Source organism: Electrophorus electricus, chromosome 5 (genome assembly GCF_013358815.1).
Source record: "Electrophorus electricus isolate fEleEle1 chromosome 5, fEleEle1.pri, whole genome shotgun sequence".
In the NCBI taxonomy this organism is placed as follows: Eukaryota; Metazoa; Chordata; class Actinopteri; order Gymnotiformes; family Gymnotidae; genus Electrophorus; species Electrophorus electricus.
The window spans coordinates 24,546,923-24,619,011 of NC_049539.1; the positions used below are offsets into that span (position 1 = coordinate 24,546,923).

The 72,089-nt window shown below is 39.0% G+C and overlaps 3 protein-coding genes and 3 pseudogenes across 3 annotated transcripts; 3 read left to right on the top strand and 3 right to left on the bottom strand.

Annotated features, from left to right (window-relative positions):
* Window positions 1–17,312: 17,312 nt before the first annotated feature.
* On the top strand, window positions 17,313–19,078 carry LOC118241379. The gene is made up of 4 exons (XM_035526262.1): window positions 17,313–17,834; window positions 18,203–18,313; window positions 18,397–18,428; window positions 18,656–19,078. Exons 1-4 carry the CDS (start codon window positions 17,411–17,413, stop codon window positions 18,779–18,781), a joined length of 693 nt encoding a protein of 230 aa, XP_035382155.1. The 5' UTR covers window positions 17,313–17,410; the 3' UTR covers window positions 18,782–19,078.
* Window positions 19,079–24,863: 5,785 nt separating this feature from the next.
* LOC118241380 lies at window positions 24,864–26,876 on the top strand. Its single transcript, XM_035526264.1, has 6 exons — window positions 24,864–24,914; window positions 25,096–25,452; window positions 25,580–25,615; window positions 25,819–25,917; window positions 26,072–26,103; window positions 26,439–26,876. The coding sequence occupies exons 1-6, from the start codon at window positions 24,872–24,874 to the stop codon at window positions 26,550–26,552; spliced, it is 681 nt and encodes a 226-aa protein (XP_035382157.1). The 5' UTR covers window positions 24,864–24,871; the 3' UTR covers window positions 26,553–26,876.
* A 9,809-nt stretch (window positions 26,877–36,685) lies between these two features.
* On the bottom strand, window positions 36,686–37,809 carry LOC113591079 (annotated as a pseudogene).
* A 3,305-nt stretch (window positions 37,810–41,114) lies between these two features.
* Window positions 41,115–43,513, bottom strand: LOC113569387 (annotated as a pseudogene).
* A 6,182-nt stretch (window positions 43,514–49,695) lies between these two features.
* LOC113569474 lies at window positions 49,696–51,885 on the top strand. Its single transcript, XM_035526259.1, has 7 exons — window positions 49,696–49,741; window positions 49,899–50,255; window positions 50,389–50,427; window positions 50,611–50,646; window positions 50,828–50,941; window positions 51,082–51,113; window positions 51,440–51,885. The coding sequence occupies exons 1-7, from the start codon at window positions 49,699–49,701 to the stop codon at window positions 51,551–51,553; spliced, it is 735 nt and encodes a 244-aa protein (XP_035382152.1). The 5' UTR covers window positions 49,696–49,698; the 3' UTR covers window positions 51,554–51,885.
* A 19,054-nt stretch (window positions 51,886–70,939) lies between these two features.
* The window catches only part of LOC118241294, a 4,983-nt pseudogene continuing 3,833 nt past the window's right edge, over window positions 70,940–72,089 (bottom strand).

The window sequence follows — 72,089 nt, forward strand, 5'->3', positions numbered from 1 at the left end:
CAGTGGGGGTTGAAAACCTAGTACACATTCAAAGGGCGTTAACCCAGTCGCTTCATGATGCAGAGAGTTCTGGGCATACTCTTCCCAGGGGAGGTAGGCACTCCAGGTCTCGGCATGTTTTTGACTGTATAACTGCAGACATTTGCCCAGTTCTTGCTTAGCCCTCTCTACCTGACCGTTGGCTTGAGGATGTTAGCCAGATGTCAGACTGACCATAATGTTCAGTTTTCCAAGCAATTCCTTCCACACTCTGGATGTAAATTGTGGCCCCCTATTTGAGACTATGTCCTCTGGCAGCTCAAATTGTCCGAAGACCAGGTGGAAGAGAAGCTTCACCATCTCCCAAGTGGTAAGTAGACCTTTAAGTGGATGGACTCACACCATTTTCAAAAACTGGTCCACAATGACTAAGATCACTTTGTTGCCCCCAGAAACAGTTAGATCAGTGACGAAATCTATAGCCAAGTGAGACCAGGGTCGGAGAGATATGAATAGTGGAAGCAGCTTACCTGCAGGCAGTGTGCGAGTTTTTCTGCGGGCATACTCCACACCAGATACCAAATACCTGACAATCTCTTTGTTCAGGGCAGGCCAGCAATAGCGAGTACTTAGTAGCTGTGCCATACGGGTTGCACCTGGGTGGCCTGTCCCCACAGAGGTGTGCGCCCACATGATCAGGGCTCGCCGGCGAAAGAGTGGTACAAAGAGATGGTTAGGTCGGCAGTGCTGGTGTGGATTCGCTGCCTCGATTTCCCAGAGTAGGTCCCATCTCAGTGTGGCCAGGAAACAGGTGGGTGGATTGGGCTTCTGCATGATGTTAGGAGAGTGTGTCAACCCTCATGTTTTTCTCAACTGGTATTTAAATCTCGAGGGAGGGAGTAACATGAGGGAGAGGGAGTAACATGAGTTATGAAACCCGACCCCACGGGTCCTCCGTCGAGCGCCCACACACTTAACGGAATGGGGAGGGAGATGGCTCTTAACCTCCTTAACCTCCTTGTGAAGCGCCAGTCCATTATGTTGCCCACTGCCCCTGAAACAACTAGTGCTGATACAGAGAGCCAGTGATCCTCATGTATGACCCTAACTGGCATTTTACACATAGAAAGAGTCAGGGGAGGATTCACCGAATTATAGCTTCTCCTTTGGTTCTTTGGCTTGCCTTGCATCCCTGACACACCTAGCTGCATCTCCTCTGGGTCTCTTCTGTACATCTCAGGGGTAGCAATGAGGCATTTCATCCCTTCCGGAACAGTTGAGGTAGCGGGAAGGGTGGCTCGTTGTTCCGGTCTCATGGCCAGGCGATTAACATGCTGGCCGAGGTTCAGAACCAGCGAAGGTATTTCCCCAATCTCCTGCTGCTGCTGTTGCTGCTGCTGCTGCTCCATAGCCACCATCTGGACAGAAAACAGGTGAGTCCAATCAGGGCTACTCGCCATGCTTCCCAGTGGCTGCACATTCTGTGACGTCGGCGGTTCGGTGGAAGTGAGAGGCATGGTTGTGAGAGTGCTCTTTATTTTCCATTGGGTTCTCAATGATGGAAGCACTTAACAAAATACAGAAGTTATAGTCTTCTCAAAGTAACGCAGTCACTTGCCTTGACATGTCAATGGACCACTGATGTACAGCCCCATCTCCTGGGATCTGTGGGTTTAAATATGGCAGAAAATAAGTAAGGAACACGTGAAGGTAATCAGTAATCAGGACACTGTGAACGGGGCAGGTAAGAGGTGTGATCCTTAGCAGGAGTGGACGTGTCTTTCCTGCTATCCGGCTGACCAAGCGTGACAGTCTAGGTTATATGCATTTAGGTTTATGTGCATTTAGGTTTAAATGTATGTATTATTATTACCTTATTTTCTGCTTGGCTAACTTCAGTGAATTATAGTGCTAAGTTCGTTAATTGAAATAAACTGACAGTATTAACCACTGAAGTCTTTGGAAAGATGCTGAATCATTATGGGAAATATAGCTAGTTAGCTAAATAATGAACATTAGAAACTTTACACTGAGCTGTTAATGACCTAGGTAAACACAAATGTTCAGTTATCATTATTGTTGTACAAGAAATCTACGTCGAATTCACATTTATAAGATTTTTTTTTCTGTTTATTCACAATCAACATTTACAATAAAACACCATCAATGAATAAACACATCATACCATACAATCTAAAACCGTTAAAATAGCAAATCATCATCATCAATCAAGAAAATAAAAATCACTTCTCGGCCTTTCCTGCTTCACGGGTTTAAAACGTTTATTTAAAAAACATTAAACTAAAAACCACTAAAATTCTAAGATAATAGCCCCCCAGCCAATTCATCCCCCAGGTTTACAAGACCCCGTAGTCCAATGTTCACTTCGTCCTCTGTGTCGTCCTCTTCCTCCTCAGTGGACCTCTCAATTTCGGACTCAGTAGTCTCGCTTATCGTGCCCATGCACAAAATGCTGGGCGTAACCTCCTTCCTGGGGGTACTCGAGGCCAGGGGGGCACTGGGTTCCGCCTCCTTGGTTGGACTGGCCCTCCTCTCCTTGGCCGCTGGTCCAACACTTCCAGGGGTACTTAAGCCGGCCCTCGCCCGCTTCCTAAAGTTCGTGGATGCTCCAGCCGGGGCCACCTCTACATGCTGGGACTGCCCGGAACTAGGAGCTTCACTTCTCTGGGGGGGAGGCGTATGGTGCACGGAGGCCGTCGCCCCTACAAGCCCCGCACCTTGGCCCTCTTTCACCGTGACCCCTCGCAACTCTCCCCCTTTCTCCAGCGCCCTTGGGACAGGCCACAAGCTCGCCCCTCCTGCTCCCCACCACAGCCGCAGCATAAGTCCTGAACTTGTTGGGGCAGGAACGGACCAGATGCCCTTCTCCCCTGCAGGCCCTACATCGCCGGGGGCCCCTGCAGTCTCGGGCCATATGCCCAGGGTCCAAACAGTTCAAACACTGCGGCTCCGGGCAGTCCTCCATCCTATGGCCGTGGCCCCGGCAGCTCCGGCAGAAGGTCGGCTGGTCTCTGTAAAATAAGTACCCCCGGTTATTGGCAAGGACGAATAGGGCCGGGGGGTACACCGTCCCCCCCTCACCGTCCTCTTTCAAAGTCACCATAAACTGGCGGCGCCCATTCTATACTCCCAGCTCATCCCGGACAAAACGGTCCCCCGGATGCACCTCGCCGTACTGCAGGAGGAACCTGCGGATCTGATCTGTGGGCACATGCGGGTTGAACATGTGGGTGGTGATCAGTCTCCTGTCACCATCCCACAGAGGTTCAACCGCAAAATGTTGGCCCACAGGGTGGCGCTGTAATTCCACCCTCCGCTCCAGCACTTGCCGATACACTCCTGTAGAGGAGAGCGTGACGTCAAAAAACCTCAAGGGCCCGTTGCGCTGGGCACAGATGAGACATGGATATTTTTATATGAAAAAACTTTAACCTTCTAAAAGCTTTTAAAAATAAAGGTACAGTTGGTGAAAATGATCTTTTGCTATCCTCTCATTGTAATGCGGGGTGGACCGAGTGCCGCAGGGCGAGGGGCAGGACACACAAACTCCAACTTCTGGGACGTACATTTATTAACATTTAACATAGAACACGAATGGCACCCACAAGAATCACACAAAATTAATACAAAAAAGAAATGGGAAACGGTTAACGCTAAGTACAAAAGATAAACACGTACATATCGATAAACACGTATATACACGTATATATATATAACAATAACAAATATAATGTTTAACATCACCATTGACAATAACACCACATTAACACGTTACGTCAACAATGAGCAACGACGCTGCACACCCTGACATGCGTTTAAATACACATAGACATAACAAGGTGCAGGTGTCTCCAGGCGTGGCCACAAACGAAGGTCCTTACCACTGCACGTAGCTAACCAAACCACGTGCCTCGTGGGAGGCGAGCGTTCTGTGACACTCATCAAGGCTACATGCTTTGTTCTGAGTGCAGCACCAGGAACAAGTGAGAAAACATGTAAAGCTGACTCAATACCTGCCTGAACTTATATCCTGTTCTGAACTTTCATACCCACGTAGATCACATGGTGTTGGTTATTGGTTAGTACCTTGAATGCTGAAAGTTAAAGCAGGGGAAGAACATTGTCAGACAAATATTTTTCAAATTTTTTTTTACATATTTTAACATTAATTGAATTCATTTCCATGTCAGAGATGTTCACTGCATAATATTTTATGTTTGAAGTTTTTATTTATGTTCATGTTACAAACACACTGCTCCCTCTACCCACTGCTGGCACTGTTCTCCCACCTGTTCTTCTTTATAGGGCTCATGGTTACATGTCGGCTTGTCTTGTTTTGTCTTGGCTTTGTGAGCACTCTCACTGGTTATACTTTCTACCTTTTTATATACAGTCAGACTTTTTGACCTTTGCATTCTTTGAAGCTGCATTACATTTTTTGTTTCTTTCTGTTTGCTGATAGCTACCACCCTGGAGTGTAAATTAGCTCACGCAGTCGGCCACAGCACTGACCTGCCTCATGCAGGATGTTGTAGGACAACTGAGTAAATGTGTCAAATGTGGCCTAACAGACACTCTCACTTGGCTAGCTTCACCCTTCACCTTCAAGGCAAAGAGAGCACAGCCAGCTACAACGTCAGAGACCCCTGAACACATACAGATGTGACATTGAAATTCAAATTCATATTCTACTAACATAACCCAGTTCTCCACTTGTTCAAATATATGCTTGAAGATTTGTGTGTGTTCTATTTTTGTAAAGGCTGTAAATTTTCTGTGTTATGTTTAATTATAGTTCTCTGGTTTAATTTTTAGAGGGTGTAGTGGTGTAGTGCTTTAATGTGGTAGCCGAATTCTCAACACAATAAGAGACTTTAGGAATGGCAATTTATAGACTGCAGCAACGGTATGGGTTCACTTGTAGTGGATCATAAACCCAAATATTACATTAATTTCCAATTTTTTAAATGTCTGTTTAACATCGCTTACTTTAGCTTAATTTAGCTCAATTTAGCTCATCTTTTGTGTATCTTATGTCTAGAGCACTGTGTGATGGAAACAGTTCTGTGTGCATGTGTGTGCACATTTGTGCACTGACAGTTTGCTTTTGCATGAACACAAAGCCCTTTAACCACATCAAAGGTTTTGGACTGCTCACTTAAGAGCTATTTTTTTCTATTCATACTGCACACCAAGGTCTGGGTGCTTTCCATCCTCAATGTGGACCCTGTCTTTGCACTTTGCATTAGAACCTTGAGCACTGTTCTCAGTAGATACCCTTGTCACTGGTTTATTGTTGACTGATTACAGAAGTTCACCTGAAGAACCAGAGAGAAGGTGGAGGGTTAATGTTGTTCCAGTGGTGATTGGACTACTTGGGGCGGTGACCCTTAAGCTGGAGAAGTGGCTCTAACAAACCCTAGGAATTACAAAACTGATCTCAGTCCAAAGAGAGCACTCCTAGGAACATCTAAGGCTCCCAAAATTAGTGTCAGGGTGGGGACATGACACATGCAAATCTAAGAATACATGCAAGCCATTTACCCCAAGGATGAATAATTGTTTTAGACAGATGGAGGACACGGTCACCATAGAAGCAGAGAAGGTGTCATGACAGGATAAATTCCTCCATGGAATGTATCAGTGATAGAAGGTTGAGATGGCTGACATAAGATAATCCTACCAATGGCTGGAGAAGGCAGGACTGAACACAGAGACACAACCAAGCAGCGGGGATAATACAGGAGAACATCTTACAAGGAGCCACAGAGAATTGTGAAAAAAACTAAACCAATCTTTTGTGAGACCTACAGAGTCAGACAAATTGTAGTGAACTAAGCAGATATTGTGCCAAAAGATGAATACTAAAATGTTTATTTATTTATATATATATTGAGGTCAGCACTCTGTGCAGGCCCATCAAGTTCTTCCACACCAATTTTGCTCATCCATGTCTTTGTAGACCTTGCTTTGGGCACTGGTACGCAGTCATGTTGGAACAGGAAGAGGCCATCCCCAAACTGTTCCCACAAAGTTGGAAGCATAAAATTGTCCAAAATCTCTTGGTATGCTGAACCATTAGCAGTTCCTTTCACTGGAACTAAGGGGCTGAGCCCAACTCCTGAAAAACAACCCCACACCATAATCCCCCCTCCACCAAACCTTCCACTTGGCACAGTACAGTCAGACAAGTACCATTCTCCTGGCAACCGTCAAACCCAGATTCATCCATGAGAATGGCAGACAGAGATTGGCAGGAGATTGTCACTCCAGAGAACACGTCTTCACTGCTCTAGAATCCAGTGGCGGCGTGCTCTACACCACCGCATCCGATGCTTTGCATTGCGTTTGGTGATGTGATAGACCCTGCTGTCCTTTTTCGTGGCCTACTACTTCATGGCTGAGTTGCTGTCACTTCCAATCACTTCCACTTTGTTATAATACCACTGACAGTTGACTGTGAAATATTTAGTAGAGAGGAAATATCACGACTGGACTTATTGCAGAGCTGGCATTCTATCACGGTACCACACTGAAATTCACTGAGTTCCTGAGAGTCACCCGTTCCTTCACAAATGTTTGTAGAAGCAATAATTCCAAAACTAAGCTTTGGTGAGACTTAAGAGACAGACTTAAGACAAAGTCATAGTGAATTAAACACATAAACAATAGATAACTACCAGAAAAACAGCAGTGGTGGTAAGTATGACAGTCCAAAATGGTAGTAATATTATAAATGAAGGAAGATGATACATTGGAGAAATACTAGAGTCAGAAAGAAAAAAAATATATAGAATGTGGAAAGTTAAAACCAAGGTTGTCCAAGTCTTGACAGGAGCACTTGGGGACATTAATTAATGATGAAATGTATTTATTTTCGTCTTTATTATCTATTGTCAATGTCTATTATGATCTGTTTATTTATTTGTTATTAATTACATATTTTATATTTACACAAAAATGATGATTCATTTTCATGTATTGTATAAGCCACACCTCCTACAATATAAAGCACAAGTTTTATTATAATATAAATAAAACTATAAAAGCATAAAGTTTTATTCACGTCACATTTCCTCTTCGTGTCTACTCTGATAACAGTGATGGCTTGTATTTCAGTTCTGATTCTCTTTTTTCATGGCACAGGTAAGTAATATTAATTTCATTTACATTAAATAGAGAGAACCAACTTTATTGTTTTGAAGAAGTCATAAAGATTATACTTATTCAGATGAATGTTTTTATACTGCCCCCCTCATACAGTTCATGTTTTTTTTCTATTTTTGTTGATTTATGTGTTACAGATTTGATTGCATTGACTCTGGACTCTCCAGACACTTTAATATTGGTGGCAGAACCTGGTGATGATGTCACCATTTGGTACCAGCATAACCTGATGGAAGCAGCTTTCATATACTGGTTTAAGCAAACAAATCATTCTGTTCCACATCATGTTGCGTGCCAGTTGTATTTACAATATTCTTCATCTCGCCCCTGTTCTCTTGTTAATCAAAGTAAACATATTGTGATGACTGTAAACTCCCAGAACACCTCTCTGACAATAACTGGAGTGAATTACACTGATTCAGGACTGTATTACTGTGGCATTCCGCGAAGCACTCACATTTCCTTCAGCAATGCTACATATTTACAAGTGATAGGTAACATTTTGTGATGACTCTCATTACATTACTCATTAACAAATATTTATGTTGTTTTAAAGATGTTTCTGTATTATGATGTCCTTTATTGAATCATGTGACTGTCTTAGTCAATAAAACAATTTTGTTTCAGAGCAAAATGAAACACATTTCAAAAGAAAATTTAAAGAAGGTTTGTTATATCTTGTTATATTCTTTAGCTGATCAGGTAACTTTCTGTGCAAAAGAATCATATTACATTACAATATTTATATGACATATTTGATAATCAATAGTTATGCACTATAGAGAAGTAAAATTATGGTTAATATTAAATTCATGAAATTTAATAAATCATTAAACTGTTTTTTGTTGTTGTTGCTTTCTAGAGAAAAGTGAAACACCATCCAAGGCCAGTTCTGTAGGTTTGTGATCTCATATACATTCATAATCATATATTGAATGATCCTCTCTTAATTTCAGTGTTTATATTCTGCTGTTTAAAATTTGATTGTAAATAATTAACTGAAAGACGTAGATGAAATTCAGTGCAAAGTCACATGTACAGATTTAAAAATAACTCCTTTCTTTACATCTCTTCTCCAGCTCACTGCTTTTTTGAAGTCTACTTCATGCTGAGAGTGGTGTTCGGTGGTGTGATTGTGATTCTCATCAGTGTTCTTCTAGTCATGTTGAAGAGGAGAAAACAACACCAAAACGGTATTGCTGATACTGTTTAAAACTGAACCATTAAGATTTTAGGCATGTTCAAAAATACAAATCAGAACAAAAACTAAAAAACTATGTTATATTGTTAATGTTATATTAATAATAGAGATAATTTATTTTGACTGATTCTTACAGAAACTGACTTTAAAGTACAACAAGAGAAAGAGGTAATTATGAAAATACATGATGTTTGAAACCCACATATATCTGGAAAGAAAGAAAACCTTTATTTAGGAGAAGATTTATTTAATATGTTCATAAATTTCTCCAAAAGCAGTCTAACTAATTGTAATCAAATTAGAAAGGTTTTGGAACAGTAGCTCTTTTACAAATAAGGAATCATAAAATATATAAAGAATCAGATCTTAAAATAAATTTCATGACTATAATAATACAGTGAATTTGGATATTAGTATTGATTAAAGGAATACACCATTGATAAAAGAATTTATCATCTAGTTGTAGTTTTTTGTACTATTGCAGGAGCAAGATTTCAAATATGCTGCTCTACAGTTTTCTGATAAGAAAATCAAGAAATTAGGGAGACACACTGAAGTGGTGGACACTAAGGTTGTGTATTCTTCAGTAAGACACTAGCAGTGCACTGTGATAGAACAAAGTTATACATCATTCCTTCACTGTTTTGAACAGCTTTACATAGTTAATTATTTAAACCAACAACAGCCATAAGAGGCTGTGATCCCTGCCATATTTTTCATATCTGTACTCTCTAGTTTTGACAAACACAAGTGTCTGTGTCATCGAACAGAAAAGCATCAGAGACTATTTGAAGATCTGTAATTGCATTTGAGCAGTTAATGTGATGTATCACAAACTGGATTAATTTGGAAGGTTGATGTGACCAGTGCAAGAATGGAGTTTGTTACTTATATTCATGGTAAAATAATAGTGTGTGTATATATATATATATATATATATATATATATATATATATATATATATATATATATATATATATATATATATATTTATTTATTTATTTTTTTATTTATTTTTTATTTTTTATTTTTTGCATGTACAGCATGTTTTCACTCTATAACTAAATAAAACCATTTTTTTTAGCCGGGTTAATGATACATACTAAAAATGTGTGTGTGTGTGTGTGTGTGTGTGTGTGTGTGTGTGTGTGTGTGTGTGTGTGTGTGTGTGTGTGTGTGTGTGTCTACACGTATGTTTTTACGTGAGCTAAATTACTAACATATGATGTTGTGATGGTGACTGATACGCATATAAATGTGTTCCAAACAGAAAAGGCCCAGTTTGATTTGTTGTGATGTAAATTTAATGAAATCAGCATTTGGAATCATCAATTGTTTTAATTAAAGTGTATTCTTCAGACTGGTCTTTTGGGTCAATCGTTTTAAGTAAATCATATGAAAAGGGTTTATATTATGTGAAAACACCATGAGTTACATCATATCTACTGACTCATCACACTTGCTGAAGTGTTAAGAGGTTAGATCTGATTTCTGTGTTCACATTTACAGAAAATTTTGAAAGCAAGCTACCGTAGGTTAATTTCATAATGTAAATAATCTGGGGAAAAAAAATTATTCATCTTTGTAAAAAAAAAAAAAATTCAAAATTGAATGCTACTTGAAACATGTAGTGACTTAACCTCTAAACATGTCCTTACATTAATAAAATTAACTGTTTAAAAACTTGCATTGCTCAGTATATCTGATGGAGGAGACAGTAGTGATTGTTCTAAAAGTGATTGCTCTAAAGCCCTTTTGTTGCTGTTTGAGGCAGAATAAATACAGACGTAATCATCAGACAAATGGAAGGCTTGGTCTTCTACAAAAAAGAGGAACAAGAATTATCATATTTGAATATTTGAAACAAAGAGTGTTGGCAACGTGTGTGGGTGGCTTCAATACGTCATGGTCTTTGTGGTCTCCTATGAGACTATGACCTCCAGCCATTTTCACACACTGCTTGCTGCATGACAAACACCCAAACACCAATTTTCCTACTTACACTCTTCACTTCTCTTTCCATAATCACATATGTAAATTTTACAGGTTACTGTTTAATGCAGATTTATTGAGAGAGCCATTTTCTGCAGTTATTTTAATACATTTGTTGTAAATGATATTTACTGATTTCAAGTTCAAGTTCAAGTTCAAGTCTGGTTTATTTGTCACATACATAGTCATACACAATATAACTCGCAGTGAAATGGTTGAGTGCTCTGTCCAAACTGAGGAAAAAGAAAAACAGAGGCGCATAGTGAAATATATATTCTATATATATATACAAAAATATATTAAGTGTATGTACAATATATGTATATTATGTTTATATACACAATGTACAATGTATATATTGATATTTATATATGTACACAATGTACAGAATGTACAGTCCCATCTTGCAATTGACATATTTACAGTTATATGTTACATGCTGGTAATTGAACATATTACAGTTATGTTACATGGTGGTGGTGGTCCCCACAGTTTATCAGTTTCCCTGATTCAGGGCCCGAATGGCCTGTGGGAAGAAGCTCCTCTTCAGTCTCTCTGTCTTGGTCTTCAGGGAGCGAAAGTGCTTCCCTGACCTCAACAGAGAGAAGAGTCTATTGTTGGGAAGGGTGGGGTCCTTCACAATTCTCCTGGCCTTGGTCTGGCACCGCTTGTAGTAGATGGTCTGCAGGTCAGGAAGTTCCGTGTGAGTGATGTGCTCAGCTGAACGCACTACCCTTTGGAGTGCTTGTCTGTCCTGCTTGGAGCTATTCCTAAACCAGACTGTGATGTTCCCCATGAGGATGCTCTCAATAGTGCAGGTGTAGAAGTTCCGCAGTACCTTGGAGGGCAGTCTGAAGTCTCTTAGGCGTCTGAGGTGGTAAAGATGCTGATGAGCCATCTTTGCCAGGGAGTTGGTATGGCGGGACCAGGAAAGGTCTTGCAAGATGTGAACACCAAGGTACTTGAAACTATCTACTCTCTCCACCGTGGTTCCACTGATCCTCAAAGGTTGGTAGTGCTGCTCCTGCTTCTTGCTGCAATCCACGATCAGCTCCTTTGTCTTACTGACATTTAGGAGGAGATTATTTTCCTGGCACCAGTTTTCCAGGTGTTTAATCTCCTCCAGGTAGGCCCTCTCATCATTGTCCGAGATCAAGCCCATGACGACGGTGTCGTCAGCAAACTTGACAATGATGGTGGAGCTGGAAGTGGCTGTGCAGTTGTAGGTGTACAGTGAGTAGAGCAGGGTGCTTAGGACACAACCCTGAGGAGCTCCAGTGCTGAGGGTGAGGGTGGATGAGGCACAGTTGCCCACCCGTACTGGTTGTGGTAGGTCTGTTAGGAAGTTGGAGATCCAGTCAAACAGGGATGTATGCAGTCCTACATCCTCCAACTTAGTAGTGAGTAGGGAGGGGATGATAGTGTTAAATGCTGAACTGTAGTCGACAAACAGCATTTTAACATAATTACCCCTCCCTTTGTCCAGGTGGGTCATTGTGGTGTGGAGCAGATGTGTAATTGCATCATCAGTGGAGCGGTTGTGGCGGTATGCAAACTGCAGTGGATCCATGGAGGCTGGCAGTGAAGATGTGATGAAGTCTCTGACTAGCTTTTCAAAGCACTTCATCATGACTGATGTGAGGGCAACAGGGCGGTAGTCATTGAGGCCAGAGGGTCGAGGTTTCTTCGACGGGGACGATGGTGGATCGCTTGAAGCTGGACGGGACGATACCAAGCGTCAGGGAGAGATTGAAGATGTCAGTGAATACCGTGGCTAGCTGATCTGCACAGGCTTTGAGGACTCTCCCGCAGATACGGTCTGGTCCCACCGCCTTCCTGGTATTCATCCTTTTAAACACTCTCCTCACGTCACCCTCTGTGATGATGAGAGGGCACTGTTCTATGGTGGGCTCTGCGCATGCACCTTTGGCTGCACTGATAGTACCATTACCATTAGCACTAGCACTGTTAGCATTGGCGCTGCTAGCATTAGCGCTGTTAGCATTAGCGCTGCTAGATGTAGCCTCGAAGCGAGCGAAGAATGTATTCAGCTCGTTTGCCAGAGACTCATCCGCACTCATCAGTCCGGAGGGTGGGCTCCTGTAGTCCGTGATCGTCCGTAGTCCCTGCCACAGGGATCTAGAGTCGCTCTGCTGGAACTGTGTCTCTAGTTTCCTCCCATAGCGCTGCTTTGCCTCCCTCACCACTCTGCGCACTCCGTTTGCTGCAGACTTGTACTCATCCATGTTCCCGCTGATGATCCCCGCGTTGTAGGCAGCAGTGAGAGAGTTCAGAGCCTCGCGGATGGTTTTGTCCACCCAGGGCTTCTGGTTGGGAAACTTCTTGATGGTGGTTCTTGGAATCACTTTAGGGCACTCTCGGCATAGTCCCTTCGCATGTCATTATGTAAGGGCTTGTTCCACTGGGATGGGTCACATTGCATTAATTTAGCATTTTGGGATCCCATTTTATTACTCTCTTAATGCATGCGCTGCTGTAGTCCCGTTAATGTATCTTATGCGCCGTTTGTGCTTGGACTGATTCTCCTCCCAGGGCTGGACCGATTTGGGTACCCTATCTCATGTCTGAGCAATAGGTGCCTCACTGTCAGCAGGCTACTGTTTCACTTTACTTTGCACCGTCGTAACAAATCTATTTCAAGTACTTCTGAAATATTCTTATGCTAGAGGAGAACTCCAAAACAGCCGCACAGAGGGAAATAAATGTCTGTGTACTTACACAATTAGTTGCTCTCTCCCACTCATGGTTCTTTTTAAAGATGAGGCAGGCACCGCAAGATGAGGGAAGATACCTCCACTCTGGCGGTAAATTTCCCCGAATGGGTGTTCCCTCCCAGCTCAGCCTTGCCAAGGAGCGTCCTCAATGATGTGTTGATTTTCCCCCTTCAGCGGTGGAGCTGCTCATCGTGCCAACTACACCAAATTGTGGTGGAAAAATGAGAGCACATCAGACACAGACAGCTTTATGCATTGAGTAGTAAAAAGTAAAAGTTTATTGAGTTCTGTCCCCTGTATAACAGAGTAAGAGAACTGACCTGCAGTACAGTCCCCCTCCCCTTATACACAGAACAGAAGAAAGAGAAAAAAAGAAAAATGACTCCTACAGAGTATCTGCTAATTCATGTTTTGGCTAGCCTGAGCACTGAAGGCTTCTTCTATCTCTATGGTTAGAAAAGTATGTGAGCAGCTGGTGTCTCTGACTCACACGCCTATCTGCAGACTGTTATGCTGTGACTATAGAAACATTATGCAAAGTAAAATAAAGCAAAGTAAATTTCCACAAAATGAAGCAAAGTAAATTTCCACAACACCTACAATAACGGGAAGGTAGATGCCCTGGAGCTGCAGGAAGACTTAGACCCTGACGAGGAACCAGACTTAAACCCTCTTCCCGACTGGATGATGGATCCTGATGTTTAGAAAGGCATTCATGAACTTTATTATGCACATTACCCCTTTGAGGACTAACCTCAAATGAGTTGAATAAGCTTATTTGCGAAATCATGTTAGGTAGTGATAATGTGTGATATTATCAAAGGGGGGAAATGTGAGGGGAAAATGCTTAATGCTTGCTTAAAGGAGGAAGTAAGGAATATGTGACCTTTATGTGACCTTTGCCCTCATCTTGACCAGTCTGCAAGAAAGGCGAATAGAGAAGTGATGGAGTATTACAGTTATCGCTTAACTGTTGCTGGGCAGGGGTGCAGCAGCAGGGAGTAACAACTTGATTTTACCAGGAAAGAATGTTCAAGGACTGTTGAGAGGCCTGGCACCTGGAGTCATGAGATTATGAGCTCATGAGAGAACAACGGGGAATGGTGGGGGTATATGAACTCATGTGAGAGAGAAGTTTGAGGTTTCTCTCCCGCAATGCATAAGGGACAGAACCAATAAAGCTCACTCATCTGCACATCTGGCTCGAGTCCTATTGATTTTTCCTCCACACTCACGCTTTTGGAAATTTGTTTTTAAGGTTGGATTAATGGTGCAGATCTTGGAGTTCATGGGCACAGATGTAAGGTCTGCCAAATGCTAAAAATGTAAAATATAGAAACTGGAGGTTCTGGTTATTGTACTTCACAGTAAGAAATCTGGTCAATTCTGGTCGAGTTTCAAGATGCTATCTCTTTACCACTATGGAGCAGACATGCATCACCTATTAGGAATATGTCTTCATTCTCCAGTGACATCACTGACACATATTTTGTTTTACAGGCAAAACTACAAACACCTGAAACTGCTGTGCATCTTTTTCAGTAGTTACATGTACTTCATTTAGGTTGTGACATTTTTATTTTTAAAATTTAATTAACACTTTTTTAACATAATTTAACATTAGAAACTTAAATGCAGATTAAATATTAAGTGTAAGAAATCTCATGAGTAGGATGTTTAACAATGTACAGAGAAGTGTTAACATTTTTACATAGAAGATACACCTCCTGCATGTATAAACCTGATAATCAGGCACTGTAGGACTAGTCTAGTCCATTTCTGTTCACTGCCCAGATTTTTTTTCCCCTCTGTATTGTGGACCACAATTTTTGACATTTTATGTTTCTATTTTTCATTTATGTTACTGTCCCAAAGCCACATCATCCCCACAACTGTTGTTGTTTTGTTTAGATTATTTTCTCACACCTGTTATTGGGCTGATCAGGTGTGTCACATATACATTCGTTTGTCTTGTTTTCTTTCCAGTCTTGCCGGTTATACTGGCTGTACTGTGCATTTTTTGAACCTACGGTCAGGATTTTTGATCCACACATTTTATGAAGATGTTTTACATTTTATTACATTTTTAATTTCTATTGTAAGATGGCTACCAACACAGAGTGTGCACTGTAGCCTGGAGTGTGCACTGTAGCTAACCTGAGCACTACAGGATTAGTTGCATTCATTTCCATGTCAGAGATCTTCACTGTATTTTTTCCCTCTGCATTTTTTACCATAATATTTAATGATGTTTGAAGTTTTTATTTTTTTATTTATGTTAATGTCACAAACTCACACTGCTCCCTCAACCCACAGCTGGCCCTCCTCTTGTTGAAACTATTTTCTCCCAACTGTTATTCATTATAGGGCTCACGGTTACACATCAACTTGTCTTGTTTTGTCTTGTCTTTGTGAGCACTCTCACTGGTTGTACTGTCTACTTTTTTATATACAGTCAGACCTTTTGATGTGTACATTCTTTGAAGCTGCAATACGTTTTTTGTTTCTTTCTGTTTACTGATAGCTACCACCCTGGAGTGTAATCCAGCTCACGCAGTCGCTGGTTAAACAAATCATTGAAAATGTGTGTGTGCTTTTTTTTGTAATGCCTGTAAAATTTGTAAACTGTATTTTGTTATAGTACTCTGGTTTAATTTTTAGAGGGTATAGTGGTGTAGTGCTTTACTGTGGTAGCTGAATTCTCAGCACAATAAAGGACCTGATATGATATGTGATGTTGGGAATGGCAGTTTATAGACTGCAGTGAGAGTATTGGTTCATTTGTTGTGGATCATAATCCCAAATTATGACTTTTTCACAATGCCCTGGAAATTACATTCATTTCTACTTTTTGGAATGGCAGTTTAACATCACTTACAGAACTGTAATTTTAGCTCTTGTCTTTTAAGTATCATTTGTCCAGAGCACAGTGTGATGGAAAAGGTTTTGTAGGCATATGTGTGCATGTGTGTGAATGTGTGTGCAGGTCTGTGCACTGACAGTTTGCTTTTGCATGAATAGCACACAAAGGTCTTTAACCACATCAAAGGTTTTGTACTGCTCACTTATGAGCTATTTTCTCTGCTCATATTGCACAACAGGGTCTAGGTGTTTTCCATCCTCAGTGTGGACCCTTGGTTTTTCTGTCCATGCACTGCATTAAAACCTTGATCACTGTTCTTACTAGATACCCTCGTCAACCCAATGACCTGTTTATTACTGACTGATCACAGAAGTTCAGAGAAAATGTGGACAGTTAAGGAAACAGAAAGAAGGTGGAGGGTTAAGGTTGTCCCAGTGGTGATAGGACTACTTGGAGCTGTGACCCTCAAGATAAAAAATGGCTAAAACCAGGAACTACAGCAATGACCTCAGTCCAAAGAGATCAATCCTAGCAACAGCAAAAACATCACAAACTCCCAACACAATATATAGCAACAATGATACTTAAGTTACTAGGCCCAAGAACTGGTCAGGACTTAGTCCTAACATGATCCATGTCTACTGGCCTCTGACTAAAACATATCCACACAAAAAAAGCTACAGACTCTATGTTTGGCTAACAGAGCATATGACAGTTTTGGACTTGAATGAATGAACCATTCACCAGTCAGTTATAGACAAATTAACTGCCTATACACAACACAGAAGCCAGGATCAGTAATACTAGCGACCAAGAAGATCAAAGCTCCAGATACTGACAGATGCGTACATTATGGTAGCTTTCGTCCATATTTGACTATTTGCCTTGTGTTAGCATTAAACTGACACCTTTGGTTTGTTTTCAGTTTGGTCTGATTCATGTTGCACACATTTAAGCATAGCTGAAAGGAAGGCTGTTTGTTGAAGAGTGAAAAGGAAATAGAGCTGAAAGCACAGGCCTACTAGCAAAAATCTGATATTCATTGGTTAGAAACCAATGTCAATGACTCAGGCAGACACCAGTACCAGTACAAACCAACACAAGTAGTGAAGTTGTAATAAAGAAAAACATAGGAACAATGACAACAATTATTTTTATTTCCTCTTTATTATTTATATATTTGCTATGAATTAAATATTTTATAAATACACAAAAGTTATGACAGTTTTTATATATTGTATAAGCCACACCTCCAACAATATAAAGAAAGTCACATTTCCTCTTCATGCCTGATAACAGGCATGGTTTGTATATTGGTTCTGATTCTCCTTTGCCATGGCGCTGGTATGTAATATTAATCTCATTTACATTACTAAATATAGGGAGTAAAAATTGTTTTGAAGAAGTCATCTAGATGAAGATGATTTTTCAGGTGTCCAGGGTAAAAACTGAATGTCATCCTCAGACAGTTTGTGTTTTTCATTTTGTGCTGCTTTCTTGATTACAGGTTTGCTCCCAGTGACTCTGGGCTATGTAGACACTTTAAAATTGGTGGCAGAATCTGGTGATGATGTCACACTATGGTGCCAGCATAACCTGATGGAACTAACTTACATATACTGGTTCAAGCACACAAATCATTCTGTGCCAGGTTGTGTTGCATGCCATTTGTATATTAAATATTCTGAATTAAGACCCTGTTCTGAATCAAGCACCTTTGTTAATCAAAGTAAACGAATCGTGATGACTGTAAACTCCCAGAACATCTCTCTGACAATAACTGCAGTGAATCACATTGATTCAGGACTATATTACTGTGGCATTCAGCAGAACATTGACATTTCGTTCAGCAGCGCAACGTATTTACAAGTGACAGGTGATTTTCAGTGCAAAAGAATCATGTTACATTACTCACGTTACAAAAACTAGATGATTTGATTATTTTATTTTATTTCTTTTATTTTATTTGATGGTATTATGACATGTTCTTTATTATATTCAAGTGACTATATTTTTTTTCAAAGCAAAATGAAATGCCTTCCATGAGTAGTCCTGAAGATATCTCTTATTCTTCTGCTGATCAGATCCTGTTTTTCTTATTATACTGCAGACCATGTAGATCATCCTCTCTTCAGTTTGCTGTTTTCATTCTACTGTTTAAAATGGAAATGTGACTCAACTGCAAGATTTAGATCAACTGCATTGTATTGTCACATGTACAGATTCTTTAAATCTCTTCTTCAGCTCCCTACGTTTCAGATGTCTTCTTCATGCTGATGGTGGTGTTTGCTGCTGTGATTGTGGTTCTTATCAGTGTTGTTCTAATCATGCTGAAGAAGAAAAAACAAATCAGAGGTTCATTCATTCATTCATATATATAGATGACTGAACTGTATATATAATACAGCTAACTGAGTTATTTTGTCTGTTTCCTACAGTGGCTGGCTCTAAAGTAAAACAAGACAAAGAGGTAATTCTATTATTCTTAAATTTATAGAAACAGCTACACACAATCAAATAATTAAGCAAATATATGATTTTAGCTCTAGTGTTTTAATATTAAAATAACACAGTTCCTATAGTTATTTATATTATTAAATAACTAAATGTATTTTCATATTAAGTACACAGTGCTAATTAATTCTTTTACAGGTTTTAGTGTAACTAATATTTTTATTACATCTTGACTTCATACAGGAGCAGGATCCTAAATCAGTGAACTACGCTGCTCTACAGTTCTCTGATCACAAAACCCAGAGTGTAGCAGGACATGGTGAAGTGGTGGATCCTCGGGTTGTATATTCTTCAGTACGACACCAGTAAAGTATTGTACACAGAACAAAGTTGTACATCATGCCTTCACTGTTTAGATTTACTTCATGATTCTAGGAGATTAAATCCATAAGAGGTAACACATTAATTGACCTCACCTTCAACCTCAGTTTTATATTTAATAGTAATCAAACATCATGTAGTTATACTTTGTACATATTAAATATACATAGTTGCTCTTTTTTATTTTTGTTTTTATTTGTGTGTGCAAGTATAAAAACATACTTTCTTGTGTGTGTGTGTGTGTGTGTGTGTGTGTGTGTGTACTGTATATGCGTGTTATGTTTATTATTGAGATGATATAATTTATAGTGTTGACTGATGTGTATATAAATGTGTTCCAAACACAAGGCTTCACTTGTTTTGATTTGATATTTGAAAAGATTAAATGTGTGATTTGATTCTTTTTTTATTGAAGTATACTCTGGTCTTTTGAGGCAATCTTCTGTTGTAATAAATGATATGAAAACCCTTTATATCCCTTGTACATACCAAGCGATATGTATGACTTAAATATAGTCATAATTATTGACTACCATTGACTACCTCTATTCACACTGCAATGGCACCAGGGTTTTTTGTTTATTAAGCTCGGACAATGTAACAGTATAAGTTATTCGCCTCTCTTAAAATATTTTTATTTTAACTGAAAGTACTTGAAAACTTCTATCTTGACTTGAAATGCAGGTGAAATAAGCAACAGCAAATAAATCCTCATCTATTTATGGCAGACTAAATAGTTAATAGAAGAGAAAGATGAAAGCTTTGTCCTTTAACAACAAGAGGGATTAATGTAAACACTGAGATAACTGAAGATAGTGTGACTAGAGTCTTACATGAAATATTATGCTTGGTTACATCATCTTCATATTGCTGAATCATTAGATGTGAGAACTACTTTAAATGTCCACTTCACAAGGTTCATAAACCAACCAAGCTACTGTTAGTTACCTTCTAACCAAGTCCCTGTTAACTAAACTTACACTATAGGCATTAATACAGCTAGATAAACTAGATTGCCATACCTGAAGTACTATGCTGCAACAAAAAGTGCAATAAAACAATTACAAAATATTTTAAAAATGCTAATAAACTGTATTACTTTCCACAAATACTATAATTTTCAAAACACAAGCAATGTTTTGAATGTTAAGTAATTAAATTTCGAAACGATACAATTACTTATTATAACTTCAATTCTTACCCATGGTCTGATCTCTCTCTCTCTCTCTCTCTCTCTCTATCTGGTTGGTGTGTGATATTGAAATGTGACCTCTGGCAATATTTTTTCCACTTGCGGGTGAACTAAAAATAGAACAGAAGTTCTCACATTTTTGTGGTCAACATGCTTCAGTGCACATTTCATACTACTGAAAAAACATGCCCAATACAAGTCTGTAAATCATGCAGTGTATTGAACTGAAAGGTTGGACAGACGATTCAGTTTTCAGCTAATGTAAAGGTTGGAAACAAAGTCCAACTATGTCAGACCTTTTTACAATCTTGTAAGTGACAATACAGTATATGTTAGTCAAAAACAAGTGTGCAATTTTTGGAAAAATAATTAAAAACAATTTTAATACATCAGTTGGTTAAGGAATCATTTCATAATTATCTGTATTACTGTATCTTACAACATTCCAGATAATGTACAAAGTGAATTTGCCTTCATTTAACATCAACTACAGTAATTTAGCTGTTCCTGCAAGATGTGATGAAGGATTTGGGAGTACCTGTGATCCACAAGTAAGTGATGAGAGATCTATGCATTCTTAGTACTGAAATATACAGACCAGGAGCAGAATAGTAAATAATTTTATGTCATTACATATATCCTCATATATAAAATGTTTAGATCTTTACTGACATCTGAAAACATGTAATCACTGGAAAACTGCAAAGATAATGTAACACTGAAGAACTCACACAGCAAACAAAAAACCAGGAAGAGAAAAAACAGATAACACTGATAAGAATTACAGACAGGAACATTATAGCAAGTCTACACAAAAGGTTGATATTCAGTGTCAATCAAAGAAGGATGGGTTTCTGTTTTAAGGAGTAAATGTTCCCAAGGTTTTTTGCTTACACCATATGCTTTTATCTCTTTAGAGGTTTAAACCTGGATTTATGTAAAGCTGCTTGAAGATAATATCTGGTGTAAAAGTACTGTATAAACTCAATTGAATAATTTGAAAATTAAACTGATCTTTTGGTTGGAGTTTGGTATTTACAGTATTTGTTACAAAAATTATAAACAGGTGTGGTCAGAAATTTACATTTACATTTATATATATGGCATTTGGCAAACACTCTTATCCAAAGTGACTTACAAATTGCTTTGTCATTTACTCATAGAATGAATCCTAGCCAGTACAGTAGGTTAGAGTTCAAGATACCATTGAACTAGAATTCTGTTGAAATACAGGGATCAATGCTGATGCCTAGAAGTGCAAAATACATAAGCTCTATCTCAGATAACAATATGTGCAATAAACAAGCACTAGTTTGTTAGTCAACAAAGGAGCGGTCAACATAAACAATACCCTACAATAAGTATTATTTTCAGTTAGTCAACGTCGGGTCAGTGGTCATTTAAATATTCTACACATAGATGGGTCTGTATTTGAAGACTGCAAGGGATTCTGCTGTCCAGACACCAAGAGGAAGTTTGTTCCACTATTTAGGAGCCAGGACAGAGAACAGTCATGAGACTTGAAGCATGGTATTTCAAGCTGAGCTGTACTTGAGGTTCAAAGTACTGGAGGTACGGATCAGGCTTTGACTATTGACATTATGTATGGAGAGGCTGGTCCATTCTTGGCTTTGTAGGCAAGCATCAAGGTTTTAAATCTGATGCGTGCAGCTACTGGAAGCCAATCAATGGAGCACAGCAGTGGAGTGACATGACTGAAGATCAGAAGATTGAAGACCAGTTGTGCTGCTGCATTCTGGACATGTTGTAGAGGTCTGATTTCTCTTAGAGGAAGACCTGCAAGAATTGCAGTAGTCTTAGCTTTTTAGATGACAATAGACAGCATAAGCACCTGGGTAGTTTCCTGGAAGATAAAGGGCTGAATTCATTTGTATGTTATAAAGGAGAAATCTGCAAGATCTTGGGAGGGTCTTCTTTATTCATAAACAAATCAGGATTATCTTCTAAAAATGACGACTCTGTGATAAGGAAGCAACAGAATCACCAACACTAAAATTAAAGGAACTGTAAGAATGAAGTATCTGGATATGCTCTGCATTTTCAGAACATTTCATTTTGTCCTCCCACTATTAATCTGATTACCATTCATCACTATATGCCATTTTCAGAACATTTCATGTTGTCCTCCCACCATTAATCTGATTACCATTCATCACTATATGCAATTTTCAGAACATTTCATGTTGTCCTCAGACCATTAATCTGATTACCATTCATCACTATATGCCATTTTCAGAACATTTCATGTTGTCCTCCAACCATTAATCTGATTACCATTCATCCCCATATGCCATTTTCAGATATTGGGTTTTACCTTTATTTCCTCCATACTGTAAACTCACATGCATAATATTAGGCTGTTTAATATTTGGTGTAGTACGAGGCTTATAAAGAGCAGATCTCCAAATTTGACATTTACAAAACATTAATATTTTCATTATTTCAAAGAAAAGTGACAGTTTACTGTCTAACACAGAAACTTGTATATATACACAGCATAAGACGTAAATATCTCATGCCATTAGAGGTCCATTAGAGCTTCGTGTAGGAATGTGCTTATTCTTTTCACTCCAGCAACCACAACATCGTGAGCTTTTCTCAGGGCTCATCATGTAGGCACCTCCCTTCATCTCTGTTTCATTGAATTAAGCCCACAACACCCCCAGAAGGCTCAACAGTGAGGTCTCGTGTCCCAGCCCCACTCCCCTTCAAGCTCACTTTAATTCAAGCCATGCCTCTTGAACACCCTTCCACTAGAAAACAAAAACATAAAATCCATGATGGCCTTCCCAGTGACTAAGGCCATACCCAACCCCACTGGCATTGTAAATGCATGCTCAGTGCTGCCAGTTCCATATGTATTTTGTCTATTAAATCAGCAAACATTCTCCAACACAAATCCATCCTGGCCTCCGTAGTGACTAAAGCTGGCACCATCAGTGCCTGTTCCATGCCACTGGTTCCATTTGGATCTACCACTTTACCCAATGACACAACAACCTTAACCACTCCACCTTTGTGGTGCATTATCCCAACAAGTCTGGCCTTTTCTTATCCACCACCACTGACTAGCCCTTTCAGCTACTTATGATAACTCCTTCACAGCTTCTCTTAATTTACAGCCTCTAAGGCTGAACTGCACAATCATTGATGTGACAGACATTCCTACAAATACTTTGACACCTCTCTCTACTGATCTTATAAGCACCTGCAACATGTGTTCTGTCACCTCAGCCACCAAGTCTGTATACTTCAGCTTTTTCCTGTCAAAGGCTTCATCTACTTCTGTGATGTTACTTAAGTGACCACCAAACAACACGAACAGCTTGAAAGTCTCATTCCTTAGCATTCCTTAGCTTTATCAGTTGCTCTACTGATTTTCTAGTGATATGATTCCATTTACTGATCTATGAACACTCATTTAACCAGTACAAGACATTTTATAGTTCACTTAAAATTACTCCATAGCATGAATGTTATTTGATTATTGCTCTCTGGCTTAGTGTTTGGAAATGGTGACTTCTGCTGTGCTTGTAGTAGTGATGCAGTGGTTTACTATTGTCTTCAAACTTAAATCAGTTGAAATTATGTTCATCTTGTGAACATTAGTTTATGGTCTGTAGTGAGATTGTATGGATTCATCTGTATATGTTATTTTGATGAATCAGAATGCCAAAAATTCCATTAAATAATTACCATTTTAAGATCAAACACAAAAATGTAATTTTAGCTGTAGTGTTTTATGCATTTGTACCCAGAGAACTGTGTTATTAAAACAGATCTGTGTGCATGTGAGCATATCTGTTTATCTGTGCACAGACAGTTTATCTTTAGATGAACAGCACACAAACACTTTAAACCTCATCAAAGGCTGTGACTGTGTCCTTAGCCATTCTAGCCATTCGGCTCTTTTACACACTGTGGTCTGAATATTTTCCAACCTCAGCATGGACCCCCCTGTTTTTTTGCACACACTTTGCATCAAACCCTCTCGATCACTGTTCTCACTAGATATGGCTTTCACTTCCACAAGCAAGTATTTACTGATCACAAAAGTTCACTTTAGGAGATCTGTTAAAACAAGCCTTCAGATTACATGCAGAGTGTCTGTTGGTAAAATAGGGTCAGTTTTTAGTCATCAGTTTTTAACAGAAAGCTCCTTTGTTGAAACACTAAGGTTACATTAATATTACAAGATTGAAGAGACTCAAGTCAGATTTTCCGCCTAAATGTGACATGCATCTGATTTCTGGTAGGGCTTGTGGAGGCAAAAACTGCGCATGTGGGGCTTCAGAAGAACTTTGCTTACACAGTTTATGAAGGACCTCTATCCTAAACAATAGGCTGGTGTCCTTCTGGACTGAGGTCACCATTGGTATTGTCTTATTTAGGGTCTAGGTTGCTAGTCAGTTCTACACATCAAAGAATGTTGTGCATTCATGTTACAAATGTTTTTATCGGAGTGTGAGCCATATGCTAATCCCATGTGACCTTCAGATTCAACCTGTATTTGTTTGTCAACGACTAGTAGAAAAGGTCAGAAAGAGAAGCTTTAGTAGTGTTTGTCTTTACCACGTTTAATGATGCTGGCTGACAGCAGTGACACTGAAGACCTGTGACCACATGATGCAAGATGGCAAGGGAGTTTATATACAGGAACTTATGTAATACTGTATGAATGTATGCTGACTTCCATTTTTCCTGTATTATCTATTTATTTATGTGTTGCAGAATACATACACAGATTTTGCACTGAAATTATTTCAGTTTATGAATTTTCATTTAATGCATAAGCCACACCTCCAACTATATAAAGCACAGTTTGATACAAGAGTTACATTTCCTCTTCATGTCTGATAGCAGGAATGATTTGTATATCAGGTCTGATTCTCCTGTTCAATGGCATTGGTAAGCAAAACTAATCTAATTTAAATTATTAAAAAGAGAGATTAATATTTGTTGTTTTGAAGATGACAAAGCAAACAATTTAAATTACAATAGAGTGTTTAAAGTTAAAACTGAGTGTTTTATATACTGTTCCCATAAGATCTTTTGTGCTTATTTTCATTTTGTATTTTTTGGATTACAGTTTTGCTCCCAGTGACTGTCGGCTCTTCAAACACTTTAATATTGGTGGCAGAACCTGGTGATGATGTCACAATTTGGTACCAGTGTGAACAAACCAGAGCAACTTACGTATATTGGTTTAAGCACACAGACAGTTCTGTGCCACATCGTGTTGCATGCCAGTTGTATACAAAATCTTCCAAATCAATGCCTTGTTCTTTTTTTAAACAAAGTAACCAAATGGGGATGTCTGTAAACTCCCAGAACACGTCTCTTACAATAACTGCAGTTAATTACACTGATTCAGGACTGTATTACTGTGGCATTCAGTGGAGCAACCTCATTTCCTTCAGCAACGCAACATATTTACATGTGACAGGTGATTTTCAGTGTAAAAGAATCACATTACATTATTCATTAACGAACACTTATATGGCATGATTGATTAAAACGATTGTATTATGATGTTCTTTATTAAATTTAATCAGTAAACAATTTTTTTTCAGAGCAAAATGAAAGACTATTCAAGAGCACTGAAGAAGGTATGCTATCTTATTCTACTGCTGATAAGATTCTATTTTTGCTTATTATGCAGCAATAATTGGCATCAGACCATCCTCTCATTTTGGTTTTATTCTGCTGTGGATGACCTGTAAGAATGAGCTCAACTGCATTGTGTGTCACATATACAGATTTAAAAATAACTTCTTTCTTTAAATCTCTTCTCCAATTCACTGCCTTTCAGATGTCTACTTCATGCTGACGGTGGTGTTTGGTGGTGTGATTGTGATTCTCATCAGTGTTCTTCTAGTCATGTTGAAGAGGAGAGAACGATACCAAGACGGTATTGCTGATACTGCTGTTTAAAACTGATCCATTATGATTTTAGGCATGTTCAAAAATACAGCTCAGAACAAAAACTAAAAACTTCATCAGTATGTTATATTGTTAATGTTATATTAATAATAGAGTAAAGTTCTTTTGATTGATTCTTACAGAAACTGACTGCAAAGTACAACAAGAGAAAGAGGTAATTATGAAAATACATGATGTTTGAAACCCACATATATATGGAAAGAAAGAAAAATAAAGAACACCTTTATTTAGGACAAGATTTACTTAACATGTTATTAAATTTCTCCAAGAGCAGTCCAACTAATTGTGATCAAATTAGATGGAACAGTAGCTCTTTGGAACAGTAGCTCTTTTACAAATAAGGAATCATAAAATATATAAAGAATCGGATCTTAAAATAAATTTCATGACTATAATAATACAGTGAATTTGGATATTAGTATTGACTAAAGGAATACACCATTGATAAAAGAATTGATCATCTAGTTGTAGTTTTTTGTACTATTGCAGGAGCAAGATTCTAAATATGCTGCTCTACAGTTTTCTGATAAGAAAATCAAGAAATCAGGGAGACACACTGAAGTGGTGGACACTAAGGTTGTATATTCTTCAGTAAGACACTAGCAGTGTACTGTGATAGAACAAAGTTATACATCATTCCTTCATTGTTTAGAACAGCTTTACATAGTTAATTATTTAAACCAACAATAGCCATAAGTGGCAATGATCTCTGCCATATTTTTAATATCTGTAATCTCTAGTTTTGACAAACACAACCAGAGAAAAGCGTTCGTGTCATCAAACACAAAAGCATCAGAGACTATTTGAAGGTCTGCATTTGAGCAGTTAATGTGATGTATCACAAACTGGATTCATTCGGAAGGTTAATGTGACCAGTGCAAGAATGGAGAGTTTGTTACTTATATTCATGGTAATTTGCTGTTCATAGTGTAGAATAATAGTGTGTGTGTGTATATATATATATATATATATATATATATATATATATATATATATATATATATATATATATATATATATATATATATATATACTTTTTTTATTTATTTATTTATTTTTAATTTATTTATTTTTTTGCATGTATTATAGGACAGCATGTGTTCACTCTATAACTAAATAAAACCCTTAAAGCAGGGGGGTAAATTATACATACTAAAAATGTGCGTGTGTGTCTACATGCATGTTTTTATGTGAGCTAAATTACTGACATATGATGTTGTTATGGTGACTCATACGCATATAAATGTGTTCCAAACAGAAAAGGCCCAGTTGGATTTGTTGTGATGTAAATTTAATGAAATAAGTATTTGGAATCATCAATTCTTTTTAATTAAAGTGTATTCTTCAGACTGATCTTTTGGTTCAATCTTCTTTTTAAGTAAATCATATGAAAAGGCTTTATATTATGTGAAAACAACATGAGTTACTTCATATCTACTGACTCATCACACTTGCTGAAGTGTTAAGAAGTTAGATCTGATTTCTGTGTTCATATTAACAGAAAATTTTGAAGCCAAGATACCGTAAGTTAATTTCTCTTCACAATGTAAATAATCTGGAATTTAATCATAAATCTGTGATTATTCAAAAAAAGTATTTATTCACCTTTGTAAAAAAAAAAAATTCAAAATTGAATGTTACTTGAAACATGTAGTGACTTAACTTCTAAACATGTCCTTACATTAATAAAATTAACTTTAAAAAATTGCATTGCTCAGTATATCTGGTGGAGGAGACAGTAGTGATTGTTCTAAAAGTGATTGTTCTAAAGCCCTTTTGTTGCTGTTTGAGGCAGAATAAATACAGACGTAATCAAACAGACAAATGGAAAGCTTGGTCTTCTACAAAAAAGAGGAACAACAAGAATTATCAGGTGATTTTTTTACTCAGTCATCTTCATATTTCATTTTTCATATCAACATATTTCAGTCCATTACTTTTGATATAACATCATATTTGAAACAAAGAGTGTTGGCAACATGTGTGGGTGACTTCAGTACATCATGGTCTTTGTGGTCTCCTATGAGACTATGACCTCCAGCTATTTTCACACACTGCTTGCTGCATGACAAACACCCAAACACCAATTTTCCTACTTACACTCTTCACTTCCCTTTCCATAATCACATATGTCAACTTTACAGGTTTACTGTTTAATGCACATTTACTGAGAGAGCCATTTTCTGCAGTTATTTTAATACATTTGTTGTAAATGATATTTACTGATTTCAAGTTCGAGTTCAAGCTCAAATTTGGTTTATTTGTCACATACATAGTCATACACAGTATAACTCGCAGTGAAATGGTTGAGTACTCTGTCCAAACTGAGGAAAAAGAAAAACAGATGTGTATAGTGAAATATATATTCTATATGTATATACAAAAATATATTAAGTGTATGTACAATATATGTATATTGTGTTTATATACACAATGTACAATGTATATATGGATATTTATATATGTACACAATATACAGAATGTACAGTCCCATCTTGCAATTGACATATTTACAGTTATATGTTACATGCTGGTAATTGAACATATCACAGTTATGTTACATGGTGGTGGTGGTCCCCACAGTTTATCAGTTTCCCTGATTCAGGGCCCGAATGGCCTGTGGGAAGAAGCTCCTCTTCAGTCTCTCTGTCTTGGTCTTCAGGGAGCGAAAGCGCTTCCCTGACCTCAACAGAGAGAAGAGCCTATTGTTGGGAAGGGTGGGGTCCTTTACAATCCTTCTGGCCTTGGTTTGGCACCGCTTGTAGTAGGTGGTCTGCAGGTCAGGAAGTTCCGAGTGAGTGATGCGCTCTGCTGAACGCACTACCCTTTGGAGTGCTTGTCTGTCCTGCTTGGTGCTATTTCCAAACCAGACTGTGATATTCCCCGTGAGGATGCTCTCGATAGTGCAGGTGTAGAAGTTCCGCAGTACCTTGGAGGGCAGTCTGAAGTCCCTTATGCGTCTGAGGTGGTAAAGACACTGACGAGCCTTCTTTGCCAGGGAGTTGGTATGGCGGGACCAGGACAGGCCCTGCGAGATATGAACACCAAGGTACTTGAAACTATCTACTCTCTCCACCGTGGTTCCACTGATCCTCACAGGTTGGTAGTGCCGCTTCTTCTTCTTCTTGCTGCAATCCACGATCAGCTCCTTTGTCTTGCTGAAGATTAGGAGGAGATTATTTTCCTGGCACCAGTTTTCCAGGTGTTTAATCTCCTCCAGGTAGGCCCTCTCATCGTTGTCCGAGATCAGGCCCATGACAACGGTGTCGTGAAAATGATGGTGGAGCTGGAAGTGGCTGTGCAGTCGTAGGTGTACAGTGAGTAGAGCAGGGGGCTTAGGACACAACCCTGATTTGTTTTGTACATTAATTTATTGCATTACATTCTGCTATTAATGAAACGATAATGCCACAGAAATCGTTTATCAGTGTTACATCTACAGGAATGACATTTGCTATCATTTTCTCTCATGAATATGTGGGTCTAGAGTCACTAGTTTAGTTCCATTATGAACATTATGAGAATTTATTCAGATAAAAAGTGAAACAATAAATGTATTAAATGTATCTAAATAAAAATGAAAGAATGGATGTGCAAGTAATTGTCACTTTCATGTTCAAAACATTTATGTGTAACGTGTGTGGCCCAAGTGGAACAATGAGTGGGAGGCGAGCAATCCATGACATTATGTAAATTATGTACACTACTAACTCTCATTATAACTTCCTTTCTTACCCCTGCACTGATCTGTGTATAAACCAGGTTGGTGGTTAATATTCAAATGTGGCCTCTGGCAACATTTTTTCAGCTTGCGACTGAACTCTGTGGTTAAAATACACCAGAGCTCATTTTGCACAACTGAAGAAAAGACAAAAATAAGTGTGTAAATGACACAGTGTGACCTTCTCAGCATGCAGCTGAAGAACAGAAGGGAAGCTTTCATATCTCTGTGGTCAACAAACTTCAGCATGCATCTCACACTACTGAAAGAAAATGTCATATACAAGTATATAAATAACACAGTGTATAGATCTGAAAGATTTGACAGGCATTTCAGGTTTTAGCAGATGTAAAGGCAGAAAACAGAGACCAACTATGTCAGGCCTTTTATAAGATTTTGTAACTGACAATATATATTAGACAAACAGAAGTGTACAATTTTTGAAAGTAAAATTGTGTTTAAATGATAGTGTGTTTATAACTGAAAGGTTGGACGGACATGTCAGGTTTAACATGCTTTTTCAAGTTCGGTTTATTCGTCACATACATAGTCATACACAGTACAACACGCAGTGAAATGGTGGAGAGTGCTCTGTCCAAACTGAGGAAGAGAACCAGGGGTGCATAGAGAAAAAAATATATATATATACAGATAAATATATATATTCTATGTATGTACAAAAATATATTAACAATGTATGTACAATATATGTATATTATGATTATATACACAATGTACAATGTATATGGTTGAGTATATATGTACACAATCTACAGAATGTACAGATCCATTTTGTATAATACCATATCTACAGTTGTTGTAACAGGTTAATTGAGTATAAATCTAAATCTATATATACAGATGTACAGATATACAGTCATGTTACGTGGTGGTGGTGGTGGTCCCCACAGTTTATCAGTTTCCCTGATTCAGGGCCCGAATGGCCTGTGGGAAGAAGCTCCTCTTCAGCCTCTCTGTCTTGGCCTTCAGGGAGCGGAAGCGCCTCCCTGACCTCAACAGAGAGAAGAGTCTATTGTTGGGATGGGTGGGGTCCTTCACAATTTTCCTGGCCTTGGTTTGGCACCGCTTGTAGTAGGTGGTCTGCAGGTCAGGAAGTTCCGAGTGAGTGATGCGCTCTGCTGAACGCACTACCCTTTGGAGTGCTTGTCTGTCCTGCTTGGTGCTATTTCCAAACCAGACTGTGATATTCCCCGTGAGGATGCTCTCGATAGTGCAGGTGTAGAAGTTCCGCAGTACCTTGGAGGGCAGTCTGAAGTCCCTTATGCGTCTGAGGTGGTAAAGACGCTGACGAGCCTTCTTTGCCAGGGAGCTGGTATGGCAGGACCAGGACAGGTCCTGCGAGATGTGAACACCAAGGTACCTGAAACTATCTACTAGTGCCGCTCCTGCTTCTTGCTGCAATCCACGATCAGCTCCTTTGTCTTACTGACGTTTAGAAGGAAATTATTTTCCTGGCACCAGTTTTCCAGGTGTTTAATCTCCTCCAGGTAGGCCCTCTCGTCGTTGTCCGAGATCAGACCCACGACAACGGTGTCGTCAGCAAACTTGACAATGATGTTAATGATAGTGTGCTAATGCTCTCTGAATGCACAGTACAATGAAACAAACATAAAAGACAAACAAACATAAAAGATAATGTCTCACAATGAACTAGTAACTACTTTCACTTCCCTGCTGTGTGTACAAACAAGTTTAGTAGCAAAAAATCATTATATTTGAAAATATTTTACAGGTTTTAACATCAGCCTTAAAATGTCACATTTGTTGGTGAAATATAACAATATATGTGTTACAAAAACACATTTTGTATGTATATGTGGATTTTGTTTTCTTTGACAGGATCTGAATGTTTTTAGACTCATAAGTGTTTTGTTTTATTAGCAGGAAATGTTACCTTCAACAGAAGTAATGCAGAAATAAACAAATGCTGCATTGGCCCGCCATCTAGTGGAAAGCCTGTGACACAACACCTGATTCAGCACCTCAGTTTTATATTAAGTCCTTCTGAGCTGAATGAGGTGTGTTAGTAAGCACTAGGGAGAGGACCAGCAGAGGGCCACCAGAGGGATAAATGATGTGAATTTCCATTTTTGTCCTCCTGCCTATTTAAGAGCAGTTCAAACACTCCTGGTTGCTTGTTCTTTTTCCAGCTGACTGGCAGGTATTTCAGGTATAGATGTTATTTTTCAGGCCGAAAGTGTGGACTATATCCAGTATATCTATAACATTGCAGCAACATAATGCCTAAGGGTGAGGATGGATAGAGTCCTGGAGCTGAACAGTTCAACTCCTTTCATTCACATGAAGAGAATCCTGAAGCTACCAATATGAAAATAAATACACAACCACCTTGCGAGACACTAACAGAACTCTTCAAATAAATCACCTCTGGAAGTGATCCATGTTGCTTCCTGTTTGGAGAATGTGGCTGGTCTTCCCAGAGCTGGAGATGGAAGCAAAACAACTCAAAGGGCAGCGAAGCCACTGGGACTTTAATGCTCTACCCAGAAACCTGGGACCAGCTCATGTAGGAGTTCCATGACTGATGGATTTTAAGTCCTCCAGAGCCACAGTGGAAGGCCGATGTCTCTTCCACCAATGTACTATGATGCTGGACATAACCTCTATAGGAGAAGTTTCTTGATATCCCTTTAAATACTGTCCTAACTTACTCTTAGATAGGCATCAAACTGGGAAGGCCTCTTAGAGCCCAGGAAAACGCAGCAGTCAGTGTGGAATTAAACTTCATTTACTGATTGATGGCAGAGCATCCAGACAGAATGCAACGCTTCTCCTGGTGCGGTCTGACATTTCTTAAATTGTAATGCTCACAACTGAGTATATAGTAGTGTAGTTTAATATGTTTGTACACTGCTAGATTGAGATTTAGGCCAGATTGAATGCATTTGTTATCATAAATACATATACACATGTGTACTGTTCAGTGTTATTTTTCTCTTTGCATATCTTAGCTTCTTTTAGCTTGTGTCAGAGGACGTACCTGCCATTGTACAGCACACCTGGAGCTGAGAGGGTTAAGGGCCTTGCTCAGGATCCCAAAAGGGGCTGCATGGCAGAGCCAGGATTCAAACCCACAACATTCTGATGGTGGTCTAAAATCCTATCCACCACACCCCTCAAGGTCCTAATGCACCCCTATGATGACATTATGTCACTGTCACGGTAGGCCGGTCGTATGCAGCAAGAGGGACACGCCCACTCCTGCTCAGGACCTCACTACACACCTGATCCGCTCACAACCACCTGATTATTAACCCATTGCGCTGTTCCTTGTTTTCCACTTTTATTTAAGCCCACAGATACCTGAAGTCGGTGCTGCGCATTAGCGGACTATAGAGCGACTACCGAGTGCCACAGAAATGCTGACTTCTGTTTGCATCTATTTTTCCTTTTTTCCTTCTTGCTTTTTTATTGACATCCACAATAAAGACTACTTCACTGAAACCTCGCCTCTCGCTCCTTCTGTGCCATCGACATCACAGTGACGTACGCTGATATGGTCCATAAACAAACAAGATAAATAATGGTTAACTACTACATTCTAAATATACTCTGAATAAACCACTGCATTTAGTACAAACTAGCCTCCTCAATAACTGATAACTGACTGAAACAGCAGAAACAAACTTAAAGGAACTGTAAGAATTAAAAGAAGTACCGCACTGAAACATATTTCCACCATTAATATGATTACCATTCACCACCACACTACATTTTCAGTGCTTCACATTTCTTTTGAAGTTTGTCTCTGTAAGTTAACTGGCAGCCTGACCCTCTCCAGCTGGAGTTAGAGCTGTTAGAATTACCACAGTCTGACCCTCTGCAGCTGGGGTTAGACCTGTGTGTATACTCTCTACAGGTGAGATAGTTAAGGTTTTGTATATAGTAAACAAAGATTTAATGCAGAAATATTCAAATACAGACTTGGCACACCATCTAGTAGTGACCTTTGCTGCAACATCTGATTCAGCACCTCAACTATATATGCAGTACCTCATAGGCAGAATGAGGTGTGATAGAAAGCACTTGGCTTAGTAACCCTGAGAGTGGTGGTTCAAAGCCTGCCTTGCTCTACATGGTTTTCTAGTTGTGCAAGTTTACCAAATAGCTCTCCTGGGCCTGTTAGTGTTAAGTCCAATTTGGCCTTGTGAGTTTTGACTTTTGTTCAGCTGTTTTTTCCAGTTTCCTACCCAGATAACAAATGAGTGATGGCCCGTTTTTTGACCCACACGTACTACTTTCATCTAGTCAACATGCCAATGTGGAATGATGGCAACAATTTTGTCTGAATCCGGGTGCTGAAATTCAGCCACAACTTAATCCAAATTAAACTATAACACAGGATACATGTTATTTCGTCTCACTATGGACTCCACAATGTATTTGTCTGTGATGACAAACCATTTGACAAATTGTTCGTGACATCACACGGTAGCTTGTTAGATGTATTCATAAATGTTTTAGTCTTTTTGAGTCTTTATACTTTTGCCAATACATATTATAGATGTTTTAGAATAATGCACAAGTTTTTAGCAGACGGAAAGTTTCAGTATACATACAGCATACATCTATGCACATTTATAAATATGCTTAGAAAGTGGGTTTTTTAATTCTTTTATTTTACCACTTACATATGATGTGTACCGGTGCCTCTGCCATCTGTATTGCTAACCCCATTATTTAAGTTTTTTGTATTTGTCATGTCTTCTGTTGTCACTCCCCCTGCTCCGCTGAACACTCCCGTCACTCCTCAGCCTCCGTCTATCTTCCTGTGTCCAGGTAGTCTCTTCCTCATCACACCTGTGACCAGGTAGTCTCTCCTTCATTTCTCCTGTGCCTCGATCCCTTCCATGATTCCTCCATATATATGTTCCTCCCGTTGCCTGTCTTCCATATTGATTGTTGTCTTCAAGCAGCTGTTCATGTTCATCGTTATTATTTTCAGTTTCATTAAACGTATTTTTGTTTCTGGACTCACGCCTGCACCCTGCCCCTTTATTGCTCCCACATGCCACTTGCTGTCTAAATAAACATCACTGAGCAATTTATAATGGTGGTCCGTTATATATTATTTGAATATATTACCTGAAAGTTGTTTCTTCAAGAATTTTCTTACTATGCTAATCAATAAACAATGATAACATTGTTAGTTTTAGGATGTTAAATGCTTTACTCCACTTATTGAGGGAAAGAAAATGTCCAACATCTAAAAATACAACATTGTGGAGGTAAATTTTACAAACATGTCTGCACATCTTTTAGCCTTGGTTTCACTCTGAGTTGACCCAGAAACTTTGCATATATTTGCAGAAACAGAATAAAGAAGTCGGGCTGTGCACTGGAAAGGTCTTAAAAAGGAAGTGAGTCTGGAGTGATGTCAATAATAAAAATGCGGGGTGATGTTTACAGTAGACACAGACCATTAAACAATGTCTGTTTAAAAAGTACAAGTTATATATTTTTTGTTTATGTCAAAAAGAGGCACTCAGGTTATGCAGTAAAGGCCTTGAAGCAAATGCTGTAAAATATTCCATTCAAGCTTATCACATGAGCATAGATATCATGAGCTGTGTGTTATAGAGTATTATGGTATACAGTATTATGAGGTGCATGGTATACAGTATTATGAACTGTATGGTATACAGTATTATGAACTGTGTGGTATACATTATTATGAGGTGTAGGGTATACAGTATTATGAACTGTGTGGTATGCAGTATTATGAACTGTGTGGTATACAGTATTATGAACTGTGTGGTATACATTATTATGAGGTGTAGGGTATACAGTATTATGAACTGTGTGGTATACATTATTATGAGGTGTAGGGTATATAGTATTATGAGCTGTGTGGTATACATTATTATGAACTGTGTGGTATACAGTATTATGAACTGTGTGGTATACATTATTATGAGGTGTAGGGTATACAGTATTATGAACTGTGTGGTATACAGTATTATGAACTGTGTGGTATACATTATTATGAGGTGTAGGATATACAGTATTATGAGCTGTGTGGTATACATTATTATGAGGTGTAGGGTATATAGTAATATGAGCTGTGTGGTATACATTATTATGAGGTGTAGGGTATTCAGTATTATGAGCTCTGTGGTATACAGTATTATGAACTGTGTGGTATACAGTATTATGAGATGTATATTATACAGTGTTATGATCTGTATTATGAGCTGTCTGGTATACAGTATTAAGAGGTGTATGGTATACAGTAAGAGGTGTGTGATATACAGTATTAGGGTGTGTGTGGTATATTGATAAATTTCTGCCATTAACCAGGTTGATGTTTTTGTTACTCCTTCACAGTATCCCAAGATGAGGATCCCATAATGAAAGACACTGTTGGTAAAAATTATCTTTTGCTATCCTCTCATCAAGCCTACATGTCTTTAGTGGTTCTGCTTGATCTGAGTGCAGCACCAGGAACAACTGAGAAAACATGTAAAACTCAATCAGTACCTGAGTGAACTTATTTCCTGTTCTGAACCATCACACCCTTGTAGATCATATGGTGCTGGTTATTGGTTAGTACCTTGAATGCTGAAAGTTAAAGCAGGGGAAGAACATTTTCACACAAATCTCTGCAGCTTTGCAATAAGATTCCAGACATTGTTCAGAACTCAGACACAGTCTTTGTTCATATGTCCAGGTTGAAAATCTATTTGTTTACTCAAGCTGTTGGAAATTTGTTCTCAGGTTAGAATAATGGTGCAGATCTTGGGGTTCATGGGTAAGTTGGAGATCTTGATATCTTGGTTAGTTATTTCATTAATCTTATAAGGTACTATTGTTCATTTAAAGCAAATTGTTAAAATGAAAAATCAGCTTTATTTGTAATGTATTTACTGTCCAGTGTTGACCAGAGGAAGACGTTTCACATTCTGAGCCAGTTTTAATTAAGATTTTGAAATTTGACATGAGGCTCCAGTTTACCCAAGATGTTGTCAAAACCTTAGCTGTCTTCACAGAATTGAGTCCTGCTTTCCACATTGGATTGGAGAGCTGCTCTCAGTTTCTGCCAGAAGGCCTGGGTGCCCTGCTGTGATTTGGGCCAGCTGAGATAGGTGTGTTTCTTGATTAGTCTTCTCATCCTGTTGTATGGAGACAACTGATATGTTGGAATATTCCCCAGGAACACCAGGGTGAGGACATTATTTTTCTCATCAAAGAGTCTGAAACTTGCCACCTGGATCTCTCTGGAACATCACTCACTCTCCAGGTAGTCACACAGATGGTCTTGTGGCTGTGATCACACAGATGGTCTTGTGGCTGCCATAGATGCCATCCACAATGTTATCTATGATGGGTTTTCCTGGTTGGAAGTCCCCGTGGTGCAGAGACAACCTCCAGCCCTGCTCTCCTTCTAGCTGAGGTAACAGCTCTCTCATAACCCACAATTCATCATGGGTGTTGTAGGAAATAAAAGCATCATACTGTAAGCCCTGGAGCTTTTGCGTTCTCTGTTGCCTTTTGTCATAAACAAATGAAAGTTAAAGATAGTAGCCATAAACAACCTGCCATTTCAAGAAGTGATAGAGGAATGAACTGAGCAGGGTCAGAAGCACTGCAAATGCAGTGGAACCAAAACATAAAAATCCCACATCAACAGTGCACAAGTTTATATCAAGATCCATTTGATCAGCATTTAAAACTTGTGTTTCATTGTTGGTGATTGCCCAATTAATAAACCAGGCATTGTCACATTCACATGAAAAATCATTTACTTGCAAATGCAAAATGGATAAATTTGAGAGTGATTTAATTATAGTCTCATTAATCAAATTTATTGAATTTCTTCTAACCATCAAGCTTTGTAATTTGCTAAGTCTTGCTTAAATGAGAAAATCCAGTGTTTGTATCTTTACTTGAATCATCATGAGACTGCTGAGTTTCTTAACTGGTATAAATATTTCTGGAGACAGTGATTTTAAGTCATTTTTTGCTGAGGTCCAGTCGCCACAAGTATGGTGTATAAATAAAAGTGTCAGGATATATAGTGTTAATGCTTAGATTTCCAGCAAAAATTATCTTTAATGATTTCAGTCCTTCCAGAAAGTTTAAAGGAAGATTTCTCATTCCTCCATTACCCTGGCTAAAAATCTTTAAAGCATATAAGGACTCCATATATTTAAATGGTGGTTGCCTGAGTCTGTTCTGTTTTGCATATGCTATGTAATTGTTGTTTAAGATCAGTGTCTTCAGATTTTTGAGACCTGAGAAGACTGATGATCTTATTGAAGTATGAGTGATCTTGTTTGATTGCAGGTCCAGGTGAATCAGATTCTGTAAACTTTTAAATGCTCCTGACTTTATATTTTCTATTTGGTTATCTTGCAAAAGCAAACATTGGAGTGAATGTGTAGAGCAGCAGTAGGTTCCCAATGTGTTGTGGGCATGAGGGAGGAATGATGTTGGGTTGATTAAAGGGGTAGCACCAGTAAAAATCACACCCAAGGCCCAAGCAACGTCAGTATGCCCTGAAACCAGAAGCCATAGAAGGCATTAAACCAGTGTTCAAAGACCTCCTGGATGCAGGAGTGATAGTGCCATGCCCGGATTCACCTGTATGAACACCAATTTTCCGTGTTAAAAAACCAGGTCGTAACGAATGGAGGTTTGTATAGGACCTCCAATACAGCAGTTAGATAAAGAGCCCCAAGTGTCCCAAACCCACACAAAATCATCTCATCTATGCCAGACGATAGTAAATGGTTCACCGTCGTGGACCTAGCTAACTCCTTTTTCAGTATTCCAATGCATAGTATTCCAATTAGTATTCAGTATTCCAATGCTCACTAGTTCAGGGCAACATATTCAGCACCATTGCCTTGTTGCGGCCCTGCTAGATGCGATCACCTTACCAACTGCTATAGCTGTGTGTAAGTGCACAGCCCATATTAAAGGCACAGACGAAGTGTCAAAAGGGAATCACCATGCTGACTTGGCAGCAAAAAGAGCTGCCAGGCTTCCAGTGACACTGCAAGCTGTGTCAGTTCCCATTACTCCCACTCTCCAAATATCCCAAATGCAGCAGAGTGCCTCATCAGAAGAAAAGGCCACTTGGAAAAGGGCTGGATGCACTCTCAGTGATAAAATATGGTGTGGACCCGAAGGCAAACCTTGCCTACCACGCTACATGTTTCCTTATATGGCTACCATTGTTCACGGGCGTTTGCACATAAGCAAAGGGGGGATGACACAACAAATCATGAAACATTGGTATACAAAGGGGTTTACAGCTTACTCTAAACATTTTTGTAGCCGCTGCATTATATGTGCACAGAACAATGCAGGACGAAGAAAATCAGTGCCTCAGGCAGCACCCCCTCCACTACAAGAACCATTCCAACACCTACAAATGGACTTCATAGAATTAACACTGAGGGAAGGGAAAAAAATACTGCCTTGTTATTGTGTTTATCATTTCTAAATGGGTGGAAGTGTTTCCTATGGGGGAGCAGGGTGCTGAGGTGGTGGCAAAAGCTTTGTTGACTGAAATTATTCCCAGGTGGGGAATTCCCAAAAGAATATCCAGTGATAACGGTACCCCATTCTTAAATCAGGCATTAGACATGGTAAGAAAATACCAAGGCATAGACATGCGCCAGCACTGTGCCTACCACCCCGCTAGTGGTGGAGCAGTGGAAAGGGAAAATGGCACACTCAAATCCAAATTGGCAAAAACATGTCAGGAGATGGGCCTGGCATGGACTAAGGCCCTCCCACTGGTGCTCATGAGCATGAGGATGGTATCAAAGGCAAAACACGATCTTAGCCCGTATGAGATGCTGTTTGGACGCCCAGCAAATGCAGGATTCAGAGGAATGGGACCAATTAACCAGCTGGAAGGCCCCATATCTGACATCATGCTTTCTTACTTTATTAGACTGCATGCATCTCTTTCTCAGGTCGGCTCCAGCTGAAGGCGAATCTTCCCACAGAAGCAGACAGACCACTCCATGACCTGAAGCCCGGGGACTGGGTGGTGATTAAGGACCTTAGAAGAAGCCAGTGAAACAAACCACGGTGGCTGGGACCAGCACAGGTTCTCCTGACTACTCTCACCTCTGTCAAGGTCCAAGGAAGGAAGACTTGGATGCACACATCGCATTGCAAAAGAGCTCCTGATCCTGAGGTGTGATAAGGTAACCAACCTAAGGGGGGAGCAGGGAGGAAAAGGCCACGTGCTGCCCTCTCGTCCTGAGGGAATCAAGGGTGGTTAACCCTCACCCCTCAACAGGATGCTGCTCCTCTTGTTATTGAAACTGGCAAATTTGGACACAGAGATATTGGGAATATCCACCTCCCAATATATCCTCATTAATGTCACCAAAGGGGTCATCACTTGTGCCACTCCCTTAGAAAACGTGGAGCCAAATTATTTGTGCAGAGACCCATGTGATTGAAAAGATGTTGTGATGGTAGCACCGGTAACGGTTATGCTAAAGAGGCAGTAACCACCACCTGTTGGGAACCTCGGTGCAAGGCAACCAAGGCACCGTGGAGACCAGGGGGATACAGACCCACGACCTACACCTTTGAACCGGTCCTTCCCTCGGATGCGGACATGTACTGGTGTGGTGTAGAAACGGCAGGGGCAGACAGATGGGTTAAAAGGTTCACCATACTGATCAGTTTTCCTCCACCACAGGAGAGTCTGCGACTGTCTATGACTGAGGAAATAGAACCGGATTTATGGGGATAACCTAGGGGCAGAGGAGTCTGACCTCAATGGCGAACATCCCCAAACTCCAGGACTAGCCCAGCACGTGCTAGCCACATGTGACGGAAACGTAGCCTGTGCATTGGCACTCCTGCATCATAGTCAGTTGAATACCAGTGGTCCCTGCTGGATATGTCACCACATGGCATTCAAATGAGCAAGTAAACCATTGAAATGGGATCCCATGGTAAATGGTGCTCTGGGAAAGAGTTCCCTTCCACAAGGCATGAGACGACTTCATGCCAGAGCATTAGTACGAAATGGCACCACTCCAAGCAGGTACACCTATCAAAGCAAGAACAGGGCTGTACAAACCCCCCACAATCAGGGTTGAAATACCACAGAAAAGGGGTGAAACCTGCTTCTGTAGAGTAGGTGGGACGAGGGTGGGGGTTAGCAACTACCTCACCAGGATAACATACAATGACACACAACGCACTTCAGATAACATTTCAACTCTGCCCGGGGCTGCTCTTGGGCATGCGAACGGCATGCCTATCATATCATCCCACCAGATGGGTGTTGCTTCTTTACTCTAGTACTGCACCCCCCCCCCCCCCCCCTCCATCAGAGTCCTTATTCCATCAGAGACAATTCAGGACAAAAGCTCAAGCAGGAGAAAACGAGAAGTGACCATGCCTCACTGGTGGCATGGGTATCATCTGTGGGACCCCTGGATGACCCCGGGGGCAACAATGGGTTGGGCCCTACTACCTGGCAGCAGCACTGCTGCTACCTTGCAAAAATTAAATGGGCTGGCATGGCAGACACGACCTTTATCAAACGCAATTGAAGTGGCTTTAGGAACAAAAGACAAGGAGTTGTCCCCCATTCGCACCGCTGTCCTTCAACACAGGCTTGTTCTCGATACGATTTTAGCAAAGGAAGGGGAAGTGTGCAAAGTGTTGGGCACTGACTGTTGTTTTTACATTCCAGATGGTCATCATAACTTAACCGATTTAACTATGGCCATGAGAGATGGTCTACCTCCTCCTCCAGAAGTAGAATCTTGGTTATCTCAACCTCAGCAGCAGTGGGGCCCATGAGACCAGCTGTTACTTCAAATTTTCATCCCCATTATCTGTGTGATGTTATTGCTTTTGTGTTTTGCTCCATGTGTGTTGTACTGTTGTTCCAGGATTGTAGCTCGATTAGTCGCTCCACAACTGTGATCATTTCCCTACAATATTGGGAAGGTAGATGCCCTGCAGCTTCAGGATGACTTCGACCCTGATGAGGAACCAGACTTAAACCCTCTTCCCGACTGGATGATGGATCCTGATGTTTAGAAATGCATTCATGAACTTTATTATTATGCACGTTACCCGTTTGAGGACTAGCCTCAAATGAGTTGAATAAGTGTATTTGCAAAAACATGTTAGATAGTGATAATGTATGATATTATCAAAGGGGGAAATGTGAGGGAAAATGCTTAGGGCTTGCTGAAAGGAGGAAGTAAGGAATATGTGACCTTTATGTGACCTTTGCCCTCATCTTGACCAGTCTGCAAGAAATGCGAATAGAGAAGTGATGGAGTATGACAGTTATCGCTTAACTGTTGCTGGGCAGGGGTGCAGCAGCAGGGAGTAACAACTTGTTTTTAGCAGAAAAGAATGTTCAAGGATGGTTGAGAAGCCTGGCACCTGGAGTCACGAGATTAGCTCATGAGAGAACAACGGGGAATGGTGGGGGTATATGAACTCATGTGAGAGAGAAGTTGGAGGCTTCTCTCCGTCGATGCATAAGGGGCAGAACCAATAAAACTCACTCATCTGCACAGCTGACTCAAATCCAACTGATTTTTCCTCCACAAATGCAAACACACAAAGTCACTTGGCTGGATAATATTTAGTTTGTTGGGTGGTAACTCCAAATCTTCTAGATTAGGGAGAGCCTTCATGAAATAGCCTTTTAAAGTAAACAGTCTACCTGAGCCAAGAAGGAGCCTCTTCAAATTATATAAACTCTGAAAAGTGTATCGTTCCAGGGTGATCAAAGGATTTCTGTAAATCTGAAGTTTCTTTAATTGTGTTAAATTGGTGAAGTCTGAGCATGTTAAAGTAGTTATGAAATTGTTGGTAAGGTCTAGAACCTCCAAGGTGGACAGATTTCTGATGTCAGCAGGAACGTTATTCAGTTTGTTATGGGACATATCCAAGCTTTGGAGGTTACTCATTGATTTAAATGTCAGTTTTGTTATGTTAGATATATTGTTTCATCCAGTACTGTCAGACTTGTGTAGTCATTTAGTTCATTCTCTGATGTTGAACTGATATTGTTTAACTGCAAATGAAGCATTCTAAGTGAGCTGATCAGGCAGATAGTTTTAATCAGGGTTTTCACTGTCTGATCCCCTAGGTAGTAAATATTAAGTTTAACCAGAGTAGACTTAGGTTTGCAGCAACATTTTCAACTCCTCTGCTGCTATTGGTGATCCACTTAAATTAAGTCTGTTGATGTTTCTTAAGTAATTTGTGAAAGCTAGGTCTAATGTTTCAAGGTGAGGAAAAATATCAGCTGTGATCTTGAACAACTGCAATGGATTATGGGACAGATCCAGGACTTTCAGTTGTGTGGATGTATTTGATACATGTATTGTTTGAAAAGAAGAAAATCTATTTTTTCCAGTGTGCAGTTTCTGGATGTGGGGCATTTGGAAAACAGGCTGTATTTTGTATATGTCACAAAGATATTTTCCTGACACATTCAACATTACCAGACTGATAAGAGGGAGAAAGCAAATGGATTAATATTTGTAATGAGGTTTCCATCCATTCGAAGCACAGTGAGATTAAACCGATTCTGGAAGAATCCTCCTGTGATCAACGTGAGTTTGTTATGCGTGAGATTTAACTCTTGCAAGGCAGTGGAATCTCTGAAAGCTCCGTCTTCCACTTCCTTGATTCAATTGTTAGAAACGTTTAAGTTTTGAAGGTAAAAAAGGTGTACAAAGTCATTCTTCTTTATGATTGATTGTAAGAAATGTCCAGCACTTGCTACATGTGGTATGCATTCAGGAACAGCGCACAGCCCTCTTTTGTAACAGAGCACCCTCATAGTTTGAGATCTTAAAGAGCCTTTGATAGTGCAGTCTTTCAGGAAATATCCATTTATCAGACTGACAAATGCACAGCTGGACAACACACAAAAGAAGACTGTAGATTCCAATAAAATATGTCTAGTATTTTTTTAAATTCATCATGTCCATAAATTTAATGAAAATCTTGATACTGCTTGATACTCCTTGAAACTCCTTTTTGTTATCAAAGACTGTTGTGTCACAAGCAATACTGTTCAGCAGAACTCATCAGTGATTCTTAGCAGTCCTAAGAAATAAGCATGAAAAAGCCTATTTCACTACTGTGTTCATATTTCAAAACTCTTCAAATACTGAAGGCATACAACTATTTGTACATTTCATTATATAACAAATCATTTCTACAAGCAAATTCCCTTTTCCATTTGCAAAAAAAAAAAAAACAAAAAAAAAAAACAGCCCAGTTGATTAATATTTACCTTCTAATAAATAAAATGGTCTTCAAGTTTAAAATTTTACAATCTACTTACCCACTTAAGACCTAAGAGTGATTATTTTAAAATTTGAATTGTCTGAAAAAATGTGTTAAAAACACGTTTGCCTAATTATGCGTCCTCTCTTCCTGCTGAGGTACGTCTACTCCCGATGACTTTGGTTCAGGGAAGCATCTTTTGATTTTATTGTTTATTTTGCTCTTGTGATGTCCAGTGTTAACCTTAGAGGACGGGTTCCTCTTTTGAGTCTTGGTTCTTCTCAAGGTTGCTTTCTCATGCTCTCTGGGAGTTTTTCTTTCAAGCTCTCACCTTTTGGTTTGCCCACTGGAGGCTTGGACATGGACATCTATAAATTTGTTTGGTGACATCAGCTGTTGTAAAAGTCACAGCACGATATAAATATATTTGACTTAACTTGACATTTGTACATTCTTTATTCTGACAGTTATTCTGAGGAACTTTGCTCATGCTTGCAGATTGTAGACAGCGGAGCATCTTTCAGAAGTGAAGCTGTGTAGTATATTTTTGCACAGCAAATGAAGTTACCCTGAAAGGTGTGAAGGGGTGAACAGAGGGAGTGAGAGAGGAGTATACATTTATTCTCCGCTGGTCAGAAAACAAAGGAGCACAGTGAACAAAACAACCAGATGAAAAAGGTAACAAAGAGTAAAACTGGGGGTAGTTAAGACCCAGCAGAGCAGCAGTAATACTCGGGGCGTCTTCTGAACACAGTAGTGAGGAATAATGTGCAGCACTGGAAGAGTGTTCCTGTGGACTTAAATAAGAAAGAGAGACAAATAATGAAATTAGGGACAGGTAGAGGTAATCAATAAACAGGTGATTGGGAACAAGGAGGGCACAGTGTGTGTGGCAGGGGGCGGCAGTGGAGGCTGAGTGGAGGGTGCACTGTGACAAACGGTATGTCAAGAAGATGAAATATATACTCTGAATCTTTTTGACCTATATATAATGTATATATCACTCCTAAACATTCAGAAGGACTTTGATTTCACAGCTGATCCTACCCTACCCTCAAGTAACTGTCCACTATCACTTATTATCACTTATCACTTATCACGATTAGTCCCTCCCAGCTTCTGTATTCCAAGTTTTCCCTGTCTTGTGTATTTTCTCCACCTTTGTTTGGTTTTCCACACTTGTCCCTCATTTCTAGTCTTGTTAAGTTTATGTATTTAAAGCCTGTCTTGAACCCTGTGTATTTGCTGTACATTTCATGTTTTTTTTAATGGTTGTGTTTATTTGAATATGTGCCTTTATGTGTTTAATGAATGTTTTTGAAAAAATGTCTCCGTATGCCTGTAAGTTTGTACTCTGTGGATCCTAACCTTGGTGTTTCTTAGCCCCAGGTTTTCCCTAGTCTTTGTTATAGCCTGATTCCCCTGTTTGCCTTCGTGTGTTGTTGTTTTGCTCATGTATCAACATGCTCTCCATGTTGGTTCTATGACCCTAGAGTGCTACAATGACTCTGATTTTGGATTTGCCTATAATAAATCTCGTTCTTCTCCGCACATGCGTTGACCTCCTTACCGCTCACCGTTACATTATCAAGACCCCAGCCATGCAGATGATGTATTACTGTTCCTGTATAATGTTCTTGTCATTTCTACATTTCTACAAAATCTGAATACCGCTGAACTGATCAGACATTGCTGAACTTATCTGACACTACTGCCCAATCCTTCCACATACCCCTAAGCTCTCTGTACATCACATATTGGACATCAAGGTCACCACCTAGCCATCAGAGCTGCCCAAATTCAATTTCAATTCATTACTCACAACTATTAATTCCAACCTTCAAGGCTGGTTTAATCCTCCACTCTGCCTCATTGTTAGAATATCTACTGTCAAAATTTAAATATTACCAAAAGAAAACTACTTATTTTCAATTATTCCACTTCAAACTCCTCTGCTATCTCAAAGTCACACCACATAGACACAAATTAACCACATCACAAACACCCAGATGTCAGAGACGTCTCAATGCTCCTAAATCTCAAGAACATATTCTTGCCATTCAACTACAGAACATGAACAAATGGATGTAGGGTATTTTTTTCTCCTGGTTTCTTTCATTCACATTTTCATCATGTATTCCCATATGGTGATGACCACAATCAAAAATACCATTTCAGATGACCATTTCAAAAATACATGTGTAGGCAGTGGACAGGGGTTCTTACCCTCCCACAAGAGAAGGGAAAATAGTTAAAGAAGCCTCCTGAAGGACTCTCTCTATGCTTTCCACCAATAAGCATCTGCCAAATGCTAAAAATGTAAACTTTAAAAACTGGGGTATGGTAGTTTACAGGTGTGGGCATGACATTTTATCTTTGGACAAGATAACACGTTAATTAAGAAATCTAATCAATTATGGTCAAGTTTCAAGAAGGCATCTCTTTACCACTAGGGGGCAGACATATGTCACTAATCAGGAATATGTCTTCATTCTCCAGTGACATCACTGAGACATATTTTGTTTTACAGACACAAAACTACAAACACCTAAAACTGCTGTGCATCTTGTTCAGTAGTTACATGTACTTCACTTAGGTTATAACATTTTTATTTTTAAATTTTCATTTTTACCTTAAAAAAAAATATATATATATATATATATATTTTTTTTTACATATTTTAACATTTATTGAATTCATTTCCATGTCAGAGATGTTCACTGCATAATATTTTATTATGTTTGAAGTTTTTATTTATGTTCATATTACAAACTCACACTGCTCCCTCTACCCTCTGCTGGCACTGTTCTCCCACCTGTTATTCTTTATAGGGCTCATGGTTACATGTCGGCTTGTCTTGTTTTGTCTTGTCTTTGTGAGCACTCTCACTGGTTGTACTGGTTGTACTCTCTACCTTTTTATATACAGTCAGACTTTTTGATCTTTGCATTCTTTGAAGCTGCATTACATTTTTTGTTTCTTTCTTTGCTGATAGCTACCACCCTGGAGTGTAAATTAGCTCATGCAGTCGGCCACAGCACTGACCTGCCTCATGCAGGATGTTGTAGGACAGCTGAGTGAATGTGTTAAATGTGGCCTAACAGACACTCTCACTTGGCTAGCTTCACCCTAAACCTTCCTTCATCGCAAAGAGAGCACAGCACTACAACGTCAGAGACCCCTGAACACATAGAGATGTGGCATTGAAATTCAAACTCATATTCTACTAACATAACCCAGCTCTCCACTTGTTCAAACATGGTTGAAGATTTATGTGTTCTATTTTTGTAAAGGCTGTAAATTTTCTATGCTTATGTTTAGTTATAGTTCTCTGGTTTAATTTTTAGAGGGTGTAGTGGTGTAGTGCTTTACTGTAGTAGACGAATTCTCAGCACAATAAGAGACTTTGGGAATGGCAATTTATAGACTGCCGCAATGGGATGGGTTCACTTGTAGTGGATCATAAACCCAAATATTACATTAATTTCCAGTTTTTTAAATGTCTGTTTAACATCGTTTACTTTAGCTTAATTTAGCTCATCTTTTGTGTATCTTATGTCTAGAGCACTGTGTGATGGAAACTGTTCTGTGTGGATGTGTGTGCACATGTGTGCACTGACAGTTTGCTTTTGCATGAACACAAAGGCCTTTAACCACATCAAAGGTTTTGGACTGCTCACTTAAGAGCTATTTTTTTCTATTCATACTGCACACCAAGGTCTGGGTGCTTTCCATCCTCAGTGTGGACCCTGTCTTTGCGCTTTGCATTAGAACCTTGAGCACTGTTCTCAGTAGATACCCTTGTCACTCCAATGACTGGTTTATTGTTGACTGATTACAGAAGTTCACCTGAGGAACCAGAGAGAAGGTGGAGGGTTAATGTTGTTCCAGTGGTGATTGGAGTACTTGGGGCTGTGACCCTTAAGCTGGAGAAGTGGCTCTAACAAACCCTAGGAATTACAAAACTGATCTCAGTCCAAAGAGAGCACTCCCAGGAACATCTAAGGCTCCAAAAAATTAGTGTCAGGGTGGGGACATGACACATGAAAATCTATGAATACATCCAAGCCATTTACCCCAAGGATGAATAAATGTTTCAGACAGATGGAGGACACGGTCACCATGGAAGCAGAGAAGGTGTCATGGCAGGATAAAGTCCTCCATGGAATGTATCAGTGATAGAAGGTTGAGATGGCTGACATAAGATAATCCTACCAATGGCTGGAGAAGCCAGGACTGAACACAGGGGCACTAATTATGGCAGCACAAGTACAAGCACTCAGTATCATCGGTGGAATCGGTGGAAACTGGGGTGCATCACACTGGACAAGCAAACTGTACCACGGAGCTACTTAGACGGTCCAGTACCATATACACTCAGAGACACAACCAAGCAGTGGGGATAATACAGGAGAACATCTTACAAGGAGCCACAGAGAATTGTGAAAAAAACTAAACCAATCTTTTGTGAGACCTACAGAGTCAGACAAATTGTAGTGAACTAAGCAGATATTGTGCCAACAGATGAATGCTAAAATGTTTATTTATTTATATATATATTGAGGTCAGGACTCTGTGCAGGCCAATCAAGTTCTTCCACACCAATTTCACTCATCCATGTCTTTGTAGACCTTGCTTTGGGCACTGGTACGCAGTCATGTTGGAACAGGAAGAGGCCATCCCCAAACTGTTCCCACAAAGTTGGAAGCATGAAATTGTCCAAAATCTCTTGGTATGCTGAACCATTAGCAGTTCCTTTCACTGGAACTAAGGGGCTGAGCCCAACTCCTGAAAAACAACCCCACACCATAATCCCCCCTCCACCAAACCTTCCACTTGGCACAGTACAGTCAGACAAGTACCATTCTCCTGGCAACCGTCAAACCCAGATTCATCCATGAGAATGGCAGACAGAGATTGGCAGGAGATTGTCACTCCAGAGAACACGTCTTCACTGCTCTAGAATCCAGTGGCGGAGTGCTCTACACCACTGCATCCGATGCTTTGCATTGCGCTTGGTGATGTGGTAGACCCTGCTGTTCTTTTTCGTGGCCTACTACTTCATGGCTGAGTTGCTGTCATTTCCAATCACTTCCACTTTGTTATAATACCACTGACAGTTGACTGTGAAATATTTAGTAGAGAGGAAATATCACGACTGGACTTATTCCAGAGCTGGCATTCTATCACGGTACCACACTGAAATTCACTGAGTTCCTGAGAGTCACCCATTCCTTCACAAATGTTTGTAGAAGCAATAATTCCAAAAGTAAGCTTTGGTGAGACTTAAGAGACAGACTTAAGACAAAGTCATAGTGAACTAAACACATAAACAATAGATAACTACCAGAAAAACAGCAGTAGTGGTAAGTATGACAGTCCAAAATGGTAGTAATATTATAAATGACGAAAGATGATACATTCGATAAATACTAGAGTCAGAAAGAGAAAAAATATATATAGAATGTGGAAAGTTAAAACCAAGGTTGTCCAAGTATTGACAGGAGCACTTGGGGACATTGATTAATGATGACATTTATTTATTTTTGTCTTTATTATCTATTGTCAATGTCTATTATGATCTGTTTATTTATTTGTTATTAATTACATTTTTTATATTTACACTATAATGATGATTCATTTTCATGTATTGTATAAGCCACACCTCCTACAATATAAAGCACAGTTTTATTCACGTCACATTTCCTCTTCGTGTCTACTCTGATAACAGTGATGGCTTGTATTTCGGTTCTGATTCTCTTTTTTCATGGCATGGGTAAGTAATATTAATTTCATTTACATTAAATAGACAGAACAAACTTTATTGTTTTGAAGAAGTCATAAAGATTATACTTTTTCAGATGAATGTTTTTATACTGCCCGCCTCAGACAGTTCATGTTTTTTTCTATTTTTGTTGATTTATGAGTTACAGATTTGATTGCAGTGACTCTGGGCTCTCCAGACACTTTAATATTGGTGGCAGAACCTGGTGATGATGTCACCATTTGGAACCAGTATGACCAGATAGAACCAGGTCACATATATTGGTTCAAGCACACAAATCATTCTGTTCCACATCGTGTTGCGTGCCAGTTGTATTTAAAATATTCTCCATCTCACCCCTGTTCTCTTGTTAATCAAAGTAAACATATTGTGATGACTGTAAACTCCCAGAACACCTCTCTGACAATAACTGGAGTGAATTACACTGATTCAGGACTGTATTACTGTGGCATTCCACGAAGCACTCAAATTTCCTTCAGCAATGCTACATATTTACAAGTGATAGGTAACATTTTGTGATGAATCTCATTATATTACTCATTCACAAATATTTATGTTGTTTTAAAGATGTTTCTGTATTATGATGTTCTTTATTGAATCATGTGACTGTCATAGTCACTTAAAACATTTTGTTTCAGAGCGAAATGAAACACATTTCAAAAGAACATTTGAAGAAGGTATGTTATATCTTGTTATATTCTTTAGCTGATCAGGTAACTTTCTGTGCAAAAGAATCACATTACATTACATATTTGATATTCAATAGTTATGCACTATAGAGAAGTAAAATTATGGTTAATATTAAATTCATGAAATTTAATAAATCATTAAACTGTTTTTTTGTTGTTGTTGCTTTCTAGAGAAAAGTGAAACACCATCCAAAACCAGTTCTGTAGGTTTGTGATCTCATATTCATTCATATTCATATATTGAACCATCCTCTCTTAATTTCGTGGTTTATATTCTGCTGTTTAAAATTTGATTGTAAATAATTAACTGAAAGACATAGATGAAATTCAGTGCAAAGTCACATGTACAGATTTAAAAATAACTCCTTTCTTTACATCTCTTCTCCAGCTCACTGCTTTTCCGAAGTCTACTTCATGCTGATAGTAGTGTTCGGTGGTGTGATTGTGATTCTCATCAGTGTTCTTCTAGTCATGTTGAAGAAGAGAAAACAACACCAAGACGGTACAGCTGATACTGCTGTTTAAAACTGATCCATTAAGATTTTACGCATGTTCAAAAATACAACTCAGAACAAAAACTAAAAAACTATGTTATATTGTTAATGTTATATTAATAATAGAGCTTTTGACTGATTCTTACAGAAACTGACGATAAAGTACAACAAAAGAAAGAGGTAAATATGAAAATACATGATATTTGAAACCCACATATATATGGAAAGAAAGAAAAAGAAAGAACACCTTTATTTAGGAGAATATTTACTTAACATGTTATTAAATTTCTCCAAAAGCAGTCTAACTAATTGTGATCAAATTAGAAAGGTTTTGGAACAGTAGAACTTTTACAAATGAGGAATCATAAAATATATAAAGAATCAGATCTTAAAATAAATTTCATGACTATAATAATACAGGGAATTTGGATATTAGTATTGACTAAAGGAATACACCATTGATAAAATAATTTATCATCTAGTTGTAATTTTTTGTACTATTACAGGAGCAAGATTCTAAATATGCTGATCTACAGTTTTCTGATAAGAAAACCAAGAAATCAGGGAGACACACTGAAGTGGTGGACACTAAGGTTGTATATTCTTCAGTAAGAAACTAGCAGTGTACTGTTATAGAACAAAGTTATACATCATTCCTTCATTGTTTGGAACAGCTTTACATAGTTAATTATTTTAACCAACAACAGCCATAAGAGGCTGTGATCTCTGCCATATTTTTCATATCTGTACTCTCTAGTTTTGACAAACACGACCAGAGAAAAGTGTCCGTGTCATCGAACACAAAAGCATCAGATACTATTTGAAGATCTGTAATTGCATTTGAGCAGTTAACGTGATGTACCACAAACTGGATTAATTTGGGAGGTTGATGTGACCAGTGCAAGAATGGAGAGTATGTTACTTATATTCATGGTAATTTGCTGTTCATAGTGTAGAAAAATAAAAATTTAATAAAAAAAATTATATATATATATATATATATATATATATATTGCATGTATTGTAGGACAACATGTGTTCACTCTATAACTAAATAAAATGCTTAAAGCATAGGGGTAAATGATACATACTAAAAATGTGTGTGTGTGTGTGTGTGTGTGTGTGTGTGTGTGTGTGTGTGTGTGTGTGTGTGTGTGTGTGTGTGTGTTTGCACGCATGTTTTTATGTAAGCTAAATTACTAACACATGATGTTGTGATGGTGACTGATACGCATATAAATGTGTTCCAAACAGAAAATGCTCAGTTCGATTTGTTGTGATGTAAATTTAATGAAATAAGTATTTGGAATCATCAATTGTTTTAATTAAAGTATATTCTTCAGACTGGTCTTTTGGTTCAATCTTCTTTTTAAGTAAATCATATGAAAAGGATTTATATTATGTGAAACCACCATGAGTTACTTCATATCTACTGACTCATCACACTTGCTGAAGTGTTAAGAGGTTAGATCTGATTTCTGTGTTCACATTAACAGAACATTTTGAAACCAAGCTACCGTAAGTTAATTTCTATTCACAATGTAAATAATCTGGAATTTTATCATAAATCTGTGATTATTCAAAAAAATTAATTATTCACCTTTGTAAAAAAAAAAAAAAAAATTCAAAATTGAATGTTACTTGCAACATGTAGTGACTTAACTTCTAAACATGTCCTTACATTAATAAAATTAACTGTTTAAAAACGTGCAATGCTCAGTGTATCTGGTGGAGGAGACAGTAGTGATTGTTCTAAAGCCCTTTTGTTGATGTTTGAGGCAGAATAAATACAGACGTAATCAAACAGACAAATGGAAGGCTTGGTCTTCTACAAAAAAGAGGAACAAGATTTTTTTACTCAGTCATCTTCATATTTCATTTTTCATATCAACATATTTCAGTCCATTACTTTTGATGTAACATCATATTTGAAACAAAGAGTGTTGGCAACGTGTGTGTGTGTGTGTGTGTGTGTGTGTGTGTGTGGCTTCAGTACATCATGGTCTTTGTGGTCTCCTATGAGACTATGACCTCCAGCCATTTTCACACACTGCTTGCTGCATGACAAACACCCAAACACCAGTTTCACTACTTACACTCTTCACTTGTCTTTCCACATAAATAAATCTCGTAAATAAACTTTACAGGTTTACTGTTTAATACAGATTTTCTGAGAGAGCCATTTTTGCAGATATTGTAATACATTTGTTGTAAATTATATTTACTGATTTCTTTGTTTTGCACATTAATTTATTGCATTAGATTCTGCTATTAATGAAATGAGAATGCCACAGAAATCGTTATTCAGCGTTACATCTACAGGAATGACATTTGCTATCATTCTCTCATGCATATGTAGGTCTAGAGTCACTGGTTTAGTTCCATTATGAACATTATGAGAATTTATTCAGATAAAAAGTGAAACAATAAATGTATTAAATTTATCTAAATAAAAATGAAAGAATGGATGTGCAAGTAATTGTCACTTTCATTTTCAAAACATTTATGTGTAACGTGTGTGGCCCAAGTGGAACAACGAGTGGGAGGCAAGCGATCCATGACATTATGTAAATTATGTACACTACTAACTCTCATTATAACTTCCTTTCTTACCCCTGCACTGATCTGTGTATAAACCATGTTGGTGGTTAATATTCAAATGTGGCCTCTGGCAACATTTTTTCAGCTTGCGACTGAACTAAGAACAGAATGGAAGCTCTCACATCTCTGTGGTTAAAATACGCCAGAGCTCATTTTGCACAACTGAAGAAAAGACAAAAACAAGTGTGTAAATGACACAGTGTGACCTCTGGCAACATTTTCTCAGCATGCAGCTGAAGAACAGAAGGGAAGCTTTCATATCTCTGTGGTCAACAAACTTCAGCATGCATCTCACACTACTGAAAGAAAATGTCATATACAAGTATATAAATAACACAGTGTATAGATCTGAAAGATTTGACAGGCATTTCAGGTTTTAGCAGATGTAAAGGCAGAAAACAGAGACCAACTATGTCAGGCCTTTTATAAGCTTTTGTAACTGACAATATATATTAGACAAACAGAAGTGTACAATTTTTGAAAGTAAAATTGTGTTTAAATGATAGTGTGTTTATAACTGAAAGGTTGGACAGACATGTCAGGTTTAACATGCTTTTTCAAGTTCGGTTTATTCGTCACATACATAGTCATACACAGTACAACACGCAGTGAAATGGTGGAGAGTGCTCTGTCCAAACTGAGGAAGAGAACCAGGGGTGCATAGAGAAAAAAATATATATATATACAGATAAATATATATATTCTATGTATGTACAAAAATATATTAACAATGTATGTACAATATATGTATATTATGATTATATACACAATGTACAATGTATATGGTTGAGTATATATGTACACAATCTACAGAATGTACAGATCCATTTTGTATAATACCATATCTACAGTTGTTGTAACAGGTTAATTGAGTATAAATCTAAATCTATATATACAGATGTACAGATATACAGTCATGTTACGTGGTGGTGGTGGTGGTCCCCACAGTTTATCAGTTTCCCTGATTCAGGGCCCGAATGGCCTGTGGGAAGAAGCTCCTCTTCAGCCTCTCTGTCTTGGCCTTCAGGGAGCGGAAGCGCCTCCCTGACCTCAACAGAGAGAAGAGTCTATTGTTGGGATGGGTGGGGTCCTTCACAATTTTCCTGGCCTTGGTTTGGCACCGCTTGTAGTAGGTGGTCTGCAGGTCAGGAAGTTCTGAGTGAGTGATGCGCTCTGCTGAACGCACTACCCTTTGGAGTGCTTGTCTGTCCTGCTTGGTGCTATTTCCAAACCAGACTGTGATGTTCCCCGTGAGGATGCTCTCGATAGTGCAGGTGTAGAAGTTCCGCAGTACCTTGGAGGGCAGTCTGAAGTCCCTTAGGCGTCTGAGGTGGTAAAGACGCTGACGAGCCTTCTTTGCCAGGGAGCTGGTATGGCAGGACCAGGACAGGTCCTGCGAGATGTGAACACCAAGGTACCTGAAACTATCTACTCTCTCCACCGTGGTTCCACTGATCCTCACAGGTTGGTAGTGCCGCTCCTGCTTCTTGCTGCAATCCACGATCAGCTCCTTTGTCTTACTGACGTTTAGAAGGAAATTATTTTCCTGGCACCAGTTTTCCAGGTGTTTAATCTCCTCCAGGTAGGCCCTCTCGTCGTTGTCCGAGATTAGACCCACGACAACGGTGTCGTCAGCAAACTTGACAATGATGTTAGAGCTGGAAGTGGCTGTGCAGTCGTAGGTGTACAGTGAGTAGAGCAGGGGGCTTAGGACACAACCCTGAGGAGCTCCAGTGCTGAGGGTGAGGGTGGATGAGGCGCAGTTGCCCACCCGTACTGATTGTGGTCTGTCTGTTAGGAAGTTGGAGATCCAGTCGCACAGGGATGTATGCAGTCCTAGATCTCCCAACTTAGTAGTGAGTAGGGAGGGAATGATAGTGTTAAATGCTGAACTGTAGTCGACAAATAGCATTTTAAACATAATTTCCCCTCCCTTCGTCCAGGTGAGTCAGTGTAGTGTGGAGCAGATGTGCAATCGCATCGTCAGTGGAGCGGTTGTGGCGGTATGCAAACTGCAGTGGGTCCGTGGAGGCTGGCAGTGAAGATGTGATGAAGTCTCTGACTAGCTTTTCAAAGCACTTCATCACGACTGATGTGAGGGCGACAGGGCGGTAGTCATTGAGGTCGGAGGGTCGAGGTTTCTTCGGGACAGGGACGATGGTGGACCGCTTGAAGCTGGACAGACATGTCAGCTTATGAATAGGTAGACAACAGATGAACCATCACAGGCCTTTTCCCCTTTAAAAACAGGCGAACTGGCACTATATTTGTTAACAAATCACAGTTTACTGTCTACCACAGAAACTGAATTTTAGCTAATGCTCTCTGAATGCATTTACACAGCTACAAGGCACACAGTACAATAAAACAGACATAAAATATAATGTCTCATAATGAACTAGTAATTACTTTCACCTCCCTGCTGTGTGTACAAACACAAACACATTTAGTAGCAAAAAATCATTATATCTAAAAATATTTTACAGGTTTTAACATCAGCCTTAAAATCTCACATTTGTTGGTGAAATATAACAACATATGTGTTACAAAAACATATTTTGTATGTATATGTGGATTTTGTTTTCTTGCTCAGGATCTGAATGTTTTTAGACTCATAAGTGTCTTGTTTTATTAGCAGGACATGTTACCTTCAACAGAAGTATTGCAGAAATAAACAAATGCTGCTTTGGCCCGCCATCTAGTGAAGACCCTGTGCCACAACACCTGATTCAGCGCCTCAGCTTTGTATTAAGTCCTTCTGCGCTGAATGAGGTGTATTAGTAAGCACTGGGTAGAGGACCAGCAGAGGGCCACCAGAGGGATAAATGATGTGAATTTCCATTCTTGTCCTCCTGCCTACTTAAGAGCAGTTCAAACACTCCTGGTTGCTCGTTCTTTTTCCAGCTGACTGACAGGTTTTTCAGGTTATTTTTCAGGCCAAAAGTGTGGACTATACCCCGTATAGCTATAACACTGCAGCAACATAATGCCTAAGGGTGAGGATAGATAGAGTCCTGGAGCTGAACAGTTCAACTCCTTTCATTCACATGGAAAGAATAATGGAGCTACCAATATGAAAATAAATACACAACCACCTTGTGAGATTTTTTTTATCCACCTGAGGGGCACTTCAGTACCTTGTATAACCAGTCAGATTTAAAATTTTCAGGACAAAACAGTGAAGTAAATCCAAAATATCCAGAACTGTAAAATGACACAATGCATCTGACAGTGAGGATGGATGGAGTCTGAGACCAGGGTGAATGTTTTTCTTGATGATGCATTACCACTGCATGACTAGGAAGAGGTACTTAAAAAATGACACTCACACTTTACCCATGAAACCAATTAATGAAAGAAAATTGTCAGTTTGAATCAGTAAATCCATTTATGTTAGTGTGCCTTTCATTTTTCATTTATTTTTAATTTGCATATATAATTTTAGTATGAACCTTCACAGAAGACTCCAGCAAATAATGATTATTCATAGCAGTGAGGAGGCCTGGGGCTTCAGAGCCATTAGTAAAGAGCCGGTAGCTATAGCAACCGAAGTTACTTCTGCAACAGTAACATGTCTGACACTAACAGAACTCTTCAAATAAATCACCCCTGGAAGTGATCCATGTTGCTTCCTGTTTGGAGAATGTGGCTGGTCTTCCCAGAGCTGGAGATGGAAATGAAACACCTCAAAGGGCCATAAGGCTCCTGGGACTTCGATGATCCACACAGAAACCTGGGACCAGCTCAGTGGCTCAGTGTCAGAGTTCCATGACTGATGGAGTTTAAGACCGCCAGAGCCACAGAGGAAGGCCAAGGTCCCTTCCACCAAAGTACTATGATGCTGGACATGACTTCTGTAGGGGAAGTTTCTTGATCTCACTTTAAAGACTGTTCCCACTTAATCATAGATAGACATCAAACTGGGAAGGCCTGCCCAGGAAAACACAACAGTCAGTGTGGAATAAACTTCATTTACTGAATGATTACAGAGCATCCAGACAGAATGCAATACTTCTCCTGGTGCAGTCTGACATTTGTTAAATTGTAATGCTCACAACTGAGTATAATGCAGTGTAGTTTAATATGCTTGTATGCTGCTAGATTAGGATTTAGGCCAGATTGAATGCCTTTATTTGGTTATAAATATATATACTGTATTTGTACATGTGTACTGTACAATGTTATGTTTCTCTTTGCATATCTTAGCTTCTTTGAGCTGGTGTCAGAGAATATGCCTGGCATTGTACAGCACACCTGGAGCTGAGAGGGTTAAAATATTTGCTCAAAAGCCCAACAGTGGCAGCATGGCAGAGCTGAGATTCAAACCCACAACCTTGCGATTGGCGGTCCAAAATCATATGCACCACAGTATCACTGACCTAACAAAATACTATGATGATATAATGTGATGTGTGCTGATATGGTCTATAAACACACAAGAAGAATAATAGTAAACTACTACATTCTAAATATACTCTTAATAAGATACTGCATTTACTACAAATTAACTAGCTCAGTGGATTACAGCAGCATGAACATGTAAAGTAAACTGAAACTTAGAGAGAGCATGACTAACCCATCCTTCCCACCCAATGAAAGCACAGTCAGTCATGATCTTGGGGACTCCTGGCTATGTTCCAGTGATAGAACCCAGATCACCACATGTTAAATAGCTGGTGGATGGATGCTGTAGCATGGACGTACATGTTTGTGTATTGCTGTCTGGCTTAGTGTTTGGAGATGCTTACAGTAGTTTGGGGGTTACTATGGTAATCAAAGTGGCAGAATTCTGTGTAAAGTAAGGCTGATTAAATGATGTACAACTTGTGAATCCATGTTTATGGACTGTATTGAGAGAATATGTGTGATGGCCCGAGTGCCGCAGGGCGCGGAACAGGACGCGCAGACTCCCTTGACTATGTGCAACATTTAATGACATTAAACGTATAGGACAATAGTGGCACTCACACATGACATTAACAGTAAACATAAACACCAACACTAATGATAAAGACTGTAACATTGACATAGATTATACAAATAATAATAATGGCTACACAAACATGAATACTAACATACTACTCAGACTCTAACAAACAATGACCAACACTAAGGCACGCACTGACAGTGGTTTAAATAGACTAACAAACACTCAATGTTAAACCCTGTGCAGGTGCGTGCCATCACGGGGGTGTGGCTACAAACAAGAGTTTGTACTCTGCCGCACACGGCAGGCCGTACCACGTGACTTGTGGGTGGGGGGTGCATCCCATTACAATATGCATTCATCTGTAATGCTTTTGTATTGGATCAGAATCCCAAATATTCCATTTATTAATTACCATGTTAATATCAAACAGAACTGCAATTTAGCTGTGGTCTTTTATGTATTTTTGTTCACGGCACTGTGTGATGGAAACAGATCTGTAGGCATGTGTGCATGTCTGTCTGTGCATGTCTTTGCATGAACAGCAAACAAACAAACACTTTTAAGCACATCAAAGGCTGTGGCTGTGTACATAGCAGTCATTCTAGCCATTCTGCTCTTTTACACACTGTGGTCTAAATATTTTCCAACCTCAACATGGACCCCCAGTTTATTCCTCACACTTTGCATCAAAACCACTCGATTTCTGTTCTCACTAGATACTCCTTTCACTTCCACAAGCAAATGTTTACTGATCACAAAGTTCACTTGAGGAGATCTGTTAAAACAGGCCTACACAACACCTTCAGAGTGTATGCTGGTAAAATAAGGCCTGTTTATACATATAGAAACCTGTTTTATATCAGGTGACAGAATGGTCCTTTGTTGGAACACTAAAGCCACATTAAAATTACAAGAAGGCACAAATCTGATTTGTGTTTCCTTAATTGTGCATATATACATATGATTACTGTCATGGCATGTAGAGGAAAAACTCTTTCCTGATCACTTTTCCTCTTTTAATTATCAGCCAACCACACTTTCTCTAGTCCAAATGACTTTCCAGTGTCCTTTCTGTACATCAGGAGGAATAACGATTCAGCATATGTCCCTTTCCATAGTGAAGTGAACCTTGGTGTTATTCATGTACTGGAGGTGGCTGATTGTAGCTCTACTCCTGAATCTGTGTCCATATCCAGTCTTACTGGTGATCTTGTTAAGTGGAATTCAGGCCTATGCAGAACAGCAGTGGGGACAGTGCATATATCACACTATATCATGTATCTCCTTGGTATATACACCACACTTTATGATGCATCTCTTTGGTATATACACCACACGTTTTGGTGCATCTCCTTGGTATATACACCACACTTTATGAAGCATCTCCTTGGTATATTCACCACACTTTTTGATGCATCTCCTTGGTATATACCACACTTTATGGTCACCTGGGCACTTGTTTGTTTCTGATGTTTTGCCCCAGTGTTCAGCTGATTTCTGGAGTTGGTCTCTATGGTCTTATTGTCTCTAGAATGACAGGGATTCGAGTTTCCATGCATGTGGCATTGAAACTGACAGTGGTGCAAGGGGCACTTGGTGCTCTAACATTAAAACAAGATGTGAGAGGCTGAAAATAACTTACTTCAATCCTAAATATGGGTACTGTAGGCATATTGTAGTCGATAAAGAGTTATTGTATTACCCAATCAGAATCAAGCTGCTTGTTCTTATATTGATGCACAGCACAGTAGTATTAGAGAATCATTACAGGCTGCAGCACTGAACCGATTAGGGTAGTTGGGGTGCTGGAACTAAATGGCCTGAAACCTTCACTAAAGAGCTCTAATGGAAAACCTTTTGTCTTGTGAACGTCCCACCCACTCCAACATAACACACCCCTGAGCTGTGATGGGAGTGTGGTGAGAAAGCTACTAACCACAGCAAAAACCTGAGCTTGGTTAAACAACTAAATTTAGCATGACCACCATGGCAACATAGAAACAAACAAACAAACAGACAGACCAGGACATCATCAACATATGTGTTATGTGGAACATGCCATTGGTGGACAAACCTGGGAGATGCTGGTGGCTCAGCTTCTAACAGCAAATGTCCATTTAACATCACAAAACAACTGCAGGCTGTTTCATCAAACAGCGCCACACAATCCTGCCTGTACAGGGGTATAACATTTCACACTGATACACACAACACCCCACACTCCTACCTGTATGGGGGTATAACAGCTCACAGTGACACATACAAGACCCCACACACCTGCCTTTACAGGGGTATAACAGCTCACACTGATACACACAACACCCACACTCCTGTGTGTATGTTTAACAGCTCACACCAGTACAGGGTACCTAGGCCATCTATAGTACACAGGAGAAGATGTTGGTAATGTGATCAGAGGCAACAGCACCATGAGAAACCTTCTTCCTGGAATACAAGAAACCTTATACTGTCCTTATACTGAGCACAAGGACTCCACTGATAGCAGCATACAGCAGCAAATAATGCTACAGCAAATGTTAGCTAAACAATGTCTACAGACCACCCTATTTCAGTGAAAATAACAAGTCAGTCACTTACAGTGAGAGACTTTGGCACATTTGTAATGTGCAGAGCCCAAATACCAAGCCCCGTGAATTAAGTTAATATTGTGTATTTATCTTTATCTAAACTGAAGGACACATGTTAACATGAACTCACACTTAAATTTAAACATTCCACTACATTTCAACTCATTCACTGGTCCATGTTAGAAATGTGTTTCCTGTTTGGTGACAGGACCAAAGCAGATTTTTTATCTATATTTTTAATTTCCCTCTGGGATTAATAAAGTTATCTATCTATCTATCTATCTATCTATCTATCTATCTATCTATCTATCTATCTATCTATCTATCTATATTTATTGATATGAGTATTGGTATGATATCAGTAAATACTAAAAGATTTTGTACTCATATTCACACCTGGACTGAGAAGAATGAAATTCATGTACCACTAGACATGACCATACAGACTAACTGTGAAGATGCTTCACTGGCTCATCAACTCCTTTTCATTCCTCTGACTGATCCCCTCATCTCATTATTACCATTGTGAGTGATCCCCTCATCCCATTACTATCACTGTGACTGATCCCCTCATCCCATTACTATCACTGTGACTGATCCCCTCATCCCATTACTATCACTGTGACTGATCCTCTGACTCTGAAATCATCACTGACAATACAAATACAATAATCTTATGCAGGGTTCTAGGCTGTAAGTCAGTTCTACACATCAAAGAATGTTTTGCATTCATGTTACAAATGTTTTGTATGTTTTGTTGCATTTGAGCGGTGTACCAATCCCATGGGACTTTTAGATTCAACCTGTACTTGTATTAAAGGTCATGAAGACAAGCTCTAGTAGTGTTTGTCTTTACCACATCTATAATGATGCTGGCTGACAGCAGTGACACTGAAGACCTGTGACCACATGACACAATATGGCAAGGGACTTTATTTACAGGAACGTATGTAATACTGTATGAATGTATGACGTGATCCCTTTTTTTGTGTATTATCTATTTATTCATGTGTTGCAAAATACATATATTATTTTCCACTGAAATTATTGTAGTTTATGAATTTTTATTTAATGCATAAGCCACACATCCAACTATATAAAGCAGAGTTTGATATGACCAGTCACATTTCCTCTTCATGTCTGACAGCAGGGATGGTTTGTATATTGCTTCTGTTTCTCCTGTTCCATGGCGTTGGTAAGTAATACTAATCTCATTTACATTATTAAATAGAGAAGATGACAAAGACAAAATTTTAAATGATAAGAAATAACTTGATGTTCAGAGTATTGTCCCACTCAAGATAGTTTGGGTTGATTTATGTTTTTTGTTGTTTTCTGTATTGCAGATTTGCTCCCAGTGACTCTGGGCTCTTCAGACACTGTAATATTGGTGGCAGAACCTGGTGATGATGTTACCATTTGGTACCAGAGTGAACAAACAACATTAACTTACGTATACTGGTTTAAGCACACAGACAGTTCTGTGCCAGTTTACATTTCATGCCAATATTACAAAATATTTTCTCCACCCAGCCTCTGCTATTTTGTCAAAGTAAACAAATTGTGATGACTGTAAACTCCCAGAACATCTCTCTGACAATAAAAGCAGTTAATCACACTGATTCAGGACTTTATTACTGTGGCACTCAGCCAAGAGACTTAATTTCCTTCAGCAATGCAACATATTTACAAGTGACAGGTAACTTTCTGTGCAGTCACATTACATTACTCATTAACAAACATTTATATAGCATGATTGATTAAAAATGGGTATGCTTCATGACATGTTCTGCATGTAACTGTATTAATCAATAAATAATGTTTTTCAGAGCGAAATGAAACACTCTTCAACTCTTCAGCAGTTCTGAAGGTTTGTATTCTCATTTTCTTGATCAGTTTCTGTGTTAATTAATTCCTCTGTTACTTGTTTTAGTGTGACTAATATTTCTTATTACATCTTGACTTTATACAGGAGCAGGATCCTAATGCAGTGAACTATGCTGCTCTACAGTTTTCTGATCACAAATCTAAGAGTGTTGCAGGACATGGTGAAGTGGTGAATACACATGTTGTATTTTCTACAGTAAGATCCTAACAGTTTATTGTAACAGAACAAGGTTACGCACAGTTCCTTTAGAATAATAATGTATATAAGGCTGTTTGGAGCAGCTTTATATTCATTATTATTCTAAATTCGTAACACAGTAGTTCATGACTCCCACATTAGTTGTGGTTGCATGAATTACATGAATATTAATCACAAATCATGTAGTTTATTTTGTACATAGTAAACAGTGTCAATGTCATCAAATGCAAAAGTATTAGAGGCTGTTCTGAAGGTCTGTAAACACTGTTGTAACTGATCAGTGAGTGTTATGCGTCACAAACTGGATTAACCCAGGGGAGTTTCATGTGACCAGTGCAAGAGTGGAAGGGGAGTCATTTTATTAACACTAATTCATTTTTCAAACCTGCAGTTTACTGATCTATCTCCCCCCCCCCCCCCATGTATTTCAGTCTGTAAATAAAACCATTTAAACAAAGAAGTGTTCACATTATCTATAGTCCCAGTTGTCATAGCAACAGGTTAATTTATTGTTACTGTTAAGCATTTCAGCACTAGATGTAAAGACGTAAAATCCAACTAGATGCACATCCTTTTGTATTTTTGACATGGACCATTTAGTCCTTTAAATATGAGCACTTGCTTTTTTGGGTACTTTTATGTGTATTTCTCTCTCTTTCTTTCTTTCTTTCTTTCTTTCTTTCTCTCTCTCTCTCTGACAGACAGTCAGACTGTCAGTCAGTCAGTCAGTCAAAGCATTCTGTTACAAAAAAAGGAAGTACAAGGGAAGTCCAAGAAAAGTACAAAAATGTGTCTCTCAAATATGGGTACATACACTTTCTTTTGTATGTGTATGTTTTGCTGTTTTATTGACTTGATTTTGTGTGTTGGCTGACATATGTGTTCCAAAGAGAAAAGGCCTGGTTTGATTTGTTTTGAATTGATTTGATGTTTGAAAAGATGAAATATGTGACTGGATTCTTTACTCCATTTTTATTAAAGTGTGTTCTCTGTACTTTTTTGCTGCAATGTTCTGTTGTAATAAATCACATGAAAAGTCTTTATATAATGTGAAACTACCAAGTGATGTATGACTTAAGTATGGTCATACATGTGGAAAAATTACAGATAATTTCATCATCCACATTAAAAGAAAGTCAACAAACCAAGCTCTGTTAGTTAACCTGTATTCACACTGCAATAATACTGGGATTTTGTGTTTATTAAACTAAAATTTAGTAACATGACAAGTTAGTTGCCTGTGTTAAAATTATATTTTTCTGTTACTTGAAATTACTTAAACATGTACCTTGATTTATTCAGTTCATTAGTTGTGCTCATATTAATACAATTAATTGTTTAAAAAAATGCACAGAGTGGAGAAGGTAATACTGAATCAATATGTAGCATAATAAATACTGGAAAGAACAGACAGATGGAAGCTTTGTCCTTTAACAAGAGGGATTAGTGCCAACACTGAGATAACTGAAGATGCTGTGCCTAGAGTCTGGAATATGTTTGTAGTGTGAAATATTTCCTAGTTATACCATCTTCATATTGCATTAGGTGTGAGAACTAGTTTAAATGTCCATCTTACAAGAAAGTTCAGGAACCAAACTGTCATTAGTGAACTTCAGTTCACAGTTCAGTCAGACCAGGATGGTGACTTAAATAAGACCATATCATTTCACTTGATAATTTACCTTATGAATATAAAAAACAAACAAATATATTTATTTTAATAAAAATGACTCTTCACACTTGTCACAGCTAGATAATCTACATTAGCATACCTAAAGGATTTTGCTACAACCTGAAATGCTGCAAAACAAAACAATTACAGAACATGACAAAGCTATTAAATTGTGTTACTTTCCATCACTACTATAATTTTAAAAACATTTATGTAATTTTACAATTTTATTAACACTCTCTCGAACTTCCATTCTTAGCCATGGACTGATCTATGCATAAAGTAGGTTGGTGGTGTTACAGCATGGCCCCTTCCTCCTGACTCTTCCCCATGTCAATGTGACGTCCCATTGGTGTGTGCGCGTATGTATCTACCTGGTCAGGCCTCACCTTGTTTATTCTATTATGTGTTACACCTATCTCTCATCATTAGCATGTATATTTAAGTGCTTGTATGCAAGTCAGTCTTCATTTATGCTCTGTATCAACTGCTTCATTGTGTGTTAAGACTGCCTGTTACTTTGTAAATAGTGTTAGTGCTTAATGTTCTTCATGTTTGGTTTTGTTTTGTTCCGTGTGTTAATAAACGTATGTGTCGTGTGAACCATGGCTTGTCTTTGCATCCTGCCTCACTGCCCACATAACAGAAACATCGACCGCTGAAGGATGCCTCGAGCCAAGAGGAAGAAGCAGCATAGCCACCCAAACCCAATCCATGCAGAAGAATCCTCCATCCTCGTGGGAACACTCCCTGCCATCACAACGGGGGAGAGTGTCCCTGGAGGATTTTGAGGGGCCCTGATAGTGGTCCAGGGTCATTCTCTGCAGAGTCCTACCTGCCTTCACTGGACTCCTGGAACCGGTATGACTATGACTACCAGTATGCAGGGTCGGACTCTGCGGGGTCCTACTTGCCCCCCATGGACTACCAGGATGGATATGAGGATTACGGCAAGGTTGAAGAGTATAACGACGTCAGCCTCACGAAACTTGTCCATTTCAGGGATACATCAATGGAGGACGCCCCAAAGATTAGGACCCCAATTCGGGTTCAGAGGAGGGGTCGGTGGACTCTGAAAGCAACATGCTCCTGCACTTAAGGCGCCACCCAAAACACACCTCTCTAGTGCCTGCAAGCCTCCCTGTATCACCTTTAAAGAGGCTCCGTCTCATGTAATGCAGAAATATTCAAACCTAGCCTTGCCACACCATCTAGTGGTGATCATGTGCTACAACATCTAATTCAGCCCATCAGCTATGTATGCTGTTCTTCATGAGCAGAATGAGGTGTGATAGAAAGCAAGGGGTAGAGAAGGGGCACTCCAGGCTCCACCCCCAAGGTTTAACCCTAAAAATGCTGGAGTTGACCAGCATGCAGTCTCCTAGTTTATGTCTACCTACTATTAACCTGTAGTGCTTCACTGCTTAACTGATCTATAATGTCACTTTGGATTATATTAATAATATATTCATACAGAAATTATAAACAATATCATATTATATTTAGAGAGAGATATATTTTGATTTATTGTGGTGACACCATATATACAGTCACACCCAGGAAATATAAGGCTTCTGTCTAAATGCACAATACAGCAGCAAGTTCAAAGCTTCTCTGTCAGGCATGTGCATAGTAAAGGTTGGCTGATGGTCCTCTGATGGTTGGCAAGTCCTGAGAACCGAGAAACGTCCTCAGAACTCAGATATTTCAGTAATACAAGTGTTAACAGTGCTGGCATTAACCAGCATGCAGCCTCCCGGTTTATGGTTACTAATGCTTCACTGCCTAACTGATTGGTTAATGGCACACATGATAAAAATGTCAGAAAAACAAGAGACTGTATAAAACCTTGCTATTTTCTGAGAGAAATTGCTAACTGAATAATTGTGTCATATCCTGGTGATTCTGTGGAGGATGGGAGATGCAGTGTGCTGATGAACTCATGATATCATTCAGGTCTCCTGTAGATCTTCTTATTGTATTATTTTATAGATGCATTTCTGGCAACTGTGAATAGGTGGTGAGCTCAGATTTAGTGTTACTGTGCTGGCTTGGTAAACCCAAGAGTGGTGGTTCAAAGCCCACCTTGTGTTACATAGTATTCTAGTTGGGGAAATTCACCAAATAGTTCCCCAGGTCCTGTTAATTTTAACTCTTAGTTGGGCCTTTTTTCCATTGTTTTTTTTCCAGCCTCCTACCCAGATAGCAAATGAGTGACGGCCTAGATTTGACCCACATTTACTACTTTCATCTGGCCTACATGCCAATGTGGACTGATGGCACCAAGTCACAAATGAATCCAAACTAAACTGTAAGGATAAATGTCAGGATAAATGGCATTTGACTGTAAAAACAGCTCTACAACAGCACACATAACCTTGCTAGAAGCACTCATTAGCTTGTTAGTCTTTTTGAGTCTTTATGTTTTGCTAGTAAATATTATAGATGCTTTAGAATAATGCATAGGTTTTTAGCGGGTGTAAAGGTTCAGTATACGTACTGCACACATCTTTGCATATTTATAAATATGTTTAGAAAGTGGGATTTTTTTTTTTATTTTACAACTTACATAAGATGGTGCCTGCTCCATCTGTCGTTAACCCCGTGATTCCCATTTGTTGATGTAGTCATGTGTCCCTCCCCCTGCCATTCCTCAGCCTCAGTCCATCCACCTGTGTCCAGGTAGTCTCTCCCTCATCTCTCTTGTGCCCAGGTAGTCTCTCCCTCACTCCTGTTCATGTTCAACAGTTTTATTTTTGGTTTCATTAAATGTCTTTTTGTTTCTGGACTCACACCTGCATCCTGCCCATTTATTGCCCCCACATGCCACGCACTGATACAGATGATAAGCATTTGTATAATGATCTATAAACATGGGCCACATAGACTTTACCTAGTTTGTATGTAAATAAATACATTTATAATGTGTTCCATTACCTATTGACTATATTAGCTGAAAGTTGTTTCTGCAAGAATGTTTATCGATTAGCATAGTAAAAACAATGACAACTTTGAAAATTATTTTAAGACCTTTAAGTCCTCCTTAAATGCTTTTCTCTAGAAACTTTACTCCACTTACTGAGGGGAAGAACATCTCCAAAACCTAAAAATACAAGCTTGAGGAAGCATATTTTGCAAATATTTCTGCACATTTCTTAGCCTTGGTTTCAGTCTGAGTTGACCCAGAAACTTTGGATATATTTACATTTACGGCATTTAGCAGACGCTCTTATCCAGAGCGACTTACAAAAGTGCTTTGTCATTTACTCATAGAATATCCTAGTACAGTACAGTAGGTTAAAGTCCAACTGTCAGGAATGGCTGCCGTCCTGGCATCCCTGTTTCCGTGGTTTCCCGGTTGTGTCTTTTAGTGCTTATTGTAGGGAAAACAAAGTACTAAATTAGTCAGTCAATATGGGAGCAGTGTCAGTTGTCCTTTAAATATTCTGCAAATAGATGGGTCTTCAGTCTGTGTTTGAAGACTGCAAGGGACTCTGCTGTACGGACAGCAAGTGGGAGTTTGTTCCACCATCTTGGAGTCAGGACAGAAAACAGTCTCGATGCTTGTCGTCCATGAGTCCAGAAGCAAGGTATTTCAAGCCGAGCCGTACCTGAGGTTCGAAGTACTCAAGGTACAGATCGGGCTTTGACCGTTGACCTCATGTATGAAGGGGCTGGATATACTTGCATGAATAGAATAAAGAAGTTGGGCTGTGTTATTTTTGCAATGGTAAGGTCTTAATAAGGAAGTGAATCTGGAGTGATGTTGATAATAAAAAAGTGGAATGATGTTTCCAGTAGACACAAACCATTACACAATGTCTGTTTTTGTTTGTCAAAAAGAGGTAATCAGGTTGTGCAGTAAAGGCTTTGAAGCAGATGTTGTAAAACATTCCATTCAAGCTTACCACACAGATATCACGAGCTGTGTGGTATACAGTATTATGATCTGTATCGTATATAGTGGGTGGGGGTGGGGGTGGGGGATGGGGGGTTTACAGTATTATGATACAGCATTATAGATAAATTGGTGCCATTACCAGGCTGGTGTCTGTTACTCCTTCACAGTAACCCAAGATGAGGAGAGGCCAAAAAACAGATTAATGTTCAGGACATAATTTTGACAGCTCCAAATTCAAAATAAATATAAACTATGTAAATATTAGAAGAAAAAAAAAAAGTTAAATAAGCTTTAAAAAAAAAAAAAAGATTGGAATACTCCCTAAGAACTAATGATTTTCATACGCTGGCTACATGGAGGGGTTCACACTTTGTCCAAAAGAACATGCATAACTATAGTGAGATTTCAAAAATGACAATTAAAGGCTAATGGTGGACAACAGTGAACAATGCCTACATCAAACACCATTATGACTGACGTGGACTGTGAATTTTCCAGTGCTGGTTCTTCAGATTCCAAAGATATTTTTGAATTTGTTGAAGATGACAGTTGGGGTGACTGTATGTCATAACAACGAAATTCAACCATTTAGATTTGAGACAGATAGAAAAGGCTGCACCAGAGAGCAACAAACAACCTGAACCAGTAGTCAGAATTAGGAATTCCCACTGGTAAAAACAGGTAAAAAAAACCTTTGATGTTACACTTAAAACTTATCCTAAAAGTAAAACCTATTACGAAACGTAATCTTGTTTATTAACAATCATTTATAGCATGGGCATTTGATCTATCTACTGGTTATATTTCTCATTTTACTAGCTTGGTATGTATCTAGCTAACTAACTATGTAATAGTGCTCTCTTTTTTCTAATAACCAATGTCTTAGCTAAGCTAGAGAACACATTTGCAATATTAGTCTAATGTGTGTTTTTGGTACATTAGTCATGTGCCTTGGTTATATGAATCTAGCCTTAAAATGTATGCATTATTACCTTATTTTCCACATTGCTGACTTCAGTGAATTTGTAGTGCTAATTTGTACACTGAAAAAATAAAACTGAATTAAACTGACAATGTGTTAAACCACACAAGTGTTTGGAAATCATTTTCTTTGATTACTTCAAACACCATTTATCCAAAGACATGGATATTTGTATATGAATAAACTTTAGCCTTCTAAAAGCTTTTTAAAATACCGCGCTCCAGAAAGGTTGGTGAAAATTATTTTTGCTGTCCTCTCATCAAGGATACATGTCTTTAATGGTTTTGCTTGATCCGAGTGCAGCCCCAGGCACAACTGACATAACATGTACACGTCACGAGACGCCCCCCAAATCACGTGGTACGGCCTGCCGTGTGCAGGGGGTTTACTCTTGTTTTTGGCACCTGTACGGGGTTAATTGTTAGTGTTTGTTAGTCTATTTAAAGCCCTGTCGGTGCGCCCCTCACTGTTGGTCATTGTATGTTTGTCTACCAAAGCTTATGTTAGTATCCATGTTTGTCTAGCCTGTGTACATGTTACAGTCGTTGTTTGTCAGGGTTTAGTGTGTTTATGTTTTCTGTTAATGTCATGTGTGAATGCCACCATTACTGTCTGTGTTGTATATAAATAAATGTCACCGTCACCGTCGAGGGAGTCTGAGCGTCCTGTTCCACGCCCAATGGCACTCGGGCTAGTGCTACAGTACATCTCACTCAGTACCTGACTAAACCTGTATATTGTTGTGAACTTTCATACCCATGTAGATCACATGTTGCTGGTTATTGGTTAGTACTTTGAATGCTGAAAGTTAAAGCAGGGGAAGAACATTTTCATACAACTCTGCAGCTTTGGAATAAGCTTACAGACATCAGGACTCATTTGTTATTTGTTATAAACTTATTTGTTTACTCAAGCTTTCGGAAATTTGTTTTCAAGTTAGATTATTGGAGCAGATCTTGGTATCTTGGTTAGTCATTTCGTTAATCTTATAAGCTACTATTGTTCATTTAAAGTAAATAGTTAACTTGAAAAATCAGCTTTATTTGTAATGTGTTTGCTATCCAGTGCTGGCCAGAGGAAGATGGGTTCACATTCTGAAACTTGTAAAAGCACCACACAAATCAATTTTAATTTGACATTTGACATGAGGCTCCAGTTTACCCAAGATGTTGCGAGAACCTTAGTTGTCTTCACAGAATTGAGTCCTGCTTTCCACATTGGATTGGAGAGCGGTTCTCAATTTCTGCTAGAAGGACTGGATGCAATGCTGTGATTTGGGCCAGCTGAGATAGGTGTGTTTCTTGATTAGATCTCTCATCCTGTGGAATGGAGACAACGGATGTGTTGGAATATCCTCCAGGAACATCAAGATTAGGATGTCATTTTTCTCATCAAAGAGTCAAAACTTGCCACCTGGATCTCTCTAGAGCACCACTCACTCTCCAGGTGGTGATCACCCAGATGGTCTTGTGGCTGCTGTAGATACCATCCACAATGTTATCTATGATGGGTTTTCTTGGCTGGAAGTCCCTATGGTACAGACACAACCTCCAGCCCTGCTCTCCCTCTAGCTGGGGTAACTGCTCTCTCATAACCCACAGTTCATCATGGGTGTTGTAGGAAATAAAAGCATCATACTGTAAGCCCTGGAGCGTTTGCTTTCTCTGTTGCCTTTTTTTCATACACAAATGAAAGCAAATGATAGTAAGCATAACAACCTGCCATTTCAAGAAGTGATAGATGAATGAACTGAGTAGGGTCAGAAGGAGTAAAAATGTGGTGGAGACAAAACATATAAATCCCACATAAACAGTGCATGAGTTTATATCAAGATCAATCGCTCGACTTCCTTTGAGATTTGATGGGTAGCTGCACGTGAACTGATCAGCATTTAAAACTTGTGTTTCATTTTTGGTGTTTGCCCAGTTAATAAACCAGGTGTTGTCACATTCACATGAAAAATCATTTACTTGTAAATCCACATTTATAGTCTTATTAAACATTAAAGGGATGACGAAACAAGGCAAGTGGGCTAAGTTTTCATCTAAGCCTCCTCTATTTGATGAAACTACTGCCAATCAAGCATCTTGCCCTGGACACTCTTGGAAACACCTGGAAGTAAATGTTAGTCACCCTCCCTCCCCTTCTCCTTTCACACATAGGTGTGAATTGTTGTCCACTCCAAAACAATGGCGCTGCAACAGCCAATAAAAATCAATATAAAGAAGAAAAGGGGGTCTAATGCTCTATTCAGCAACAGTTTTACGTCAGTAGCGTGCTTTTTCAGTTAACCAAAGGCTTGCGTAGTTTGGGTATTTTACGAAGGCACGGAATCGGAACAAGAACGTCGCTTTTACGCACAGAAGTGGCACGCAGTTAGAGAACTTTGCTAACAC

Bases quoted from the DNA above. Each gene is read 5' to 3' on its own strand.
- LOC113569474 (XM_035526259.1), top strand. From the start codon at position 49,699: ATGGCTTGTATTTCGGTTCTGATTCTCTTTTTTCATGGCATGG. The intron at 49,742-49,898 runs GTAAGTAATATT...TATGAGTTACAG, and splicing joins TCTCTTTTTTCATGGCATGG to ATTTGATTGCAGTGACTCTG. The intron at 50,428-50,610 runs GTATGTTATATC...GTTGCTTTCTAG, and splicing joins CAAAAGAACATTTGAAGAAG to AGAAAAGTGAAACACCATCC.
- LOC118241379 (XM_035526262.1), top strand. From the start codon at position 17,411: ATGTCATCCTCAGACAGTTTGTGTTTTTCATTTTGTGCTGCTTTCTTG. The intron at 17,835-18,202 runs GTGATTTTCAGT...TCTCTTCTTCAG, and splicing joins AACGTATTTACAAGTGACAG to CTCCCTACGTTTCAGATGTC. The intron at 18,314-18,396 runs GTTCATTCATTC...TGTTTCCTACAG, and splicing joins GAAGAAAAAACAAATCAGAG to TGGCTGGCTCTAAAGTAAAA.
- LOC118241380 (XM_035526264.1), top strand. From the start codon at position 24,872: ATGATTTGTATATCAGGTCTGATTCTCCTGTTCAATGGCATTG. The intron at 24,915-25,095 runs GTAAGCAAAACT...TTTGGATTACAG, and splicing joins TCTCCTGTTCAATGGCATTG to TTTTGCTCCCAGTGACTGTC. The intron at 26,104-26,438 runs GTAATTATGAAA...GTACTATTGCAG, and splicing joins AAGTACAACAAGAGAAAGAG to GAGCAAGATTCTAAATATGC.